Source organism: Lygodium microphyllum, chromosome 28 (assembly GCF_053477565.2).
Source record: "Lygodium microphyllum isolate KBCC chromosome 28, Lygodium_microphyllum_v1.1.10, whole genome shotgun sequence".
NCBI lineage: Eukaryota > Viridiplantae > Streptophyta > Polypodiopsida > Schizaeales > Lygodiaceae > Lygodium > Lygodium microphyllum.
This window is the reverse complement of record NC_141162.1, coordinates 118,432,524-118,504,612: the sequence shown is the minus strand read 5'-3', so window position 1 is coordinate 118,504,612 and position 72,089 is coordinate 118,432,524. Positions and strand designations below refer to the sequence as shown.

At 43.6% G+C, this 72,089-nt stretch overlaps 1 protein-coding gene across 1 annotated transcript; it reads left to right on the top strand.

The window, feature by feature from the left end:
- The first annotated feature begins 13,823 nt into the window (after nucleotides 1-13,823).
- Nucleotides 13,824-69,533, top strand: LOC148011907 (uncharacterized). Its single transcript, XM_087670882.1, has 6 exons — nucleotides 13,824-13,977; nucleotides 15,814-16,085; nucleotides 22,994-23,128; nucleotides 23,451-23,507; nucleotides 23,618-23,752; nucleotides 69,323-69,533. Exons 2-6 carry the CDS (start codon nucleotides 15,828-15,830, stop codon nucleotides 69,386-69,388), a joined length of 651 nt encoding a protein of 216 aa, XP_087527008.1. The 5' UTR covers nucleotides 13,824-13,977; nucleotides 15,814-15,827; the 3' UTR covers nucleotides 69,389-69,533.
- Nucleotides 69,534-72,089: the final 2,556 nt, after the last annotated feature.

Here is a 72,089-nt window from a genome sequence, read left to right as displayed (position 1 = left end):
AGTATACCAATTTTTGACACATACATTTTTCTCTCAAAATTGAGTTTTGTTAGAAATAAGCCGATTTTTAAGCATTAATGTTGGCATGGTGTGTTGACAGGTAACCACCATGGCAGGACAAGACAAAGGGGGCAAACTCCCATTTTCTGAAGAAGAGATGACCAAGTTCGGTACAGCGTCGAGACACGAGGATTCAGTCAATTCACCTTCAAGCACACACTGAACCTGGATGAGGCCATCTTGGAGGAACCTGCAGTCAAAGAATTGGTGGACAGATGCCACCTCCACAAGTATGTGGAAAAGGTGGGGCAGGCCGTGGATTACGGCATGTGTCCTGAATTTCTAAGGAACTTTGACAAGGGCAGGAACTGTGGCACTGTCACAGTGAGGACAGGGGAGCAGGAAAGAAGAGTTGAAGTGCCCCTCAATGCGGCAATCGTAGAGAAGACCTTGGAGCTCGTACCCAAGAAAGAGAGGCGGCCGAGAAGGGATGTTTACGCCATGCTGGGGGTAAAGAAAGAAGAGGTGCACACAATGGATGGAATCAGCTTGGCTGACATCCCAGATCCAGCAGTGAAGGTGAAAGCGAAGATGATCCACACACTCTTCTCGGGCCAAAGGTACAATGCATTGATGAACAGGATCGGGGTCCCGTTGTTAGAAAGCATCGCAGCAGGAGTCCCTGAGGAGGTAGACTGGAATGGGTTCGTGCAGAAAACCATTCAAAGCTCAGCTGCCCTTCTCACACCAGTGGAAGCACCAGCAGGAGGAGAATCCCCTGCCTCAACAGCTCGCTCTACAAGGAAGAAACCTGCCTCAAAGGCGGCCACAATTAGATATGGTGGTGTTTCGACAGCCATCATAGATGAAGCAATGAAGGATGCTGGAGTCATGGAAGAGCAAGCTGCACATCAAAGCCCACCGCATCAAAGCCCACCTCACCATGAAGGAAAAGAATCAAGTGAAAGAACGATAAGTGACAAGGGAGAACAGGAGGTGCCACCTACACAAGCAAGCAAACCAAAAGGACAAAAGAAAGGGAACAGGAGACAAAAGGAAAGGAAAGAGGAATTAAGCAAAGAAGAACGAGCTGAAATCAAGAGGGCTCAAAGAGAGTCTAGGAGGGCTGAGGAAGAAAGAAGGAGGAAAGAGGAGGAAGAGCTTGCAAAGATAAGAGAAGAATCAAAGAAGGCAGAAGAGGACAGGAAAAGAAGGGCGGAAGAAGAAGCTGAAGAGCAGAGACTGAAGGAGCTAGCCAAGTTGGCAGAGGCTACATGAAGATCTATGGAAGAGACCCACGGGGGTGAAGAGCTCGAACCTATGAGCCCCCGTCATAAAGCCGAAGCTAGTTCAAGTGTGGAAGAAGCTCCAATGGCTGTAGGCAAAGGCAAGTCCCTACTATATCCACTTCCTTCCTCTTTTGTGCCTGCAACGATTGAAACCACGACTACAACTACCACACAACCCACACCTCCCCTCGACACAGCACAGCTAATGAACATGATGCAAATGCTAGTGAGCAAAGTGGCCGAGATCATGCCAGAAACCGGATTGAAAAGGCCCACTGCCCCACAGATGCAAAGTCACGGCAAGACCCTAAAAGACAAAGGCTGGAGGCATCAACCACCACACCCCATACTCCCGTGCCTGCTAACACTGACTATGATGCATATGTGGCTGAGCTACTGGCACAACCAGACAAGGTGAAGGAAGAGAAGAAAGTGGCCTTGATGGAGCTAGAAAAAGAAAAAGAAACGTCAGCTACTCTTAGGCTAGAAGTCTCAAGGCAGGGAGCCGATCGACGAAGAGAAATGAAGGCCCTGCAGGACCAGCTAGTAGCAAAAGCAAAGGAAGCCCAGGATAACAAAAGCCACCTTAGACAAAGGCTGGAAGATGAAGAGCAGAACCTGGTGGCAGAGCAAAGGAGTCTAAAGCTACTAGTGCAGCAATACAATGATCTACAGCAAAAGGTCGCTCAAGTGGAAACGCTAAGACAGGAGGTTTAGGAAGGCGAAGCCAGTACACCACAAGAACGTACTGTGGAGCTCCGTTTGTGGCGGGAGCTAGAAGAACAAAACAGATTAATAAGTGAAATCGAGTTTCTGAAGAGTGAAGGGCCAGGAGTCTCAGTAGCAGAAGCAAAACGGCTACAAGATGAAGCTCAAAGATTACAAGATGCATTGGAGACCTCCCAGGAAGATGTAGAGGCCCGCATGGCCATGGCTTTCAATCAAAAAAGGCTATTCCTTGCTGAGATCCAAAGCCAAGAGCAGCTGGTGCAAGAAAAATCAGAAGTACTGGCCGAGTATGGAGGATGAAGCTCATGGGAGAGGGATTGAGGTTGCTTGAGCTTGCCTCAAGGATCGTGGAGCTACCGGTGTGCAAGAAAGAGGAGGGTACTCGATCGAGAAAGGTAAGCTCACTACACCCATAAGGTAGGCATTGCGCGTCGGCTATGTGAGAGGTAGCCATGGCCGCTCGGTTCAAAACACTTGAGCAATAAGTGGTCTGTAGGTCTCGGGGTAGAGCTTGTAGCTCCCCTTTAAAAGTTTAGGGTGACCACGCTAGAAATGTGCAAAAGCAAGCTTGGAGAGCTAGAAAAGAAGTTGGACAATTGAAGGAGGGAAAATAACATATTTCAAGATACCCCACATGGATCGAATAGAAAGATTGACTACATGCAAGATGCAAGCAACATGTGCACTAAAGAGGATAACATTTTAAGTCAATGCCTTCTAAACTAGATTATATTTTTTATTTACGAGGCATTGTTGAGAAGGTTCTAACAAGCTACACGTAGAAGTGGAGTAGGTTACATGAGCTAAGGGTATGTATCCAATGAAAGAATGAGATCTTGTTGAGGGTTGAGGGCTCCAATACCTTGGCTAAGAGAATTAAGGATGACATTACCATATTTGAGTAATGCTTAGACAAGCTACACTAGCAAGGGCCGCCTAATGTTGAAGAGCTAAATGAAATGGAGGCCGATTTGAATGCGTTGAAGCACATGCCCCATTGATTTGGAATCATTAAGGATTCATAGCTTCTTGTCCAAGAGGCGGAAGCTCAATAGGTACTTTTGCCTTACCTTTTGGCACAATCATTTCCTTTTGGTAGCTATTGTACTCTTAAAAATTTTGGATCATTTTAGAACATTATGAATCTTTTAGCACTTTTTTTCGAAAAGATTGTGCACATTTTGAAACCCGGTGGTAGATTTTGGTATATTAGGCTTGGTGTTGACCCTCATATGCACTAAATGCCTTATGGGTCACCAGTAAGCGAGGGGGACTCCTCATTACGACGAAGGGCACACACCTCGCTTGGCGGTGACTCTCATGTGCACCAAACTCCCTACGTGTCACAACTAAGTGAGGGAGGCCCCTTACTGGGGCTCGATGGTGAACCTCATGTGTGTCAATCATTGTGAGGGTCACCTCCAAGCGAGGGGGATCCCTGCAGAGGGCCCCCTTATCACTTAATGGTGGCCCTCATGTGAGCTTTTTCGGAGGATACCCCATCACTTGGTACCTTTAAGGTATTTTTGGTTGGTGTTGTTTGGTACTTTTTATTTTTGAATATAAAATATTTTTTGGTACTCCCCCCGTCGCTTGATGGACCCCCCCATCCCTTGGTGGTGACCCTCATGAGAACTTTTTCAGAGGATCGCTCATCACGTGGAGGAGGACCCCCCATCACTTGGTATCTTTACATTATTTTTTGTGTTGTTTGGTACTTTTTATTTTTATTTTTAATATAAAATATTATTTGGTGCTCCCCATCACTTGGTGGATCCCCTATCCCTTGTCGAAAGGCCCCCCATCTCATGGTGGTGACCCTCGTGTGAACTTTATTAGAGGGCCCCCATTGCTTGGTAGTTTTCAATATTTGTGGTATTATTTGGTACTTTCTATTTTTGAGTATCAAATATTATTTAGTACTCCATTGTACTATTTTGGGACCTTTTTGCACACTTTTATTACACATGTTATAGTGCATTTTGCATCCAACTATTTGTGCATTTTGATACCTTTTGAAATATTTTGATATATTTTTTGTGTATTTTGATACATTATTGTGATTTACCTTATGGTGCTTTTTTGATACACAATTAGGATTTCAACTTTTCTCATGCACCTCGGTGCCTGCAATGCAATGTGCAACCTTCAATGAGATCATTTATACACACAACTTACCAGCTAGTTTTGTACGATTGCAGCTCTTTTACACAAGTTGCAATCACACCTGGAAGTCAATTTTGATCCTCTATGGGAACCTGATGTGTGATCTACCCATGCACTTAGATAGTGTCTCTATTGGGAAGTAAACTACAAGTGGCCAACTGATTTGGACAAGTCTTGGGATTGTAGGGTAAATTGCAGTGTTGATCGGCTCTATGGTCACACTTGCAGGTTTGTGATCCAACTAGGGTTACTCGGTAATTAGTTCACAGCCTTTGGTATGTTTGGGAGGTTTTGATGGTCCCTAAAAATGTATTCTGGTTCAAGAAGCCTTCCAATTCGGACGTCTGAGTTGTAGGTCTTTGTCCATCTGAGTCCCAAACTCAGCCGTCCGAGTGGTAACTTTAGCCAATCTAAATGGTTGGTTTTGACTTAGACAGGGGTGCCCGTTCAAGTTCGAGTTGGTGTGTCCAAGTGGACAATTTGGCCAGTCGTGGGCTATCCGAGTGGAATTTAAAGTGTTTGAGTGGACCAACTCGGCCATCTGAGTGGGGATTGTCCAAGTCCGAGAAGGGATATTCAAGTGGACAAAAGTGACTCAAGTATTTGTTGGGAGTAAAGGCGCCTCCGCCTAGCCGCCCGTGTATTACTACATTGACAGTCATTGCCATTGCACACTGCAGGTGGCGGGGGCCCATCACCATCACTTTATTCTCTATTCTTTTAGTGACAGTTTGAATAAAGGAAGGCCCGGTCACACATCGTGAATATTGGAGTTTCCAATTCTTGTCTCTCTCTTTCTTGCTCTTGCTCTCCCACTATAGCTCTCGAGTCCAAGCTTCGATCCATCTCTCCCTTTCAACTGGTATCAGAGCTCGGCTTCCCGACTCTTGAGCTTGGTTCATGGCATTCTTAGCTTCCCATCGACTTCCTACTCGCATTGGGTCTCCTTCCCGGCAGCCATATCCGACTCCTTCAAGCTCCCGTCACTCCTCCCCGGCTTCCCGAGCACCTTCCCAGCATTGTTGGGCACCTTCAGGGCATTACATCAGAGGTATTTGATTATTTTCTTCAGGGTTTACTTCAGTTCTCAAGTCACACAGGCTGTGAACAGTTTGGGGCAGCCACCATTGAAGCTCCATTGCTTCATATCTTCATTGCCCCTGCTCAAGAACCCTTAAGGCTTGGTGTGTGCCCGCTTGGGCACCTACTTGAGGCTTGATGTGTGCCCCCTTGGGCACCAAGCCTCAAGAACCCTTGAGGCTTGGTGTGTGCCCCCTTGGGCACCTACTTGAGTCCCTACTCCACCCCAGTTGTGCCACGTGGGCTGCAAGCCCCCTAGGATAGCAGCACATGTTTGTGCCTGTTTCCAGGCCCCGTCTGCTTCACACCGGTCCTCCTCAAGCTCCAGGCCATTGGGCACTTCCACAGGCTTCATTTGAGGCATTTGCACATGCTTTGATGCTTGCTATTGAAGGTCGAGCATTGACATTGCTTCTGGGCTGATTTAGCACTGTTTTGGGACTGTCATAACAGTCCACAGACAGTTTATAACAATGCTACAATAACATTTGATTCTTATGCTTGCCCGGCATTGTCATTTGATGCCCGGTTGGTCCCGTATGATGCCTACATGTTAAGGGAATGTATGCCTATTGTTTGGCAACCATTTGGCACTGATTTGGGATTGAAATTTCTTAGTTTTTGACAGTCATTTCATGCTATAATAAAAGCGGGCTGAAGCTATTCTACATGTTTTGGGTTATGCATATTGGTTCCAGCCTATGTCTTGGATATATGCCATGAAGTATTGATCTTTGGGGTACGACTTTGAGCTTGGATTTCATTCTGGATGCTTTTGGAAGAGCTTTGACATTACGCACTCGTTGACATGGTTCATGCTTGACAGTGGTATATGCTTTGACAGTGATGCTCCTTGGGTTTATGCATACCCGTTGCCTATGGCTTGATGCTCATGTCACGGTTGATTACCCTATGCATACGTTGAGCTTGAGTGCTCATTGAAGCTCTACCTTGGATGCATTTTGGATTATTTGAATAGTCTTGGATGTTACTTGGCTTTTCAGAGTTTGGATTGGGATGTATTTGATGTCTTACATGCTTATGGATGCTACATATGGATGCTCTACCGCCTACATGTTTGGGATGTACTATTGATGTATTGTCTTGGACTTATGTCATTGGCACTGTGTCTTGGCTTTGCTTGAGCTCTTGAGCTCGTACATACGGCTTTTGTGCCACTGGGAGCATTCTTGAATGCTTATCGGACATTGAGCACATGTTACTTTTATGCATTGAGCAGTTACATGCTATTGAGCAGTTACAGACACTTGAGACTTTGGGATTTCTTACCCTTTGGGATGATACATTATATGTCTCGGTTCACTGTATGCTTATGAGTTGAGTCTCAATTTTGGATCTGTATCTTTGTGAACTGACACCTACTTATGTCAAGTTTTGGTAGTGGCAGGAACACTTTGCCCCGTTGACTGGGGGGTGTGCCTACTCACTGGAAGATGTTTGCATGACATACTTGGGTGTTGGATTCATGCTTATCAACCGTCATATGCTTATGCTATGCCCGCATGATGCCGGCTTTGGTCTTGGCAGTATCCGATTGCCTTGGGATCTGATTTTGGCACTGTTAGCTCTCTTTTACTGAAATCTGAAATTTATTACAACAAGCATATATGTATGGACTGACATGGATTTTTCATGCTGAAACATTTTGAAATGATGTACTTTCATTAGTACTTGGTGGGCACCAGCTTTGGTTCCACTTTTCTCACCATTTTTCCTCGATTCTAGTGATTCTTTGGTCATTTTCTGCAGTAAATAGCAAGCAATTTTGAACTATCTACAGTCTTCTAGCCTGCATTATGGTGAGTTCGTCCACTGATCATGCTATTTTCAACATCACTAGGCTTGATGGTACGAATTACTCTTATTGGAAGAGCCAGATTTGGCAGGTGTTGGTGCAGAAATCGCAGATCAAACCTTTGAGGTTGAGCGGGCATCCGCTTGCAACTGTGCCAAATGAGGAATGGCTTGAGCTTGATGAGTTATGCAAGTCCACTATTGTATTGTCTCTCACAGAACAGGTTCATTACAATGTCTTTGAGGAAGAACAGAGTACATGGCAGTTGTGGGATAAGATCAAGAATCTCTATGACAAGAAAAGTCCAGCGAGTCAGATGTATTGGCTAAAGCAGCTTATGGATCTGCGCATGAAGGAGAATGTGACTATGTCTGCTCATTTGAGGCAGTTCCATGCTATACTCAAGAACTTGACTTCGCAGGACATCACTTTTGCAGAGGATGTCACTCCTCTTTTCAAGCTTGGTACTCTTAATGAGTCATGGAATGTATTCCGCACTGCATTATGTGCCTCTACTGCTACCTTGAAATTATCTGATGTTGAGAGTGCTCTTCTGTAGGAAGAGGTTAACTCTAAGAATTTGGATGCCTCTCGTGTGTCACACGCTATGAAAGTTAGAGGCAGGAATGATAGATATGAAAAGCATGGCAGTGGTAGTGGCTGTGGATGAGATTCTCAGAAATCTCGGTCCAAGTCTCGTGGGAAGTCATGTAGCAAATCCCGTGGCAGGAATGCAGATGTTACTTGTCACCATTGTGGGAAAAACGGCCATATTAGGCCACAATGCCATGAACTGCATAATGAAAGGCGCAAAGATAAGGGAAAAGACAAAGTGCAGGATAAGTCTTATGATCGCAGCATAGTGCCTGCAAAGTCCAGTGTTAAAATTGAAGAGATCAATGTTATGCAGCCTGAGGATATTGATGATGATGATTATATCCTAGCAGCTTCTTCTAGTACTTTGCAGATGACAGAGATACACTCTATGTATGCACAATGTTGGCTCTTGAACTCAGGTGCATCCTTTCATGTGACACCTTGTCGAGAGTGGTTTCATTCATACCATACTATTTCAGGTTCTGTGCGCTTGGGTGATGACAGTCCTCTTGATATTGTGGGCATTGGTGATGTTAGGCTACAGTTTCCTTTTGGTAACAATTTTGTTATGCAGGATGTACGTCATGTACCTGCTTTGACATGAGTCTCATGTCAGCTGGACAGCTTGATGACGCAGGATATCATGTATGTTTTGGAGACTCTGCATGGAAGATCACTCGTGGCAGACTTGTGATTGCGAGAGGTGCCAAGGCTGGTAGCCTCTATCCCTTGATTGCATCACCTTCTTTCCTTGATCATGTTTTGTCTGTGGGTTCTATCCCACATGTATCTCTTTGGCATGCCTGTTTGGGCCATATGTCTTTGAGGGAATGAAAATGCTTTCCAATTTGCAGTACTTACCGCCCCTTGATTATGCATGTTTTGATTCATGTGAGCATTGTCTTTATGGCAAGCAGACTAGGTCTACACATAACAAGTTTGGTAGGCCACGCATGAGTGAGCCCTCGGCATTGTACATTCGGATGTCTGTGGGCCCATGCCTTGTCAGCTTATGGGTGGTGCAAAGTATTTTGTTACGTTCATAGATGATTGAGAGTCAATTTCTAACTAAATCACTGCACCAAGTCAATAAATGACAACCAAGACATGACCAACCAAAAACGGGCATAAATCAGCACGAAACAGTCATCAAGACCCTGAGCAAACATCCAAACATGTCACCAAAGCATCCGTCAGTGAGTAGGCATATCCCCTCGACAATAGGGCAAAGTATACATAACACTGGCAAGAGCTGACACCAGTAGGTGTATACTCACAAGAGTGCAAAGCCCAAGGTCAAAAGCAATTCCAAGATATCAGTGCATGAACCATGCAACATGTAAGTGTAGAGATTCCAAAGTCTCAAGTATATGCAAAATGCTTAAATAGAGTAAAACCTCCTGCTCAATGTCAATCAAGCATACAAGATGCTCCCACTTGCTCAAAAGGCAGATAAACGAGCTCAACAGCTCAAGCAGACCAAGTCAAAGTACCAAAGACAGGTAACCAAGACAATGCCTCAATAACATCCAAGGTCGTAATGGAAAAAGCCAAGTCGTAACGAAAAATTCAAGTCAATGTCCAACTGCTCAAGGGAATACTCAAATGAATGTCGAGACGAGCTCAACAAACAACTGCCATCTATTGCCAAAGCATAAAGTATTCACCAAGACATTATAACCTGTACCGGGTAGCCTAGGCATAAACCATGTCATAGATGAAATGCCAGCTGCAAAGAAGTGTCAGTCAAACCCAAATCAAGCTCTAATCTCAGCTCAAAAGCATTCTGGAGACATGTGGCATAGTCCAAATACATCATGACATCATACCGAGTAGCCGGGAGCACCCCATGAGACCAATAGGCATAACCCAACTGTAGCATAAATAGCTTCAGCCCTGAAGTTTCCAGCAGCATATAACCTCTATAAACTAAGCATATCAGTGTTCAATCCAAGCTCAAATCCATAGGCAAACCATAGGCATACATTGCCGTATATATAGGTACCAACCGGGCATAATCGGGCATCAAATACCAAGACCTGTAAGCATAAAATTGAAGTAATAGGTGGCTGCCCTATTTTGGACAGATCTGGGATTGTTCAAAACAGTCAATGGCTGAGCTAAATCAGCTCCAAATGTGTCTCACATAAGAGGCATAACATCCACAAGTGATCCAGTATCAATAGACATTAGTAGAAGCATCACATAAGCCATAGGCATACAAATACATGCTGTCTCATACCTGAAATCTATTGCAAAATATTCTGTCATCAGAATTTGGCAAATCAGACATCACCATCTAGTCTCGAGTGTGCCAAAACCCCAAGTTAGACTCTTATCTTGCCTGAATCAGATTCTCAATGCCCGAGATATGACAAAAAGAGTGATTTTTGGGCCAGATTTTGAAACAGGCGCAAAATAAAATGTGAGCTGGCTGGGGGGGTCTGCTGTCCCATGTGTCAACAATGGGGCCCAAAGGGGGCACAAATGGGAGCCAAAGAAGGCCTACACCAAGCTTCAGCAAGCCTTGATAGGCTGGAAGCAAGATCTAGGTGAAGGAAGCTCCAAGAAGTGTGAGTTATGGCTGCCCACAACCTATGAAAACCCTGTTTACCTAGACCTGTGGACTGAGATAAATCTCTGAAATAATGAAGCAATATCTCAATGTCAATGCCCTAATGGTGCCTCAATAGGCCGGGAAGAAGCTCGGGAAGTCGAGGAGTGACGGGAGCTCAAGAGAATGATCTATGGCTGCTGGGAAGGAGACCCAATGCGAGTGGGGAGTCAATGGGAAGCTGAGAATGCCATGAGCCAAGCTCAAGAGTCAGGAAGCCGTGCTCTGATACCAGTTGAAAGGTGAGAAGGATCAAAGCTTGCACTCGAGAGCTATGGCGGGAGAGCAAGAGCAAGAAAGAGAGAGACAAGAAATGGGAACTCCAATAGTCACAATGTGTGACTAGGCCTTCCTTTATTCAAACTGTCACTAAAAGAATAAAGAATAAAGTGATGGTGACGGGCGCCCGCCACCTGCAGTGTGCAGTGGTAGTGATTGTCAGTGTAATAATACACGGGTGGCTAGGCGGAGGCGCCTTTACCCCCAACACAAGCTTCCACCAATGTGAGCAAATTTCGATCTTCAAGTGTAAAAGAGAAGGTGTGAATGAGGGTTTGTGAGAGGGAGCTAGTGTGAATGGTCTTTATAAGGGTAATCTTTAACCTTAGGTTTTAGGGGCTAGAGATTAAGGAGTTTTTTTACAAAAAACGTGATGAGGCATGAGCAACACGCGCAAAATTTGACGCCTCTTAGAATGCATTCTTTTTTTTACGTCTATGCAGAAACAAACTCATGTGCATTTCGTTTTGACACAAAGCCTTGACCTCTACTCCCTAAGCTTAAAAAAACCACCTCTTCTTTCTTTTCTCTGTCTTTGTTAGAGAGAAGCACACCCCCTGCTTCTTTGGACAAGCAGTCCCCTTGCTTAACAGAGCACAAGTAGGGCCCCTACTTGATGAGCTAAGCTGCCCCCCAGCTTAAGCAGACCCCTAGCTTAAAGAAGCCTTCTGCAAAACCTCAAGCGATACCATGTTGAGAAACATGGATCTAGAGCCGTGCTAGCTATGGCGGATGCAGGTTATAAACATAAAACATGATTGAGATAAAGAATCGTAACTCAAGTGAACTAGGTTCCAAGATAGATTAACTTGGACTCATAAACACAATCTTGAGTGACATAGGATAATCCTATATATTTGAAATGAGTGTCAAGTACATGCTTATATAGCTTTTGGATAGTACCATTGTACCTCATTGTGCTTATGGGATTCTGTCATCTCTTCCTAGAGCATACATCATATGTCTATCCTCCATACAAAGCCACTTGTGGGCAAGCCTCTTTTGGGCACACATATGAAGCATCATTTGCTATTCTCAACACCAGAAGTCTTCAACACATCTACACTGTTCTTGAATTTTTTGCTTGATAATCTAGCAAAGAGATTCTTAGAAAGTTCATTCTTAACTTGTATAAGGAAGGTCAGGTATTTTTGCAACTTTGCTTGTTATTGGCCAAGGTTCTAAATGTTTTGGTTTCAAGGGAAAAAAATCTTGTTGGTCATGAATTGCATCTCCTTTTTTAGGTGCAAGATAGGAGTGCCAAGACAATCCATCAGGTTTTCCTTGTTGGTTGCCAAGTACCATAGAGCTTTGTACTTGGAGCTTCTTATTAAGACAATTTATATAGGCTTGACAGTAGTTTCTTGTTTCCTTTAGGAGGTCGTTGTTGGTGCGATTTCTAGAATTAACGAAGCCCACATTACTTTTCTTGGCATCTCTTAAATAGGAATTTGTCACATTTTGTTGCTTGAGAAATGATATCACCTAAATGTATGAACCTTTTGCATTGTCAATATGAGATCCTTGCATGTCATCATTCAATCCCCAATGAAATTAGATAATAAAATAATCCTCATACCAAGTTAAATCGTAGGCAAGTTGCCACAATTCAGATGCATAAATTGATACTGGTCTAGATCATTGTCCTCGTAAACTTCTTGTTTTGGTCTTAGCATCAACTCTAGCTCTATTAGTATCTCTAAAGGTGTTTGAGAATTCTCAAACAAAAGCTTCAAAATCATAAAGTAGAGAAGATTCCATATCAAGTAAGGGTGCAAAACAAGAGAGGGCTATACTTGAGAAAAGTGTGCTAATAAGTTTCACATGAGAAGCATCATTAAGAAAGCGCTCAAGCTTCATGTAGATGAATAACCACACTTGCTGCAAAAAGCCTCTAAACTTTGATCTAGTCCCATCAAACCTTTCAAGTGGGCCAACCTTCAACTCCTTCTAGCTAGGCAGGTAACAACAAGATGTCAAAGGGATTGTTTAATATATGATTGCCTCTCGTAATTCTTGGGGTTGGTTTTGAAGGTCTTGGATGGCTAACCCCAAAGCTTCGGATTTCTATGCTTATAAATATGCATTGCTCTTACAAAGTTCTCAAACATTTTGCAAGGTGGTGATGACACTTTCCATCATTGTATCCATCACAACTAGGTATGACCAAAGTATGGGATCTTACCAAATTATTATAAAAACGATAAGAACTTGGCAAGGACAAGGGTCGTCGCCTCACAACTTACAAGGAATTAAGTTCTGTGTGATTGATTGACGGGAAAATACTTTAATTTTAGGGTCCCTGGTCAAAGAGATTGTTTGTTTTTGGAATTTAAAAGTGATTGTGTGAGTGTGATAATCAATATCAGGATTAAATTAATGTCTAAAAGGTATTTCAAGGATAATGTCTTATGATTGAAGAAGAAGAAGAAGAAGAAGAAGAAGAAGAAGTTGATTCTTTATCGAAATCTAAGGAATTACAACAATATACTTCTCAATACAAGATTGATACAATGGTATTTACAATAAGACTAGATCCTCAATACAATATAAGATCTTCATATAAGACTAGATCAAATACAAGATAAGATAAGAACTAGAGATATATGGCTTGAATTGAAGCTAAAGAGAACTTACCTTGTAGGAGCCCCACAATGGGCATTGGTAAGACTGAAGGGTTTGTAGCCCAAGACCCCTATTTATACTAGAGTTGCGGAGGTTAGGAAAGAAGATTAAGAGAGGTTAATAGGAAGCTTTTAAACGATGATATCATTGATGACATAGGTATTGTTGACATGAGCAACGACATGCAATTGATGTAAGCGCTAATGCATATAGTACTCTAGAACCTAAACATTCAAAAGCTAATAACACATAATGAAGTAATTAAATCTTTCAAACTTAAAGATAGAAAAGCTAATAGCTCAAAAACATCAATTTTAGCTTTAATATGAAGTAAATAATGGCTAATCACATAAAAGCAAAGGAGATAATTGAGTCTGCATAGAGAACCTCTAAGAGATAATAACTCGGAACACATCAATGTAAACTTCTATGTGTCAATGGGGTCATAGCCTAGCTAGTTTGAGTGTGGGTTGAGTTTGATGGATGCATGAGTTGCACTTCTCCCTTGGCACAAAGATCTCAAAGGTCGGCTCAAGTGCAAATAGCAAACTGAAATATGTAAAATATAATAATGACATTTAAAAAGAAATAAAAATAATAAAAAATCTTTGTGGGTGGTGGTGGGAAGTCTTTTGCTAAAGGTAAACGACGCTCTCTTCATGACTGAATGAATGAATGGATGGATGAACGAGACTATCCACACACAAATGCACCTGCAATTGCTCTGCTGATGCAGACTTGATGCTTCAATTCGGCCACAACAGCCATCCATACTCTCTGTTGTAAGTGCTCTGTTTCGCTTCCCATGATTACTCAGAAGGGGCTTTCCTTAGTTGCCTTCTGCAGGCAATCGGTATGAAACCAATAATTTGCAAGCCCCATCATTAGTATTGTTCTGCCATAGCCAGACAATTCTGGACACAAGCAAATGCATCAGAGTTTACTTCAAGACCATGGAAGCTAGAATACATTGGAAATGTGTTGAGGCTTTGCCTTGTAAGCACAAGAAAGTTTAGACAAATTCCTACTATAATTCCCACATTGTGAAGTATGACAATATCATGAGTTTCTGTGAGGGAGGGACATTATCCTAACTAGGCATGATTGGGGGCCGGTGGCTGAGGCTGGCAGCCCCTACCCTCCATTGCACCTAGCTAGGTATGTGGTGCCTCCCAAGCATACGCTATGATGTTGAACACTATAGGGAAAAACAAGGGACAAGAGCACGCAATCCCCCTGCCCCCAATCATACCTAGCCAGGTATTTGGTCCTTCCCCAGCAGAAGCTCATGATGTTGAACACTATATGGGAAAACCTAGGGAAAAGAGCCCCTTCTCCCACATGGATAAACTTCTTCTGAAGGTCTAATTGTCTTTCTTTCTTCAGTTCAATTTCTTACTCGATGCAGCGCTCATGGCCACCTAAATTCATCCAAGTAAACATCCTTGGTTGTTGAATGATGAGTTAATGATCAATCAACCTGTCTATAGAAGGTGTCTGCATAACCGTTCTTGGTTATTGAATGATGATTTTAGGATCAACCAGCCTGTGTACTGAACTTCTTGATAAGATGGTTGTATTGCCTTCTTAGATAGATGTATCTGCTGGATCTGGCAGTGCAGCATGAGTGAAAGTGCATTGAATCAAATGATACCTTTGTGAGTCCTTTGGTCCATATAAGATTATGTGTGTTGTAAACTGGCTGGTGCCCAGGGCCATGTCCGGCATGCAAAAGGATTTCATGCGGGATCATATTTGCACAATAAGTCCAATAACTTTGCCAATAAGATGGTCTAGATTGGGGTTTCATCTATTTTGTTGCCATTCATGTAGTAGCTAATCAAGACCACCCCTGGGACATATGCATGCTCATTAATTTCTTTATGATCATCAAATCATATGTAGCAAAAGGAGGGAAGGGATGGCTGCAATCCATCTATCCATCAGATCCCATGTTGGCAGTGTCTCACATTGAACCTAACCCATGTCTGTCTTGCTGGTTATCTGTGTGGCTTAGACGTGTCCAGGAATTCACAGGGTTTTTGGCCCTTTGCTAGTGTGCGCACGCCCACACACAGCCACCCAACCAAGGATCATTGTCTCACAGAATAAAACGCGAGCTTCTTGAAGGCTCATAAGCGGACCCCATTTCTTTGTCACTGAAAAGGTGAAAATTTGTGGCTAAGATTTACACAATAGTTCAAAGTTTTGCTGCAAGGATAATGATTGTTGAAATTCCTATCAATGTTAGCACTTCACCAAGTAGAACTTTCATTGCGATGTTTTGCCAGGCCATGCTCCAAAATGTGCACTGCTCATACAAAACTTTCACGGGCACTTTACACCCTCCATCACTAATTCTATTCTAAGAAGAGATGGTTGAAAATGTTCATTTTCAAGAGCTCTATTCTAACAAGTAATACCTAAATTTTCTCTTGAAAAGAATGCTCTATATATTTTGCAGTTGCCACCATAGGAAATCAGCTACTACGTTTGTTGTCTTACTCTGGCTGAAGATGAGCAGAGGATTGTTGCACCCTAAGTTGAATCATGAGGGAGATGAACTTACATATGGTTATGTATAAAACTTAATACTTTCTCTTTTACTTTATTTCTAGGTTGGAAATTGCTTATGGCATCCACGTCATTATCAACTGGGTTGCATGGCACAGTATCTCAATCAATGCTAAATACACAGAGTGAGTTGAAATGCGGCAAGAGAAGGAGGCTGCATGTTATATGGTCCACATCTCATTACAGAAGACATATTCTGCATCAGGGATGCAGCTGGCAGGCACACAAGAAGGAAAGGATGGGGCATGCAAGAGCCCTTTCTGAGGAAGACCAATTTCCTAAGGATGATGAAAGAGACGGCAAAAACTTTACTGATGTAAGTTGTGCTCATATGTTTGTCTGTAGGCACTGAAAGCACATGCATATGTGCCCATTGTTGCATGCTCCTTGACTCTCTTTTTGTTTGTTTAGTGTATTGTGCATGCACATGGGTGTGCAATACAAGCAGGGGTGCCAACAGGCATCTTGCACATGTGCACTCAGCTGTAAACTGGTCTACTCCAATAGCCCTAAAGATTGGTTTGGGCAAATTTTTTTAGTTTTCAGCATGAAGGCTTGGTAATGCATTTAGAACTTTCTCAAGCTCACGACTTGACACATATTTGCAATGCAGTCTGATCTGGAGGATACAGACCATGCATGGGGCTAGGCCATAGTGCATGATATGATTGTATTATGCTAAATTGGTTTGAGAGAGAGCAGTGCAGTATAAGCTGTCCTGTATTTGTAACAAGTAACACATCCATACAATCGGAGCATGATTTTATTTTCAAGAGTGAGGTTTGTTTTTAAGTTTTTTGCTAAAATATGGAAGCCTTCTCTCAAGCAAGTAAAATTGAAGACTGCAATTAAGAGAATGAGATGGCTTATAAGCTCCAACTTCATGCTGCAAGTAAGATACCTCGACTTTTTCCTGTAAGCTAGGGAAAAAGTTGGGTGAAGCTAATATTCTCGTCTCAGGGGATGAATAGTGGACTCTTTGATAAGCAATCTCGTCATGAGGTAGAAAGAATTTTAGATGTTTGTATATACGAATGAAGAATACTGTTTACTAAGGGTTTTTGGTAAAGTGGAAGGATTGTTCACAAGATAGTTCAATATGGTAGTGTGTAAGCACTATTTAGAAAAGGTTTCCCACTTTGCAATTAGACCTGCCTAGATTTTTTTCAAGGACAAAAGTGGTTCTCAAGGGGGAGGAAGTGTCATGTAAACAAAAATGTTAATTAGTTAACATGGCATTTATGAGGAAACACCTTAAGGAGCCTCAGTTGTGACTGTACGCGCAATATAGTGCACATTTACTAGGACCGTGATCATAATTTTATAGAATAAGGTCGTTATGTTGCTGGGGGGTGAACCATGCAGCTTATACTCTTTTCTCTCTCTTCTCTCTCATGTTCAACGACAGAAATCCTAGTTGATAAATTAGACTAGCAAGCTCTTTTATCTCATCAATCCCATGTTGATCTTGGCTTGCCTTGCATCAAATGGGCAGTCCACCATTGAAGTGAATTTCCTTGCAAGAAAGTTGTGCTTGCCTTGTCTATTTTCAAAGATTTTGTGAATATAAAGGTTGAAGCCTTCAGCCTTGTGGAGATATGCTAGGGTTTCCAAAAGAAAACATAGAGTGTATGACTGCAATTGGACCTAGTGAACTCCAATACTAATGCAAAAACACAAAATGAAGACTTTGCACAATTGCACAAGTGAGGAAAAGATAACTAGCATTATATAATATACCTTATTTCCATGCTAAGGATCATTCCTTGACTCTTCTGATTGCTATCCATTCCCAAGATAAGAGGTGCTTGTGTGAAAGAGAACTTTCTCGACTTTAAAGATATATGCAAAAAATGTTCTATATATAGGCATCTTTTATCCTCATAGTGGATAGCAATTGTACGAGTCAAAGAAAGATTCTTACCAAGGAATTAAAGTACACTACATAATGTTAAGGATCTTTCTATAGCTCATACAATCATGCGGAGTCAATATTTGGGTATGTGAACTCCCTTATTTTGCATAACCAGGTGGGTGAGCCATGTATCTTCTATTGCCCCATTCAAGAAGGCATCATGCATACCTCTCTTCTATTGCCCTATTTAAGAAGGCATCATGTATGCCCATTTGGTATACATTCTATTTGTTTTTGTAAGCAAGAAAAATGAAAAGTCTTTTTGAATTAATTTTGGCAATTGGAGCATCTATTTCATCATAATCTACTCCATGATTTTGAGGGAATCTTTTTGCAACCGACATGGCTTTATGCCTTAATTCAGCCTTTTTCTCTTTGTTCTACTTGATTCTACAACCCCATGATTAACAAGACTATTTATTTCCTTTTGAAAGTTCACACAAATCTCAAATGCTAGTTTTTTGCAAAGCGTTTCTTTATATCTATTAGGATTCTCCAATTTTTGGGACAATTTGCTGATCATTCAACCATTGCTACAAGATTGTTCTACCAATGCTCATTGACGTTCATATTATTAGCAATCACGTTTGTCATGCACTCTCATCTCCTACCTTTGAGCCTTAGTCTGAGTAAGACGGGGACATTAGGAGTTCTGACATGTTTGTCATGTGCTTTGACGGAGGAATGAGCTCTATTCAGAGCAGGCATTTCTCTTCTCAATCAATTTAGTGTGCATTTCTTGGTTTTTCCAGGCACCTGTCAGCCTGTGCAGCCTCTACAGGATGTGATCCACCTTGTCTACCCCTGTTGGCATTTTGTCCCTGCTACATCAGCATTTTCTGCATTTTATGGTGCTGGTCGGCCAGACTCAGCTGGTCAACTGCCAGATTTAGTGGCTCAGTTCGCTGGTCGGCCAGTTTAGGGGCATTTCAACTATTCATAGCTGGTCACCTCTTTGTGGCAGATCATTCTTTTTCTCTCTTCTGCAGGGGAACACTCAGATTGCAGCATTCTTCTCTCTGTCATTTGTAGGGGCTGCTGGGTGCACACTCCATCTCCGTCTCCTTCACAATGTCGAGTGTTGTCATCATTTTCTAGCCTGGTCTAGTGCCCTCACTGAAGTTGTGGTTTGTGTGCAAGAATTGATGAGTCCATCATTGTATTCAGCATTCTTTCCAAATGCAGTGTAGATTTCTCTTTCATTCTTATTTTCTTCTTTCTTCTCCTTTTCTCTCAGTGTTCGTGTTCGTCTTCCATTGTGCACTCTCTCATGATATCATTGCCTAAGTGAGAACACGGAGGTTTTCTTTAGAGAAGACCACTCTACTATTGAAAACACAAATTTTCAGCATGTTGTTTGCTACAGAGAACGCAAATTTTTGTGTTTTATAGGTGCTTTCGACGTAGGTTGGGACATCTACAACTATTCTCTTGTAGGTGTAGCTGATTATTCTCTCCATTTGGGCTCTTTTACAATCAAACACAACAAATTTAGTGTGTTTGCAAGTCTAGAGACATGGAATATCAGCGGTTCCAAGGCTTTGATGACTCAGATGAGGAGTCTATTCCTACTCCTTCTGAGAGGTTGTGTGACTATCGCGAAGCTTGGAGGTCCAAGCCTCGTTTTGAATAGGAACCCTCGCTAGATCAATCGCATAAATCGGAGCAGCCATCTCCTCCTCCCTCTCTTCATGTCGCCCTTAGGGCTTGTCCTTTTGGCTTAGGACACCTATGATGGCACCTTCTGTATAGGTGCCTATTCTTCCTTCTCTACCTAAAGAAGACCATTTGGATAGATCAAACTACTTCCTTTGGTCTTGCAAAGTGGTGTGTGTTCTTGATACCTTTGATCTTTGGGCTTTTGTCATTCTTTGTATCATCCAAAGACACTTGTCCATAAGATCACCTTGGAGAAGAAACTTTTGATGCTTAGTATTGATGATGCTCCTTCCATGAAGAATTACATCAACAAGTTGGAGGATATTAGGGTGAGCTTGCATTCCTTAGTAGCATGATGTCTTTAGAGGATAGGGCAATGATTCTTGACTTAATTGCCATCTTCGAGGTACGATGTCTTATACACCAATCTTCTTACATTGAGGACCTGAGAGACTCTTCTATGGGAGGAACTAGCCCTATTGGTCTTGGAGCATAATGAGCGTCTCAAAGAGGTAGGAACGAGTGGATCCAACTCCACAAAGGCTTTCACAACAAGTATGGGAGGGGGGAATAAGAAGAAGGAAAAATCAAAGGACAAGCACAAGAAGGAGAAAAAAGAGTGTTCTTCAGGCTCTGGCACAGGTTGAGAGCAGCCTAGATGTCCACAATGTGGGAAGGGGACACATCTTGAGAAGAAATGTTGGCAGAAGTACCATCACCTTCGTTCGGGAGCGAATGATGGAGCTAAATCATTTGAGCCTTCCTCTACCTTTATATTAGCTATTACCCCTAAGTTTGCGTTTTTTTATATCCATGTGTTGGAGGAGCCTGTGAAGATATTTTAGGGTTTGCACTAAGGAAACATAGAATGTACAACCATGATTGAAACACAAAGACTTAGACAATAACATCCAAAACTCAAACCCTAAATGTGAAATGCAAGACATAAAATGCAAGATGTAAAACACAAAATACACAAACACAAACAAAGAAGAGAGAGAACTTTAAAGTGAATGAATGGATGCTGTAAATGAAGGAAAGAATGTTCAAGATGCTCAAGGGCAAAGTTGTCCAATAGTTGGTGGCTCTTGTGGGAGGGGATTAAGGGAGGTGTCAATGTGTATTGTCCATTGGAGATGGGTCCCAAGTGTAGTAACCACTAGTTGTAGTAGAGGTTGACGAAGAAAAGTGCTGAAAACACAAAAACAATCTGATGTAGATGATGGAAACGGATCATTAGGAGCAATGGGAGGTTGGGCGACGGTTGTTGACCATGTAGCATTGGTCGCTAGGGATTGGACAAATAGTGGAAGAGGGCTGATGGTGGTTGAGACCTGCAAGATAAGGATGGGGCTGAATGGTGGGCAACCTATCTATTTATAGATGTGGAAGGATTCTCCCAAATTATGGTTTTGCATGTGGGACACAAAAACTCTCTAGAACCACTTCTGGTTTAAAGAAACTTTTAGTAAACTACTATTTTGGGGCTCTTTTAAAGAGCTAATCAGAGGGTAATGAATATTTAGCTCAACACCCCTTCTGAGGCCTAAAACTAGAACTAAGAAGGGGCTGGAAGAGAAGCTCAAGCCATTTTACCCCAAGGTGTCCCATCCTAAAGCAGCTAGGGCATTAGATAAAGGGTACATGTTGGCTGCCGAGTGGCCTACCAAGACTGCAAAGGTGATGGTTATTTTACGAAGGGAGTCCAAGTAGTCACCCTAGAGAGGACAGGGCATTGGACAAAGGGTGCTCGTTGGTTGCTCAATTAGAATAGATATAGTTTGTGACCTTTCAAGTAACTATGCCCTGCGGGGAGAATGAAAAGGGATGGTTAGATTGAACATATCACAAAACAAACAAGCTAACCCGACCATTCGAGGTTATTGATATCAATTGAAAGGGTGAAGTATGGTGAGGTGGTGGTAAGGTGGCGGAAAACCATTGATCATGATCTGCCCATGTGTGCTCTGCACAATGAGATGCATAGTAGTATGCTACATGATAAGAATGCACATGTAGCAAGTGCTCCAGTGCCGTCATCATTTTCCAGCCTGATCCACTGTTGTAACTGATGCTATGGGTGGTGTGCAGGGACTGATCAGTCCATCGTTGCATTCAGCATTCTTTCCAGATTCAGTGCAGATTTCTCTTTTAATCCTGCTGTCGTCTCTCTTCTCCTTTTCTCTCCATGTTTATGTTCCTCTTTTGTTGCACACTCTCACACATACAATCATAATTGGACTCAAACCCGCTTTGAATCTACCATAGATCCATTTGTAGACTTCAGCCTACTGAAGGTAAGAATTAGAGCATCAATTTGTGTCCAACTTAATGGAGCGAACTCTCACACAGGCATGTAGCTCTGGGCCCTTGAACCACTTCACTGTTCTCTCACAAAATGAGTGGTTTCTTGCAACAGAACTATCCCAAAATTACGTTCTTCGCTACGGAAGTGTCTAGAAAGTGCTCTAGTGCTGAGATCTCTAAGAATGAAGGAGATCTCAGTAATGGATCTCCAGGGCTTCTGAGCTGATCTCCCATGCATAGGTGACTGATTGAGCTGCTACCCCAACTCACAACATGTTGCACCTTTGATCTCCATGCATGGAACAGCCAAACTGTGCTTCAGAACCGATAATACAGCAGCAAAACTGGGTGTGGGTGCCGCGAGAGAGAGAGAGAGAGAGAGAGAGAGAGAGAGAGAGAGAGAGAGAGCTGCAAATGGCAAGATAAGCCTTTCTAATCACATCACCAGCTAGATAACCCCATGATCTGTATTAAATGCCTTTGGTTGCCCTTTAGATGGCTAGACTTTCATTTAGATGAGATCCACCACCCAATGTTGGCCAAACTTTTATGAATTTAAGTCCTACTGCCCAAACTTTCACTTAATGAGAGTTTCACCCTTTTTAACCTTAGAAACTCACAGTTTCAATGTTGTGAGCTCATTCTTTGGTCTTGCCCTTGTGCCCACTTGTGCCACAAGGCCTAGAATTTGCCTGTGCATCTCCAATGCCCGTGTCCAAAATTGCCAATGCAATGGTACCATGTTGAGAGCTAGGGGTACTAGAATTAAAGTATCTACATTTAAGATTCTTGTGTAAAGTTAATTAAAAAGATTAAGAGTTGATTTTTTCACATTCAGATAGCATTGCATAGGTTCTTTACGAAGGCAATCAAATTTAGTCATGCACCATAGGCTATGCCAAATGACTTAATGTAGGTCCCAAAATACGTGAGTAAGGCCAAAGACTTGGCACAAGTTTGAGAAATATCTCGACATCTATACTCATCAACATTGGGAGTTTCACACCTTGGACTTCGTAGAAAATCAGATCACACTCCCAAGTCTTCTAAAGTGAGGCTTACATGTTGGAGATGCATGGCACATCCACACTTTTGACAAGAAGCCCCCAGCCATTCCTAGTCCATGAATTTGTGGTAGAACTATCAGGGTTTCACTTTCTAGGATCAAAGATATGTCTTAGCTATATTCTTTGTGTGTGTAGGTTGTATCTATCAAGCTACTCTGTGCTTTTTATTCAAGGTCTTTTGTTCCCTTTTGTTTTCTTTTTGTGAATAAGGCAGGTATATGTAGCTTTCCCTATTGTGTAAAATTCATATTCACACTTCACTCACATGCAATGCAGGCTGATGGAAAAGCATTTAGAGAGAAGCTTGAAAACATAATAGGGGATGGGGATGCCAATTTTTCAGGGAAGGATCTTGCTATGCTGATAAGAAACAAGTATGGTAGATCATATGATGTTCAGCTTATAAAAAAGGTAATTAAAGCTCATCAATTACTTGAGAGATGACATTGATTTATGCCTAGAAAAGGACTGCTGATTTCAGGCTAAATTCACATTACAAGATACACATGCTAATGTGTCAGGTACTGCTTTAAGACAACTAGTAAACTTGTTTTAATAGGTTCTAGTTTCCTTCATGGCATAGGGTTAGTGTTATTCAGTATGAGCTTTAAATGGTCGAGTCAGAACATCATATTTCTGCAGAAGTGAGAAGTCTATCTAAGTATCGAGCTACAAAGAATGTCATCTTTAAAGCTATACAGGATATAGATCTGATGTGGTGTTTTCTGTGCAGGAATTTATGGGGAGACAATTATTAGCAATGAATGTTATGTGGAAATATCGTGAACAGGCATGCTGCTAATCTGCCTTTTTTTGCTTGTGGAATCAAAAGAAAGATTAACTTGTTTGTATGTTTGTTTCACTCATTGTAGGAAATCAATCTGATTGTTGGATGTACAGCGCTCATTTCCACTCACTGAGGAAGAGTACTTGCTACATCTGGATGATGTTGCAAACAACTTGAAGTGTTGGGGTGCTGTTTCTTATGTCCGGAACAGTCTTGCCAAGACAAAAGAAAGGCCTCGAATTGGAAAGGTGTGCTTCATTTTTTGATTGCTTGTGTAAAGTTTGTTATTTTGTCAGAGGTCAATTTCTTTATCTGTACATCAAGGCTGGTTTTTTGGAATTAAATGATCTTGTTGCTTCATGTAGTCTATTGTTATCCCTGATATGCTTTATTTTAACAATGTCTGTTTTCTGATTATATGAAGTATAATTGTTAATGTCAAAAATGTATGTTTTGTCTGGGAACCGGCTTTGCAATCAAGGCATTTCGTGTTACCACTTCAAGGGGTGATGGACCTTTAGAGTTTTAAATTCACTTTGCTTTTCAGCTTGGTACAGGTGCACAGTAGTGTAGTTGTCAAGATGACAACATGTATCAAAAATAATAGTGCACAATGCTTTCAATGCAGACCTCTGCTCCAGCACAGAGGAACATCCTTTACTTTTCACTTGTGAAGACCCATTGTAGGTTCAATAGCTCGTAACCTTGGCTTCCAAACCTCTTTAGCTTGCTTGTAACGTTGAAATCTTGATCTTACCCCCTCCACAGATAAAGCCACAAGAATCCATTTTAGTCGATCACAATTTGCAGTAGCAGATATGCACATTCCTTTTGTTCTAGCTTGGTGGATGCTGCTCAGCATGTTTTTGCACACACGGTTCGATTTAAGAGCTCTACTGCTCGAAGGCTGGGGCAGTTTGTGAACTTAGCATGCATTGCATGTCACAAATATGCACAGGGAAACAAAAGGGGAAAGAACAAATCAGAGATGTGATACCAGATGTTTTCATACAACAGGGCCTGCAGGACACATGAACTATAACAGTCTCAATAGCTTGGTGAAAAACAAATGAGAGGATCTGCTGAGATAAATTTTTTTTGTCAATTTGTTCTCAGTTCTATGAATTGTATCTGTTCCAAAGATATGCAGTATATCAGTGACTTTAGTGAGGCAACTCCTAAGCATCTCTTGTAATTTGGGACTGAAGTGTGGAGGGATGACACCAGTAGACAATGGGTTTTTTCCACCATAGAAAGTAAAATTCTGTTGCTGAATCCCCTCAGAACAAATGGTCCTAAGGCAAAGTACAAGGTTAGCCATGTATAGACTTCCGAGATATCACAAATGAAAAAACAAAGAGGAAATGTAATACATGACCTAAGTAAACGACCAATCAAGTGGTCTATAATGGTAGACCATGTGTGAATCAAAGTGAAAGAAAGTGTGAGAATCTTGTATCTTCAGAAAAACATATTCCCTTCTGTTAAGAAATACGGATCTTGAGCAAGGTTAGCTATGGAGGTCGGAAATCATAGACAAGAAGCATGATAATTAATACTAGACAAGACTCTTACTCAAGTGAATTAGGTTTCAAGATTAATTAACTTGGACTCATAAACACAATCTTGAGTGGACAAAGGCATAGACTGAAAGTACAAAGTACAATTGCATTGCATTCAAATGATTGTCAAGTACACTCTTTTGTAGTTGTAGGATGGTACCACTTTTCCCTCACTGTGCCTTGTTAGCAGTCATGCTTGTCATGCCTTGTCATCTCCTACCTGTGAGCTTCTCAGTCTGAGTCAGACGAGGACTTTAGCAGCTTTGACTTATATATCACTTGTTTTGACGGAGGAGAGAGTTCATTCTAAAGCACTCAGTTTATTGCATTTCAGTGTATTTTCTCCTCCCATTGGGATTTTATGTGCATTTCTTAGGGCAGTTTTTGCATTCTTTAGCCATGCCTCACCTGCCGGACATTGCCCACCCTTTCTGGGATTTTTCTGAGCATTTTTGGCATTCTTACCAGCATTAAATGCTGGTTGGACATATTTTTTGCCTTAAATTTCAGGTCGGCCAGTTTTTGGGTTTTTTGGCTATCTATAGCCATTTCCCACTTGGCAGTCAGTTAGATTATCATCTTCCCTCCTTCCTTGGCAAGTGCACACTCCAACTTCGTCATCTTCCTCGTCTTCGGTGCTGCTGTCATCATCAGCTTGATCTGGTGCCTTCATTGACGTTATGGGCTGCGTGCAGGGACTAATCAATCCTTTTGTATTCAGCATTTGTTTTGTTCAGTGCAGGTTTCTTTTCTTCTTCTCTTACAGATTGTCTCTCTCTTCCTCTGTGTTCGAGTTCCTTCTTCCGTTGCGCACTCACGTGGTATCAAAGCATGGTATCATTGCCTAAGAGCGACATAGAAGCTGACTTCTCGCGGAGACCACCCAGGCTGCCCAAAACGCAGCCAAAATCACTTGCGTTTTTTGCATCTATACCCTTCCTGTGCAGAGCCGGCCCTCTCTAAGGCAAGGCGGCTTCATCCATAGCTTGGTGACCTCATTTTGAGGCTTGATAGCAACATCAAGGTGGCAGTCGTCACCATTTGGGGCTCTGTCGGCATCTACATCAAGGCGACTATCCCTTTCACTTGGCGTTTGCTCCTCTGCTCAAGTTGTCATCTTCTGTGGACCAGTCGTCAACATCATAGTCATTTCTCTTTGCAAACGCAAGGTGCTACATCAGGTGACAGTATTCGGCAGAGCATCTACACCAATTGTAGCTAACGTCCTCCTGTTTCATCACTGTTGTCACATTAAACACGGATTTTTGTGGGTGTTTTGCAAATATATACGAAGATGTCTTATCACCAATTCTTTGCTGACTCAGAGGATGAGGTCTCTATTCCTTGCTCTGAGAGACGGAGAGACTTTCGTGCTAGTTCACGCTATGACCGGAGGTCACCTAGCCCATTTGTACGAGATCCCTTTATTCCCTGTTCTCTCCATGTTTCACAGAAGGCTCATTCTGCTGGCCTTTATATGCCTTCCATGGCATCCTCTGTACAGGTGCTCGTACTCCCTTCTTTCTCCAAAGAAGATCGGCTTGATGGTTCCAACTACTCACTTTGGTTATGTAAGGTGGAGTGTATCTTTGATACCTTTAATCTTTGTGAGTTTGTTACCCAACCTATTCCCCGTCCAATGGAGGATTCCACCGTTGGATCATCGATGGATTGTGTGGCCTTATGGGATTGGCTCAATTCACAAGCTCGAGCTTTCCTCTTTATGAGCTTACAGGCTTCTGTTCTAGTGCATGTGCGCAGGTTGCGGAAAGCAACGGAAGTGTGGACAAAGTTTGCTTCTTTGTACCATCAGAAGACATTTGCCCATCGGATTACTCTTGAGAAGATATTACGGATGCTCGCTGTTGATGATTCTTCTTCCATGAAGGATCATATCAATAGGTTGGAGGACATGAGGGATGAGCTTGCGTCCCTTGGCAGGATGATCTCTTTTGAGGATATGGCCATAATTCTTTTGACTAAGCTGCCATCTTCCGAGTTTGATGTCTTCTACACCAACCTTTTTACATCATGGACCCATGAGAAGCTTCTATGGGAGGAGCTTGCCCTGCTTGTTTTGGAGCATGACAAGCGCGCCAAAGAGGTAGCCAATGGATCCACCTCCACCAAAGCTTTTGTTGCAAGTTTGGGAGTGGGGACACAGAAGAAAGGGAAGTCACAGGCTAAAAGACAGGAGAGTTCTTCAGGTTTTGACTCCGACTCGGAGAAGCCTAAATGCCCATTCTGTGGGAAGGGGACACATCCAGAGGAGAAATGTTGGAAGAATTTGTTAGCTTGCCTTATTTCATTGTCAGTCTGTCATCTCTTGGTTGTGAGCTCCTGTTAGAATTTGGCAGGAGACAGAGGAGCTCTGTCAGTTTATGTGTTGCTGATTTTGTTGTGTATTCCCTTCTCGGATTGCTATCCGCTTGTTTTGGCCCCTTTATGGGATGTCGGCTACTTTTAGGCCAGGTCGGCCAGTTTTGAGGCTGGGGGGCTATATATAGCAGTCCTCCCTCCCCCCCACCCCCCATCAGTCCCATACACTGTCTTGCAGATTTCAGCACATTCTCCCTCTGTTCCCACTCCGGCATTGGTGCTGCCACTGTTTCTAGCCAGATCTGGTGCCCTCACTGACGCTCTGGGCTGCGTGCAGGGACTGATCAGTCCACAGCTTTGTATTCAGCATTCATTTCAGTCAGTGCAGATTTTTCTTCCTTCATTTTCTGCTCTTTCTCTCTCTCTTTTTTTCGTAAAAGGTCTTTCTCTCTCTCTCTCTCTCTCTCTATGTTCGTGTTTCTTCTTCCGTTGCGCACTCTCACATGGTATCATCGCCTAATTGAGAGCACAGAGGAGAGCTTCCCTAGAGAGACACCATCCCCTTCTTCTGCTGCTGCCATACCTTCGCCATCAGTGAGGCGACCATCCCTGAAGGTCTCCCACATTGCGTTTGTTGCAGGCGACCCCTTTTGTGACTGCCACGTCGCCATCCTCTCCTTCCTGTTTGCGTTTGCAGCAAGGCAGCCTCATCTACAGCTGGGCAACACTCCTACTGGCGTTTTGCTATTCTGGCCATGTTCTCGACCATCGGCGGCCCTTTTCTTGCTGGCGACTGCATATCAACTTGTGTTTTGGTATCTAGCAACTGCTCCTTAAGCGTTTGCATCATCAATAGTTGCGTTTTCAGTATCTGGTGCTAGGCGACCTCAGTTTCTTGTGTTTGGCGGTGTGATCGGTGACTGGTGACCCCTCTAGCGGTTATCCCTCGGCATCAACAAACTTTGTTTGGTGTGTTTGGTGTTTGCAGATTTGGAAGATGTCTTACCAGTTTTCAGGCTTCGATGACTCAGAGGATGAGCTTCTTTCTCATCATTCCTCTAAGGGGAGACAGGGGTTATCTGGAGTTTCATGATCAACAACAGGAGGAGTCTCCTCGTTCTCGTCCTTCTTCAGTCCATGCATCTCGGAGGGTTCCATCTACCGTGAAGGTTCCATCGGTGAAGACTGCTTCAGATGTCCATATGCCTTCCTTGATTTTCTCGATTTAGGTGCCCATACTCCCTTTCCGGAGGAAGACAAGTTGGATGGTTCCAACTTCTCCCTCTAGTCATGCAAAGTGGAGTGCATCCTCGACACATTCGACCTATGGGAGCTTGTTTCTTCACCCATCGATCGTCCCCCGGTGGATTCTTGTGATGGGGCCTCTATGGACCGTGCAGCCCTGCGGGATCGGCTCAACTCTCGAGCCCATTCCTTTCTCTTTATGAGTCTTCATGACTCTGTTCTTGTTCATGTTCATAGGTTGAAGACCGCGGAAGAAGTGTGGAAGAAGCTTGCATCTTTGTACCAGTGCTCTTGCACAGGATATTTGGAGACAGGCTATGCAGGCAAAGCTCGATTCTATCGAGCGAAATTAGACTTGCGAGCTTGTACTGCGTCCCACGAAACGGAAGGTAATAGATGCGAAATGGGTCTTTAAGACCAAGTATCTTGCAGATGGTTCCTTGGACAAGCATAAAGCTAGGCTTGTTGCCAAGGGTTTTACACAGCAGACAGGTTTGGATTACTTTGAGACCTTTGCCCCTACAGCTTGGATGTCCACCATTTGAGTTATTTTGGCTCTTGCAGCTCACCACCATTGGCCTGTTTACCAGATGGATGTCAAGTCAGCCTTTCTGAATGGCATCCTTGAGGAGGAGATCTATGTTTCACAGCCTCCAGGTTTTCTTGTGCAGGGGAAGGAGGATCATGTCTACAGGTTGTGGAAGGCCCTTTAGGCTTTATGGCTTGAAGCAGACTCCTCGTGCTTGGTACCAGAGGATTGACCGCTTCTTTCTACAGAGTGGTTTTCCACGCTCCGATCATGACGCCAACCTCTACTTTTGGGTTGTGGGTGACCTTTGTGTTTTGCTGATCTTGTATGTGGATGATCTTATTATTACAAGGAGCGACACTCAGCAAGTGGAGCACACTCAGTCTATTCTACGGCAGGAGTTTGACATGACGGATCTAGGGATCCTTCACTTCTTTCTTGGATTGGAGATCTATCATATGGCACAGGGCATCTCTCTCTCGCAACACAGGTACTTCTCCGAGCTTCTTTCGGAGTTTAGTATGGCCGAGTGTCGGCCTATTTCATGCCCCATGGACCCAGAGTCCAAGATTTTGGTAGATGGAGTTCCCCTTACTGATACCTCCCATTACAGGTGCCTTGTTGGCTCACTTATCTAGCTTATTCACACTCAGCCGGATCTCTCTTTTGTGGTGGCTCTGTTGTCTTCTTTCATGAAGACTCCTACGCAGGATCACTGGAGGGCGGCTTTGTGTGTCATTCGGTATTTGCAGGGGACTTGATCCTATGGGATCATGTATGGAGATGGGACCACTCTTTCTGGATGAAGTGATTGTGATTGGGCAGATGATGTGGATTCGAGACGATCCACTACAGGTTATGCTTTCACCCTTGGATCCGGTGCTATCTCTTGGAGCAGCAAGAAGCAGCCTATTGTGGCACTTTCTTCTACAGAGGCTGAGTATCGGGCCTTATATTCGACCGCTATGGAGGCAATTTGGCTCCATCGTCTGATGGCAGAGATTGGCTTCCCACAGATAGAACCTACGGAGCTGCGTGTGGACAACCAGAGTGCTCTTGCCCTGGCGAAGAACCCAATGTTTCATGCTCGCACGAAGCACATTGAGGTTCAATGCCACTATGTTCGAGAGCAGATTGTGGATTCGGAGCTGGCGGTGGCCTACTATCCTACGGCGGATAATGCGGCTGATCTCTTCACGAAGCCTTTGCCTCAGGCTTCTTTGCTTCATCACATGCAGATGTTAGGCCTTCAGACCCTTCCAGGATCTGAGAGGGGGTGTTAGCCTGCCTTATTTCATTGTCAGTTGTCATCTCTTGGTTGTGAGCTCCTGTCAGAGCTTGGCAGGAGACAGAGGAGCTCTGTGAGTTTATCTGTTGCTGATTTTGTTGTGCATTCCCTTCTCGGGTGGCTATCCGCCTGTTTTGGCCCCTTTATGGGCTGGCGACCACTTTTAGGCTACTTTTAGGCCAGGTTGGCCAGTTTTGAGGCTGGGGGGCTATATATAGCAGCCCCCCCCCATCAGTCCCATACACTTTCTTGCAGATTTCAGCACACTCTCCCTCCATTCCCACTCTGGCATTGGTGTTGCCACTATTTCTAGCCTGATCTGGTGCCCTCATTGACGCTCCGGGCTGCGTGCAGGGACTGATCAGTCCACAGCTTTGTATTCAGCATTCATTTCAGTCAATGCAGATTTTTCTTCCTTCATTTTCTGCGCTCTCTTTTTTTTCGTAATGGATGTTATATTTATAAAGTACTAAACGACAAAAGAGTTACAAAAGTCATGGCAAAGACGCAGAGGAAATTGCCATATGCCAGGGAAGTAAGTCCTCCCGAGGGAGTAAGTTAGAGTGCCGAATGAGATCTATCTACCAATGCAAGAGACCTTTAAGCCTAGCAATATGTCCCTGAACATTAGAGGCTGAATCAAAAAGAAAAGCATTCCGAATGGTCCAATTGTGCCAACAGCCCCAGTATCTAAGAAAGTGAAACAAGATCTTCATATGCAACTGTGCTGGCGTGGGGTATTTGGGCCGCACAAAAACCCAATCAAAAGGGCTTAGCGAGAAACCAACTCGCGTTGAAGCAAGCGCTGAAAATCTGCCATTGGGCGCCATGGCACAACATGGACCAAATGGCGATCAAAGAACAATGGCAGTTTAGTCAACAGATCGGCACGATGCTTCTCGAATTTCAACAGCACCTCATAAAAGCCTCGGGGCCCAACAAAAATCTCTTCAACATACTCCCCTTGTAGTAGACTTTGCAACCACTGACGAATATAGGAAAGCACTGGGATCCTACCAGTGAAGAAGAGTATAACAACATGTTCATAAAACACTGAGAATGAGCGCAAAACATTTTTAGGATCCACAGTGGCATCCAGAACATCTTCAGTTTCAAAGTCAGAAAACGCTTCATGATTATGTTGAACATAATCACCAAGCAGAGTGTTGGCAAACTCCAACAAATGCTCCCAGTCAACATCCTGAGAATCCACTGGATCAGAAGCAACCTGAGCATAAGAACGTTCCTGATAATCCATTGTATCTTCCGAAGTATGCTTGGTGCGTTTGCCCACAGGCTGGAAGTCAGGACCAGGTGGCATCTCCTCTGTGCAAGGAACCATATCCTCTGGTTCCTCTGTTTCAGAATCCGGACCAAGGACTGCCACCGTTTGGTCAATAAAGGCCATGTCCAGACCAGCCATGTTGTATCACCACTTTAACAAGAGATCTGAAGCTATTTGCAGGGCGCTCTCTCTCTCTCTGCACATAACCTGTGTGATCAGGCACTCCCTTTCTCAGACGATGTCATTTGCTGGCTAGGGTTTACTGCAACGCAGCACCACTCCAGATTTAAGACAAGCACGATCACGAGAGCAGCAAGACGGTCGAATCTAGTGGGCATCTGCAAGGCGAAACATTATAGGGCAGGAGATCGGCGCTTCAATTCGCAACTCTGTCCAACAGCCAGTTCGCAAGACGGTTCCAGCGGTAGCTATTCACAGGTGGAAGAGGGCAGGGCTCGAGTAGGGTAACTTCTGCTCTCTCTCTCTCTCTCTCTCTCTCTCTCTCTCTGTGTTCCTATTTCTTCTCGCATTGCGCACTCTCGTAAAAGTACCCTCACCTTCATCCAGGAGCGAAGGATGGAACTAAAACATCTGAGCCTTCTACCTCTACTCAAGCAGTTGCCCATGAGTCAGTGTTCCTTTATATTGTTGACTTGTAGGAGCCTTCTTCAATGGTTGCCTCATCTTTTCAGAGGCCTTGGCTGGTTATAGTGGAGGTTCTAGTCATATGACTCCCCGAGGTGATTAGTTGCAGGATCTATGCCCTTCTGAGGGTTCAATCATTGTTGGTGACATTATTTTGGTGTCTATTTGTGGTGTTGGCTCTGTGCCTTTATTTCCTAACCGCGCGTCGAGCTCCCTTACACAAGCTCTTTATGTTTTGGACTTGGGCTTTCCACTCCTCTCAGTCTATGAGCTTACTAGGCTTAGTACCCGGGTTGTCTTCACTGAGCAGGCCGTTTGTATTGAGGATTCTTCTACATGGGCTGTTATCGCGACAGGTTGGCAAGAGGGCGGGCTTTACAAGCTCCATTCTCCTTCTCTTATGCAAGGTTCTTTGAGGCAGTTGTCTATTGCTACACCCGTTCCCGCTTGTGCACCCTCTTTTCCATAGGTTCTTTCGCATCCCCCACCCTCTCCTCCGGTGGTTTCCTTGTACCTCCCATCCCTTTCAAAGGGGGACGATCACGGTGATGCGGCTGTGGATTTCCTAGCCCCTAGTGTTTCAGAGGGGTTTTCCAGGATCGTGAGGAGCTTCTTCATCGGCAATCTTCATCGACAAACTTCATCGACATTGGCATTCCCCTTGCCACCCCAAGATCAGTTTCTCCCTTGGCCTTCTGCCACATCCAGGATCTGAGAGGGGGTGTTAGCAATCATGTTTATCATGCCTTGTTATCTCCTGGCTGTGAGCCTTAGTCTGAGTCAAACGAGGACTTTAGGAGCTCTGACTTGCCTATCACTTGTTTTGACGGAGGAGGTAGCTCATTCTAGAGCACTCAGTTTATTGCATTTCAGTGCATTTTCTTCTCCAATGAGGATTTTATGTGCATTTCTTGGGGCAGTTTTTGCATTTTTCAGCTTGCCGAACATGGTCCATCCTTTTTGGGATTTTTTTGAGCATTTTTGGCATTTTTACCAGCATTAAATGCTGGTGAGACATATTTTTTGGCCTCATATTTCAGGTCGGCCAATTTTTGGGTTTTTTGGCTATTCATAGCCATTTCCAACTTGGCAGTCAGTTAGATTATCATCTTCCCTCCTTCCTTGGCAGGTGCACACTCCGACTCCGTCATCTTCCTCTGTCTTCAATGCTACCGTCATCATCAGCCTAATCTGGTGCCCTCACTGACGCTGTGGGCTGCATGCAGGGACTAATCAGTCCTCCTTCTGTATTCAGTATTTGTTCCTTGTTCAGTGCAGGATTCTTTTCTTCTTCTCTTGCAGATTGTCTCTCTCTTCCTCTGTGTTCGAGTTTCTTCTTCCATTGCGCACTCTCAAATGCTTATGGGATACAAGGTAGCTCTTCTAGACTGTTGCATGTTTCTTGCCTTACTGCTCCATACAAAGAGGCTATCATAGGAGTTTGATTGCATATTTTTCAACACCCCTTCTCAATCACAACTGTGAAAGCACTGATAAACTTAGCAACTGATATTTCTACCTTGCTAAGTGTAGAAATATCTTCTCCTTTAATAGTCGTAAGGTAGGCCTTCTATGATCTCTTCTTGGCATGACAGAATTTTTCAATGTGTTGAGTTCTTTTACAAAAATCACAAACAATGTCTTTCTTCCCCTTGTACTTGTTATTAACATAGAGCACCTATTCTTCTTTTGAAGTGCTTGCTTCCTCTTTAGCTTTGAGCTTCTTCTCTTCTTCAAGGAGTGATGCTTTGATGTCTACCAGCTTTGGATTTGGCATATTAATTAGTGTAGTAGAGACATTACCGAATTCTGAAGGAAGACTCTTGAGCAAGACTCCAATGCATATGTCTTCTTCCCATTTTAAGTTAATCCCTACAAGTTGAGCCAGCAGACTTTTCATATAATCAAGGTGAGTTGCAAGGGATGTATCAGCCTTCATATCCAACCTGAAAAACTCAATCAACAATCCATATTTTGAAGATTTAGATTGGGCACCAAACAGTGTGTTCAACCATTTCCAAGTAGCATGGGATGTATCACACGCGTCTACATGGTAGATATAAATGTCATCTTGCTTGGGTTTTGTCACCACTCTTTTGCCATATTGCTACAAGAGTAGCATCTTTTTGGGCCTCTTCTCCTAGCCACTGGTTATTGACCACATACCTTTCTTCATAAGGATAAATTTGATCCTCATTTGCCACATGTAGAAGCTCGCTCCTTTGAAGCGGCAAGAGGGTGAATCCTTGCCCATTCCGGAGGTTTGAGCAACAACAAATCTCTAAAAACAGATCAACACAAGAGTTGAAACCAACTATGTCAAGAGACACAAGTGGAAGTAGTGTGAAAAGACACTATGCTTCGATGATTGATCTTGAATCCTCCCCTCCTTGCTGATTTAATGTGGCAATCTTGTTGGAACCTCAATGTAGCACCAGATCAAGGTGGCAATAGCAAGGTTGAGCCAAGGGAAGTGAGAGAAAGAAGAGATATTTGACCTTTAGGTGAAAACGGCTATGGTGGAATTAGGGTTTAGTAGACAGACAACAGGTTTTTCTCTAACTGCAGCTCGAATAAGTGTCCATTTGAGCTGAGATTTTATTAGGAGATAGCCTAGGATATAAGCTTCAAAAGCCCTAAGATCTTGGGCTGCATCGCATTGCATGTCAAGAGCTGGAGATGTACGATCGAAAAAGACGTAGGTTTGGACAGCAAGCAGCAATTTCTGTAATGTGGGGTTTGTAGAGCAGAAATGTCGATGTTTGTTGTGTTGACCTGAGGCGCCCTGATGTAGGGAACAACTCCCCAAAAGAAGGCAATGAGATATACTTTGTATGAAGAGATCTAGCTACTCCAAGTGAGCAGGGTGCTGCTGGCTATGGAGGTCAAGAAGAGTAGAGTGAAGATGGAGTAAAGAGATGAAGACTTCTTTTTGAGCTGAGTTGGAGCTAAGGTTTGGAGAAGCAGTGTGCAAAGCTAAACATGGATCTTGAGCAAGGTTAGCTATGGAGGTCGGAAATCATAGACAAGAAGCATGATAACTAAGACTAAACAAGACTCTTACTCAAGTGAATTAGGTTCCAAGATTAATTAACTTGGACTCATAAACACAATCTTGAGTAGACAAAGACATAGACTGAAAGTACAAAGTACAATAGCATTGCATTCAAATGATTGTCAAGTACACTCTTGTATAGTTGTAGGATGGTACCACTTTTCCCTCACTGTGTCCATATGCTCTTCCATGTTAATCGTTTTAAAAGAACACTTAGGGCAAGGTGAGTTGATTGTCCCAATCAAGGAAGTCATGTGACTGGAAGATACTACTCGATCTATTCTACTCAAACCAATATTGATTCTTGACTATAAGACAAAACAATCCCATCACTATCATTTATCCAAGTATATAGTCAAAGGAAAAAATCGTCGAGCGGCGGAGGCAACACAGTAGTTGGTATGCTCATTGAAGAGTTATTTTTTAAACTCTCTCCCTGAAGATAATGCTAAGGACAATAGTTATTCAATTCAAAGAAGTGTTACATCCTTGGGCATTTAGGATGGGCATCTGCAACATTGGTCACAGCCTTGGGATCATTGAGAGACGTAGTGTGAACATGTCTAGTTAGAGTGACTAAAGGATCTTGTAGAGTGAACATATTAGGAGAGCATTTTCAAGTTAGGGAGTACGTAGGCCCTAGGGTTCTAGGCTTATTTTTACCCATTCATTGTGTGATTACTATACTTCGACTCTAGGCCTAATGGCCATTGTGTCCACACGTTGCGATGGTCTGGGTTCGTGGTATGAGACACCAACACTTATTGTGCAAGGGTGGCCCAATACATTTCTAGTCCTAGGCTTGGGGGTGAGCCTGTTTGGCTCTATGGTTAGGAGGCAAGTCTGATCTCCATTTCCTTATGTTTTCTTGACATGGGTACAGCTTGTGTTGTGTCTTGTGCACAAGTTGGATCCTAGATGGATATTTCATTACCTTATTGGTCAAGAATTCCAAACCCATACAAATCAACACACATTGCATTACTTTGCTTATTCAATCATAGTAGGATATGGTACCTAGATAGTTGCGGTGGTGTCAATTGATTTCCTGATTTAGCTGCAAGATTGAGTCTCTTTTAGAAAAAAAGGAATGGAGTAGCAAATGAATTGAGTAAGAGGCCTATGCAGTTATGGAAGCCAATTCAAAAAGCCTGATTTTTCACGCCTATGAAAAATCTCTATGAGGTTAATCTAGGACTTTGTTTGAAGTTGCATAAGTGCCAAAAGTGAATAACTCATGATTGCCAGATTTTACAAATCTTTGTAATGAAACATTTGCTTGCACACTCCCTTGATTGCCTTGTACTACCCTACCTCATTTGCTCACTTCTCCCTCCCTCCTCCACTTGCACAATTTCCCCTACCTTGATCAATTGCTTGCTTGGTCTTTTGCTACTTTACTTCAACTCATCCTCATCTATTCTTCCTTCTCAAGGATCCATAACTTGCATTTGTAACACCTAGTAAACAATCTCCCTATCTTCCAAAAATGAGATCCACAAAGCATGACACTTTGTGCTAAGTTATTGAGATTAAGGAGACATAGAGGAGTGCATTTCTTGTACACCAAAACATTAGGCCTCCCTTGTATCCACTAGCTTACAAAACCTCAATAGATATCATTGTAGAGATGCTCTAGGATCTGGGCAGAGATTGTCCACTCTCTCCACCTAAGATAGGGGAGGCTATACCTTGGTGACTTGGATACTCTGAGGAGAAGGTGTTGAGAAATATGCAATCACACTCCTATGATAGCCTCTTTGTATGGAGCAGTAAGGCAAGGAACATGCAACAGTCTAGAAAGCAACTTATAATACTTGCCGGTACTCGTCGAGTCAGAGTCCTTTGGTCCTTTAAGGTATACCCACATGCCCTCCTAGAACTCTCATGGAGTACGGTTTTTGTTATTGTAAAACATAGTACAACCTTGGGCTGTGTCAATACTTTTCTTTATAATCATTAACATCTCCCACATATCATGCAGGAAGTCAACTATGGACTGCATCTTCACTCCCTTGAGCTTAATGGCGATAAGTGCTTTTAGCTCTTAACCATATATCAACATAAATGGATTGTATCCTGTAGTTAAGTGCTTAGCATTGTTATAAGCAAACTCAATGCATGGAAGATAATCAAATTGGCAATAGGAGACATGTACATAGCATATTCTCTCTGGCTTGATTTGTTCCTTTGGTCCATCCATCGGTTCTAGGATGTTTCAAGGACGACATAGATAGTTGGGTCTCAAATTTTTGGAAGATCGCTTGCTAGAAATGAAAGTGAACTTAGGATCAGGTTCCTTACTAATGATGCTTGACAAAGGGACCAGCCAGCTTGTTGCTTTTAATCGTTTTCTTTATCGGAAAAAATCAAGTCACTTTAGTTGAGCAATCAATCACAACCTAGACGGTGTCATGACCTCTATTTTTGCAAGGCAATCCCACTACAAAATCCATGGTAGAGGATACAATAGACTTGACTTTTTGTATCATTCAACTTTATTGAGCTAACACCATGGGTCCTAACATGCATACAACTCAACCAAAGCCTTCACATGCAACCAATAGAAATATTGGCTAACTAAGGCAAAAGTCCGATATATGCTTGCTAGGCTGTCCCGCACTAGGTGCAATGTGACACTCGTATAAGATTTTCTTGCAGATATTCTCAACAATGGGACGCACATTGCCTTGCTTAAATAGCAAACCACTTTTAATGGAATACTTTTTCACCATCTCTCTTGAAGCTAGCTTACAAGTGTCCAGCCTACCAAAGCTTTCTAGGCTACGAGTTCCATCTCGGATTGATTGTCAAGTCCCACCAAAATGACAATGTGATTGTCAACGCTCCATCAAAGAAAGAGCCAAGATTTTCTTAAAGAAGCATTCACATCAAAGTTCAACTAAGGACATTGGTCCCTTATAGTATCTCAAAATCAAACTCTACATGAGCTTATTCCACTTCTCCTTATAACCATGTATGTCAAGGTGATCATAGAGGAATTTCAACGAGCAGTGGTTAGTCCAAATAATAGATCGGACATATAAATACTAACGCTAAGGTTTAATTGCATGGATGACTACCAAAAATATCTTCTCTTGTTAAATACTAACGCTAAAGTTTAAGTGCATGGATGACTACCAAAAATATCTTCTCTTGTTCGAGGTAATGTATTTGGGTGTTTTCAAGCTTACAACTCTTGAATGTGATGGGTTGGCTATCTTGATATAGGATGGCACCTATGGCATAATCACTAGTATCCCTATAAACTTTATAGGCTTATTGGGATTGAAGATTTGCATTGTTAGTGTACCAATTGTTCAATGTCTAAAAACTTTCATCAAGCTTAGTTTAGACAATGGGTGGACTAACGTGCTTCTTCTTGCTTTGGATACCCTTAGGCAAAGGGTCAAGGTTTTAACAATTTTAGCATAGTCCTGAATGAACTTTTGAAGAAACCAAGATACAAAAGCATTGTGTAAAAAACTCACACTTAGACCTCTTTGTAGACAATTACGCTCATCTTAAAATATGTAAGATGACGTGCAAGTGATTTGCATGTTTCTCTAATGACTTAATATAAACAAAATCAATGGTCCACTTTCCTAATTAGGAATGAAATAAATCATTTTTCATTTATCCGAAAACATGAAGCATTGGGTCACCCAAAAGGTAGAAATAAAAACTGTGTCCATATTGCATACAAAATGTGGTTTTTATAACATCCTTCAGAGTTATCCATATCTGATGGTAGTGAAACTTTATTGATCTCGGTGAACTATGCCACACCATAGAGTTGGTAAATAAGCTCATCCATCCTAGGTAATGAATATTCACTCTTGATGGTCACCTTATTGAGGTCTTTATAATCCACATAAAAGCCCATTGTGCCATCTGTGAGAGTGCGCAACGGAAGAAGAACACGAACACAGAGGAGGAGAGAGAGAGAGCAGAAAATGAAGGAAGAAAATCTGCACTGACTGAAATGAATGCTGAATACACAACTGTGGACTGATCAGCCCCTGCACGCAGCTCGAAGCGTCAGTGAGGGCACCAGATCAGGCTGATGATGATGGCAGCACCGAAGACGGAGGAAGATGACGGAGTCGGAGTGTGCACCTGCCAAAGAAGGAGGGAAGATGATAATACAAGTGACTGCCAAGTGGGAAATGGCTATAAATAGCCAAAAAACCCAAAAACTGGCCGACGTGAAATTTGAGGCCATAAATATGTCAAACCAGCATTTAATGCTGATCCGACCAGCATTTAATGCTGGTAAAAATGCCAGGAATGTTCAGAAAAATCCCAGAAAGGGTGGACAATGTCCGGCAGGTGAGGCAGGCTGAAGAATGCAAAAACTGCCCCGGGAAATGCACATAAAATCCCGACTAGAGGAGAAAATGCACTGAAATGCAATAAACTGAGTGCTCTAGAATGAGCTACCTCCTCCGTCAAAACAAGTGATAGACAAGTCAGAGCTCCTAAAGTCCTCGTCTGACTCAGACTGAGGCTCACAAGCAGGAGATGACAAGGCATGACAAACATGACTGCTAACACCCCCTCTCAGATCTTGGATGTGGCAGAAGGCCAAGGGAGAAACGGATGAAACGGATCCTGGGGTGGCAAGAGGAATGCCAAGGTCGATGAAGTCCGTCGATGTAGACTGCTGCTGAAGGAGCTTCTCACGATCCTGGGAATCCCCCTCTAAAACACTAGGGGCCAGGGAATCCACAGCCTCATCACCGAGATCGTCTCCCTCTGAAAGGGATGGGGGGTACGAGGGAACCACCGGATGAGAGGGTGGAGGATGGGAAGGAACCTGTGGAATAGAAGGTGCACAAGCGGGAACGGGTGTAGCAATAGACTGCCTTGGAGGACCCTGCATCAAAGAAGGGGAATGGAGCCTGTAAAGCCCGCTCTCCTGCCAACCTGTAGATAAGACAGCGCCTGTAAAAGAATCCTCAATAACAACGGCATGCTCGGTGAAGATCACTCGTGTGCCAAGCCTCGTAAGGCCATAAATTGAGAGGAGGGGAAGGCCCAAATCTGGAACATGTAGGGCCTGTGAAAAGGAGCTCGAAGGTCGGTCGGTAAACAAAGGCAATGTGCCAACACCACTAATAGGCACCGATAAAATGTCACCAACAGTGACTGAACCCTTTGATGGACGGAGATCCTGTAACAAATCACCTCGGGGAGTCATATGACTCGAAGCACCACTGTCCACTAACCAAGGCTGCGCAGAAGACACTGCAGCCACAGAAGAAGGATCCTCCTCCAAAGCATAAATATGAAGGAACACTGACTCATGGGTAACAGCTGGTGTAGAGGTAGAAGAAGGCTCCGATGTAGATCCACCCTTCGCTCCCGGACGAAGGTGAGGGTACTTCTTCCAGCATTTCTCCTCGGGATGTGTCCCTTTCCCACAGTGTGGGCACTTCGGTCTCTCTGAATCTGAGTCAGAGCCTGAAGAACTGTCCTTCTTCTTAGCCTTTGACTTCTTCTTTTTCTGTCCTCCCGAACCTGCAACAAAGGCTCTAGTGGAGTCGGATCCACTAACACTGACCTCTCTGAGTCGCTCGTCATGCTCCAAGACAAGCAGGGATAGCTCCTCCCATAGAAGCTTCTCACGGGTCCTCAATGTAAGAAGGCTGGTGTAGAAGACATCAAACCGAGGCGATGGCAGCTGAGTCAAAAGAATCATAGCCATGTCTTCAGAAGATATCGTCCGACCGAGGGATGCAAGCTCATCCCTCATATCCTGTAATCTGTTGATGTGGTCCTTCATGGAAGGACTATCATCAATAGCGAGCATCCGCAACTTCTTTTCGAGAGATATCCGGTGGGCAAACGTCTTCTATTGATAGAGAGACGTGAGCTTTCTCCACACGTCTGCTGCAGTCTTCAACCTGTGAACATGAACAAGGACAGAATCCTGCAAACTCAGAAAGAGGAAAGATCTGGCTCTAGAATTGAGCTGATCCCATAATGCTGCACGATCCATAGATGTCCCATCTGCAGGATCCACCTGAGGCCGGGGAATAGGAACAGAAACAAGCTCCCAAAGATCGAAGGAGTCCAAGATACACTCCACCTTGCAGGACCATAGAGAAAAGTTGGAGCCATCCAACCGGTCCTCTTTGGGCAGCTGAGGAAGTACGGGTACCTGTACAGGGGGTACCAAAGGCTGCATCTTCGGCCCACTGGAAGGGGATCGCCGAGATACATGAATAGAAGGGGGACGGGAAAGAGGAATAGACTCCGGACGACGGTCCTCGTGATAGAAATCACGCCTCCGTTCAGATGAGTGTCGAGACAAAAGCTCGTCATCTGAGTTATCAAAGCCTGTAAACTGATGAGAAGACATCTTCCAATCTGCAAAACACCAAACACCAAAGAAAACTGTGCCGAAGCCGAAGTAGGACCAGCAGTATGGTCACCAACCACCAAAACACAGGCTGTGATAGCCTACAAACACCTGGAGCTGCAAAACGCAAGGGTATCTGATGAAGATCACCAGAACAGAAACCGCCAGCACCAAAACGCAGCCTGGGAGTGGGTTGCCAGCAGGAGATGAGCCGCCAAGAGTGGAAACGACCACCAGATCAGAAAAACGCAGCCTGATGATGTGTCGCCCAGCTGAAAGAGGGGCCGCCTGATGGAAAACGCAAGTAGGAGTCGTCGTTTGATGACGTGGCAGCCTCAGGAGTAGTCGTCTGCAGCAAACGCAAGAAGAATGGCCACCTGGAGGGGCCGCCTGGGCAGTTGGAGATGAGGCGACAGCAGTAGAAGAGGGGTGAGGTATCTCTCCACAAGGTTAGGTCCTCCGTGCTCTCAGTCAGGCGATGATACCATGTGAGAGTGCACAACGGAAGAAGAACACGAACACAGAGGAGGAGAGAGAGAGAGCAGAAAATGAAGGAAGAAAATCTGCACTGACTGAAATGAATGCTGAATACACAACTGTGGACTGATCAGCCCGAAGCGTCAGTGAGGGCACCAGATCAGGCTGATGATGATGGCAGCACCGAAGACGGAGGAAGGTGACGGAGTCGGAGTGTGCACCTGCCAAAGAAGGAGGGAAGATGATAATACAAGTGACTGCCAAGTGGGAAATGGCTATAAATAGCCAAAAAACCCAAAAACTGGCCGACCTGAAATTTGAGGCCATAAATATGTCCGACCAGCATTTAATGCTGGTAAAAATGCCAGGAATGCTCAGAAAAATCCCGGAAAGGGTGGACAATGTCCGGCAGGTGAGGTAGGCTGAAGAATGCAGAAACTGCCCCGGGAAATGCACATAAAATCCCGACTAGAGGAGAAAATGCACTGAAATGCAATAAACTGAGTGCTCTAGAATGAGCTACCTCCTCCGTCAAAACAAGTGATAGACAAGTCAGAGCTCCTAAAGTCCTCGTCTGACTCAGACTGAGGCTCACAGGCAGGAGATGACAAGGCATGACAAACATGATTGCTAACACCATCGTCCTTTTTGGCAAGGAGGATGGGTGTTTCCCATGGAGATTACTCAGCTCAATAAAGCATTAAGTAAGATAGCCGTGCAATTGCCTAGCTATCTCATCTCCCTCTATTGGGCTAAACCTTTAAGGTTACTAAGAAATAGAAAGGGTATTAGTTTGTATCTCTATCCTATAGTTTAATGATCCATGAGATGGTGAGATCCCATTGGGTAAAACAAATGGAAAGGCATTAATAAATTCATATAATAACTAATCCAAGTGAGTAGTAACAATGGAATTAGAATGACAAGTATTATTGATTGAAAGAGAATTGCACTGCAAAACAGATAATTGAGCTCTCTTAAGAAAACATAATTAAGTTGCAAAATCTGAATCAACAATATCCTTGCTGAATTTCAATGCTAAAATCATGTTTACATTAGAGTCCATGGTTTCAAAGGGTGAATGATCTCTCGTCCACATTAAAACTACCATCAAATTCAAAAGAAACTACATGACTTTTGTAATCTAGGCTAAGGGAGGACTCTATTGTAGAACCACGATATGCCAAGGATGGCATTGATGTGGTTAAAAGTTTGAGAGAGAGAAGTCCAATGCTTCATGGTATTGATAAATCGCAAGGTCCATCCATAACATCAATCGATCCTTTCGGTCCCAACACAGTCTTTTAGTGTAATGGATCCAATAAGCACAATCAACGAGGATTGTGTGGAATTGGAATCTCTCACCGTATGAGAAAAAATAAAAATTATGAGTAGAGCTATTATCAAATGAAACCATAATGAGTTGGCCATCAATGAGATTAGTGACCTTTGGAAGGTCATGTTGGTGAGGGATGATGTCATGACGACATGTATTTTTGAAACCTCACTTAACATGTAGATTGATTTTTAATCACATGGTTAAGTAAATGTTGCACGTGTGAGGTGTAACTAGGATTAAAGTAAATTTATGAGCTCGAGACCCAAGCAAGTCACAGGATATCAAAGGCAAAAGTTGCTATAAGTTATGCGGCACAAATACTTGGTGGTATGTGGTGTCAGTTGTTGGTCTAGGTCATCCATTTGGCCATAAATGTCAATTTGGTGACACTAGAGAAGTGGCGTTTAATGATATCTAATGTAAACCTGATGGTCAAAGATGGCGCAAAGACACTTGGGAATGGAAGTTGTCTAGCCAATTTAATTATTGGCCAGTCATTATTTTTCAGGTCACCGAAATAATTATCAGATTAATTTTCAGTATTTAAAGACTGAAATTAATATTTAATTATGGATAATGCTAGAGAAATCATTTGGGAAGGTTGCCGCTCGTCAAAAATGCCCAGCAAGATTGAAAAACGTCTTTAGAGATTGGAGAGAGGCATTTTGGTGTATTCAGCTTGCAAGAGAGAGAGAGGAGATGGTGCTGGACTGATCTAACGCCATTGGAGGACCTCCTTAGGCAGCTAGGGGCAGGAAAAGACCAATCAACAGTAGGTAACAACATCTATAGGCTGTTGAGATAGGGTTGCAGTAGTAAATGACTGATTTTCTTCAATTCTTTGCATCTACAAGCTGTTGAGATAGGGTAGCAATAGTAAATGACTGATTTTCTTCAGTTCTTCACAAAGAAAGTCTGAATTTTCTCTCTCCTCAGCATTTTCTCTTATCTCCCAGCTTTTTTACAGCTACTATTGTAACTAAGTTATAATTAGGGAATTACCATCCATCCATGGAAGGAAGGTTGGTTTCATGGTTCCATTGCCGGGATACCACTCAATCCCTTGATTTGGTGCGCCCGAGGTACCTCATTGCAAGCCAAAGCTTTGTGCTAGTGCTGATTTCTACTCTCAGCTGAGAAATTACAGCAATATGTTTGCATACAGTGAGATGGACTCAAGCAGTGATGATGTCTCTGAGTATGAACATCCACATGGGAATGAAGGAAATGCAATGCCTGACCTTGGACATGGCTCAGGCCATGGACAGCAAGCTGAAAATGTTGCTATTGGGCAAGATGCACGGCCTTCAGGGCATAAGGAGGTTAATGACCAGCAAAGTGAAAAAGAATTGGATGAGGACAACAGCAAATCTCTTTACTGAATTGGCAAAGGATTCTCAATTTATCTGATTTTTGAATGCTCCGAAGGACGATAGCAAAGGGAAGAAGCAAAAGACGTCTTTTACACCTTCAGGACAGCAAGATGCACTAAAGATAATGCTAAACCCTTCATTTGAAGCTCCCAAACATTATAGCCTAAAACTCCGCATGGAGTCGAGTAGACATTGTTGATGGAATAACCTACACAAAAACAAGGGCAGTCCCCCTAAAACTCCGCACACGGTGCCAATGCTTGCTAGGGCTTCCTCTGCTCATCCTCAAAGAGTTTCAACCATCAAAGGCAATGAAAACTCAAAATCTACTCCAAAAGGCTAAAAACATAACCTTTTCTCCTTCACGAATAACAAAAACAGAGAGAGAAGAATGCAGAAATTTGCAGTCAAGGAATGCTGAAATGAAGAAGGTGAATATACAGACAGGTTGTCGAAGTATCTCCTTGAGCTGATCTCTCTCTCCACCATCTGAAGGATAAGTGAAGTGGGTTCGTAGCAAGCTGACTATAAATAGTTGAAAATATGGCAATAAAATGGCAAGGGCGGCCAGCAAAACTAGCCAAACTATGGCAAAAACTACTCACTTCACAACAACTGGCTGGCATCAACAATTTGCATCCGTACTGCCACATGGCACTGTGGCCTACCTGAAAGCTATCCGACCAGCGTGTGGTAAAAGGTGCCGCTCCTAGAGACGGTTGAAAATGCCCAAAACTGATAGAGAATGCGTAATTGTGCCCAAGAGAACTCACTGTACCAACTATAGCCTAAGAATGTCAGTCCAAGGGATGACTAAATCTCGAACAACACTGAATGTCATCACACTTTTCGGTAACCCTATCATCAGTTCACGGATGAGGCATGTTGGAGTCCATTACCACTTCACCAGAGAGTATGTTGAGCTAGGCACCATCTATTGTGCCACCATCGGACAATTTTGTAGATATCTTGACCAAGCTGGTCAAGAGATTAGTTCTTTAGTAGTTGCAAGTTGCTGTAATGAAGTGCTAACACAAAAAACACAATACAATCATATGATAAATGCACAAACCAATAAAGAAACACAATTAGTGTTAGGGTAACTCAGAGACAATTAACACAATGAATGATAATGAATGAATACTCAATATAATACAATGCTTATGTAGCAAACGCATTATGCAGTGAAGAATATTAAACCTTGAACTTCCGTGTCTGAAGGACCATGGTAGAGATGATGAGCTAGAGAGTGTGTTGTACGGTGATGGATCTTGAAATGCAGCAGGCAACATCTAGATGTGTCTAGCAGCAGCAAACATAGCAATCAGATGTAGGAAACTAGAAATGTAGGTAGCAATGATGATGTGGCATCTGTATAGATCAGTCCAGCAGCAAAACACAAATCTGTAGCAGTCAAAACAGGTTGGGTAACAGCAATCTAGCAAAAACACAGCAATAGACTGTCACATGGCAGTTGGGTGATGGCAAGACAGGCTGTACAACAGTTGTAGAGGGGGTTTGTGCATCAAACACAAGCTGTTCCAGCCTTTGTCTGCATAGTCACCAACTGGATAGGGTGAAGAACAAGCTGCAAAACCTCTGTAAACAGTAGTGGAAGGCTGGACAACAGGTGCCAACTACCAACTTGTACTCAGCAATGATGGGCAGCTCTGGCTAGGATATCCCCGAATGAGGTTTGAACAGCAAAGATATGACACGTGCAAACTACAAAAACAAGATTAGTTGAGTGGACAGCAGCCTGTCTATTTATAGAATGGGTCCTCCCAACAGGGTTTGTGCTTATGGGACACAAACACTCTCTAGAAACACAGTTCTTCTTAATAAGAATGTTTAATTCATTAATTAAGCATATTTTGGGGCTGTTTTAAATAAGCTAATGTATTTTTATCTCAATACCCCTCTCAAGGCCAAAATTAGAGCCAAAAAGAGATTGTACTAGCCTAAGCTCATTTCCTCTTTTTTTTCCCCCTATTGACCCCAAGTTGTTGCACCCCAAAGTAGTTAGGGCATTGAACAAAGGGTGCACGTCAATTGCCCAATGACCTACCAAGACTATAAAGACGGTGATTATCTTACCAAGGGAGCCTAAGCAATCATTCCAAAGAAGCCAAGGTATTGGATGAAAGGTGCTTATCGGCCGTCCAATGGCCTACAAGGACTTGCAAAGGTGGATGGGACCACATTGGACTTTGCTTACGTTTAAAAAAATAAACAAAGACTATTGATTGTTTTTTAATTGATTTAGCTTTAAGTGAGAGTTTTCAATTAGGTTTCGTCCTATTGAGTAATGCATGCACCTTTGGGGAGAATAAAGGGATGATCAAACGCAAGGCCTTAACAAAAAAACACGCTATTCCACCACCACTAGATATTGATGACAAGGAAAATGTGTAGGGAGAAGCTATGGGAAGTATGTGGATAAGCAAAGTTAAGCAAGCAAAGTTCAAACAATAAAGCGAGTCAATTTGCCTTAGGTAGACTACCATATGAGTTACCGCGAACATGGTGGATCCAAAGTTAACCACTGTAAAATATTGAAAAGGGATAAATGCATATAGATACATGTTTATAAGAACAAAATGCGAATGCATAGGGTTATGCAAGAAGCAATGCAAATCACCATGCTCATGCAAAATGCTATGCAACAATGCCACTTGGACAGTGCCCTTGCAAGGGAATTGTTCACTTGCCCTTGCGCTTCTCATAGTCATTTAGAGGATATGGATAATGATACAATGTACAAATAATAAATGTCTATGAAGCAATAAGTAAACCAACATCTTGTCACCCTCAAGAGAAGGCCGTTTCCTCTCAATGTGGAAGGAAATGCCAAAGGGCCTTAAAAATTTATTGGATGAAGGCACAAAATCTAGGCTTATGGTGTCTACTTCAACTAGCTCCCTGGTGAAATGGAAGTGAACTCCAACATGTTGCGTTTGTGGTGTGATGATCGGATTACTAGCAATTGCTATAGCACTTTGGTTGTCATAGTAGACGATAGTCGAAGAGTGAGATGGACAATGAAACATTTCCAGTAAGCTCCTTAGATATATAGCCTCTGTGGTACCATTAAAGAGAATCCAATACTCTGCCTCGACTGTGGAAGTTGCCAACATCTCCTGTTTACGGCTTCACCACCAAGAAATGAGAGTTGTGCCTAAAGAAATTACGTAGCCTCCGTACAAAGGACGGATATCGAGATCTCTTGCCCAGTCAAAATTTGTGTAACCCTGTAAACACAAACCACAATCATAAGGATATATGCACCAAACATATCTTAAAACATGCAAATATGCAATCCAAGGTGACATTTTAGGTGCAATGAAATTTGCTGGCCTAGGCGTAGAGCATTTGTGCAATGAATTTAATGGAAAATGAATAAGAATGAAAAAATTAATCAATGCACAATGATACTCAATCACGAATGAAAAGCAGTGCATTAATGAGTCAGAGATCATAGCCTGTTTTCAGGCAGCAGCTGCACAGTCCAGCTGCACAGTCGGACTGTGCAGTCGGACTGCCACGTGGCAGTCCGACTGCCTGCAGCTGACGTTTTCAGCAGTCTGGCGATCATTCTCTGTCGCAGATTACAGATCGGTGCCGTGCAGATCTCTGTCTCTGTTCGCAGATTTCAGACAGCAGACAGTGCAGACTGCAGCAGACTTCGAGGTGGACAGCAGGTCGCATCGTCGAGGTGGAGACACGCAGTCCAGCGCACTGCGCCCGTGTATATCTTTGTATTCAGCATTCTTTATACAGCAGATCTTCAGTGTACACTGTCTCTTTCTCTCCCTTCTCTCTCTCTGCGTTCTCTCTCTCTCAGTCCTACGCTTCCGCACCGCTGCACTCTGACATGGTATCAGAGCAGTGTTTGAGGGCTGACTGAGCGCAGAATCAACCTGAAGAGGAGTTTCCATCGCGACACAAATTTGCGTTTTTTGCGTTTAAGGGCAGACAGGAGGGCTGCGCCTTGGAACAAGGCTGAAACGAGTGTGGGCGCACAGGAAAGGAGTACAGGTGGTGGATTTGCTGCTGTTTACTGCTGTTTGTCGCGGAGAAAGTTTGAGTTTTCAACCTAAAAGTGCAGGTTTTGCTTTTTCATCACCTCCGGCGGGTGAAGAAGCTTCGGGACGCAGAAGAGCCTTAGCAGGCTGAGTTTACCCAGTCAGAGGGGGCTGCTTTTGCGTTTGAGAAGGCATTGCAGGTGAAGATGTCTACAGAGATGGACTTGGAGTTCCAGGCGATTATGGACCGGAAGGTGCCTGTCCTACCGGCTCTTCCTACAGATCAGAAGCTCGACGGCGACAACTACCGCATTTGGCGCGTTATGATGTTGGCCATTCTGGAGTCCTATGATTTGGCGGAGTTGGTACAGGAAGATATTGACCGGCCTTTGGTAAGAGATGAGTCCAAACTCTCTTCCGATGCTCGTGCGGAGTTGGCTAGGGCCCAGTCTCATTGGGACAAACTGAATGCCAGGATTCGATCCTTTCTCTTTCTATCATGCACTACAGCCGTGATCGCTCACATCGAGCACTTGACGGTGGCTCGTGAGATATGGCTGGAGCTTGATCAAATGTACAATCGGATGACCCTGATGAAGAGGGTTTCTTTGGAGGTACAGATGCGGACCTTGTCCGTCAATAAGTCTTCTTCGCTAAGGGAACACATTAACAAGCTAAGGCAGCTACAGATGTAGGTTCAGAATGCGGGGAAGCCGATCTCCTCCGAAGACATGGCGATTACACTCTTGTCCCAGTTGCCGCCACGATTCGGTACATTTTACTCTGCCCTTATTGCTTCAGGGCGAGAGTCTACTCTTCGGTGGGAGGAGTTGGTTCCTATGGTCTTGGACCAAGAGGAACAGTTAAAGGGACAGAATGCTTCCAAGACGGAGGCGTTGACAGGTCACGCCTCTCAGAAGAAGGGGAAGGACCAAAAGAAGAAGAAGGGGGATAACAAGTCCAAGAAGGACAAGGAGAAGGACAAGGACAAAGACTCCACATGCCATATTTGTGGAAAGACTGGCCATTGGAAGAAGGATTGCCCTGACAAAGACTCGAAGGACACCAAGAAGAAGGAAACCAAGGATTCTGGAGCAGTGGCTGCACCCTCATCAGCTGCATTTCTACATCTAGTTGTCATTGAGGACGCTTCACCAAATGCTTCTGATGCTGCGATGGCGGCTTCCCAATCTCGAGAGTGGATTATTGATAGTGGTGCCTCACGGCACATGACTCCTTCATCAGATGGTGTTGCCCAGCTGCGACCTTCGCGTGGGCAGGTTCTCATTGGAGACAGCTCTTCAGTTTCTATTGCAGGTCGAGGTAAGATGCAGCTTATTCTGGATGGACGAGGTGGCACCCATACTTCAAAGGTTTTGCATGTACCAGGATTAGGGTACCATCTCCTTTCAGTCCATAAGATTTGCTCTCTTGGTCTTCTGGTGGAGTTTGACAGTTCTACAGTGCGAGTCCTTGATCGTGAATCGAGGAAGGTTCTATCATCTGGATATGAGGAGAACGGCATTTACAAACTGAAGTCTTCCACTGCCCTCTCTACTCTTCTTCTTACCTCACAGTCACAGTCTGAATTATGGCATGCTAGGTTTGGTCACCTGAACTATGACTATCTTCGGAAGGCGTCACGGGGACAGCTTGTTCGAGGGTTGCCGGATATAGTGGTGAGCCAGCAGCCATGTGTCTCCTGCATAAGGGGGAAGCAGTATAGGGATGCCATTCCCCACACCGCTTCGCAGCAGTCTACTTCACCGATGGAGTTAGTATCTACGGATCTATGTGGCCCTATGAGGAATGAGTCCCTGCGTGGGAGCTCGTACTTCATGCTGATCGTGGATGACTATAGCAGGATGACATGGGCCTACTTTTTGGCACTAAAATCAGAAGCTTTCTCGCACTTCAAGGATTGGCTTCTCTTTGAGGAGAACCGATCAGGCCGGAAGTTGAAGACCTTGCGATCCGACAAGGGAGGTGAATTTGTCTCTAATGAATTTGCTCGGTTTTGTGCAGATAGAGGAATTCACCAGGAGTTTGCCAATACGAATACTCCACAAGAAAATGGTATTCTCGAACGGAAGAACCGCAGTGTGATCGAGATGGCGCGCACCATGATGGAGCACCGACAGACCCCCCAGGTTCTGTGGGCCGAGGCTGTGGCTACTGCAGTCCACATCCTTAATCGATCTCCTACTTCGGCCGTGGAAGGGATGACTCCATTTGAGGCGTATTTTGGGTCGAAGCCAGATGTTTCTTACTTTCGGGTCTTTGGGTGTGATGCCTATGTTCACATTCCCAAAGCTCACCGTGACAAATTCGAAGCGGCTTCCCGCAAACAGGTATTTGTTGGCTACAGCTCCCAGTCCCAAGGCTACCGACTGTATGATCCCGTCAAGCGGGATGTATATACTAGCCGTGATGTGCGGTTTGTGGAGGTTCCGGCTTCTTCAACGGGTGAGGAGCATCCCGTTCTTGGAGATCCAGGGGAGAGTTTGGCTCCTTCTACAGTTCCACTGGAGCCTGTGCCGTTTGATTATGATTCTGTTTCTGACACAGAGTCTACTGCTCCACCGGATCCTTCTGAGGAGTTACCACCAGTGGACATTCCAGAGTCTTCTACTGATGGAGAACGATGAGGGGAGGTTCGGCCTCCTCGCTGGGCCCGTGACACACTCCGTGATTCAGGGATCGAGGGGGTTCCTGAGGAGTGGGGACCGCAGGATGGTCCGCGGCGGTCACGGAGGCACCAGGCGCATTCTTCGGAGCTTGTGTGCTCCAATTATTGTTTGATGTCCCGAGTTATGCAGGATCGAGAGCCCACCTCCGTGCAGGAGGCTTTAAAGTCCGCCCCATGGAAGAAAGCTATGGAAGCTGAGTTGGAGGCTATTGAGAGGAATGGCACTTGGTCACTTGTGCCACGCCCCCCGAAGAAAAAGGTGATTGGAGTCAAGTGGGTCTTCAAGACCAAATATCTCAGTGATGGTACTTTGGATAAGCACAAGGCTCGCCTTGTTGCTAAGGATTTTGCCCAGCGCCCAGGGATTGACTGTCATGACACCTTTGCCCCTACAGCTCGTATGGCAACCATTAGAGCTGTTCTTGCTTTGGCTGGCCATAGGAGATGGCCTGTTTATCAGCTGGATGTGAAGTCGGCCTTCCTGAATGGTGATTTGAAGGAGGAGATCTACGTTGAGCAGCCTCCTGGCTTTGGTTCTTCGGATGGGAAAGTCTACAGGTTGAAGAAGGCCCTGTATGGTCTCAAGCAGGCCCCGCGAGCTTGGAACGAGAAGATTGATTCGTTCCTCCAGACTCAGTTGGGATATCGGCGGTCCAAGGCCGATCCGCAGCTGTATGTTCACACTTCCGAGGATGGTTGTGTGCTGTTTGTATTATATGTTGATGATTTGATTGTCACAGGTGATGATGCACAGCAGGTCCAGGAGACAAAGTCAGCTTTACATCGGACGTTCGAGATGACGGATTTGGGGCTACTCCATTTCTTTTTAGGACATGAGATTTTTCAGTCTCAGAGGGGGATCTTTCTCTCCCAACAGAGATATGTCCAAGAGCTCTTGGTGTCTTTTGAGATGGAAGATTGTCGGGCCCTCTCTACTCCTATGGATCCGAACTGGAAGGCCTCTTCCCACTCAGCTTCTCCTTTGGCGGATGCTTCTCGCTATCGACAGTTGATAGGGTCTTTGATTTGGCTTCTCAACACCAGGGTTGATCTATGTTTTGCTGTTGGGCTCTTGGCAGGGTTCATGAGTGAACCTAAGACGGTGCATTGGCAGGCTGCTCAGAGGATACTTAGGTATCTGAGGGGGACGTCTGATTTGGGGATTCATTACCCCGCAGGGACAGATGGGTCAGATCTTGTACTTGCAGGTTGGAGCGACTCGGATTGGGCCGGTGACGTGGACCACAGGCGGTCTACAACAGGTTACTGTTTTACTTTGGGTGCAGGTGTTATTTCTTGGAGTAGCAAGAAGCAGCCCACGGTAGCCCTTTCGTCTACTGAGGCGGAGTATCGGGCCGCGTCTTCCACCACATGCGAGGTTGTGTGGCTTCGGAGACTGTTGGAGGAGCTTGGGTGCCCCCAGACTCGTCCTACATTGCTGCGATGTGACAATGAGAGTTGCATTGCCTTGGCAAGGAACCCTGTTTTTCATGCCCGGACGAAGCACATTGAGATCCAGTACCACTTCATCCGAGAAAAGCTTTTGGATGAGACCATCACTGTGGAGTATTGCAAGACGGAGGATAATCTTGCAGATTTGTTTACGAAGGCTCTTCCTCAGGCTCTACTTCGGCAACATTCCAAATCCCTCAGGCTTCTGCCCTGTCCAGGCTCTGAGAGGGGGTGTCAGAGATCATAGCCTGTTTTCAGGCAGCAGCTGCACAGTCCAGCTACACAGTCGGACTGTGCAGTCGGACTGCCTGCAGCCGATTTTTATCAGGCTGCGCCCTATTTTGGCGCCCCATTCCAGGCAGATTTTCGCCTATTTATTGCTGACGTTTTCAGCAGTCTGGCGATCATTCTCTGTCGCAGATTACAGACCGGTGCCGTGCAGATCTCTGTCTCTGTTCGCAGATTTCAAACAGCAGACAGTGCAGACTGCAGCAGACTTCGAGGTGGACAGCAGGTCGCATCGTCGAGGTGGAGACACGCAGTCCAGCGCACTGCGCCCGTGTATATCTTTGTATTCAGCATTCTTTATACAGCAGATCTTCAGTGTACACTGTCTCTTTCTCTCCCTTCTCTCTCTCTGCGTTCTCTCTCTCTCAGTCCTACGCTTCCGCACCGTTGCACTCTGACAACACAAACCACAATCATAAGGATATATGCACCAAACATATCTTAAAACATGCAAATATGCAATCCAATGTGACATTTTAGGTGCAATGAAATTTGCTGGCCTAGGCGTAGAGCATTTGTGCAATGAATTTAATGGAAAATGAATAAGAATGAAAAAATTAATCAATGCACAATGATACTCAATCACGAATGAAAAGCAGTGCATTAATGAGTGAGAGAGAGTACAATGCTCAAGGCGATCACACTGAATAATGCCACAATTATGTGCTAATGAGGCACAAATTGTCTTTTTATATTAAAAAATGAAACCCTGAAGGCTTAACTGTCATTGAAGACCCTAAAATAAACCCTAACCTTAGTGTCACTTAGTGCTTAGGACATTAGAAGCAACAACTGAAAGTAGCATGAAACATTCTGTTTGTTTAAATGCTTAGAGAGCCTGAATCATGGATCTGTCAATTTGTGGCAAATTGGATACCCAAGTAATAGTGAAGTAGACTAAGATTTGTCGTGGCAAAGGTTTGCTGTAAATCAGCCTTAAATGCTGCAATTTGACCAACATTGGTCCCAGTGACAAGCATATCATCAAGATAAAGCACAAGAATAGTAAAATTAGATCCGTAAATGTCGAATGTAAAGAGTAACCTCACTAGGGCTATTTTAAAATCCAAGATGCAATAGATGAGAATGTATGCAGATGTACCAAGCCCGTGGAGCTTGCTTTAAACCATACAAAGCCTTCTTGAGACACAAACTTTGTGCTCAAAGCAAGGGCAATAATACTCTTGATGGTAGTAATGCGAGAGGTAGGGACAAAAGTCTCCTCAAAGTTGATTCCTTGTTGTTGGGCATAGCCCTTGGTAACAAAGCAGGCTTTGTACCTGCCAATCGAACCATTTGACTTTCTTTTGATTTTATAAACCCATTTGGTGCCTATTGCACGCTTGCTGTGAGGCAAGTCACATAGTTCCCAAGTGTCATTTTGATGGATGGAATTAATCTCTGCCTTCATTGCTTCCACCCAATGATCATTTTAAATAGCATCTTTACAACATAGAGGTCATTCATTGTATATTGTAGCCACCAATGCACACGCAAGAAGATTATCTTGTTCTTTATGAGCGGAGGCTTGTGTGTGGGCAACCAAAGGAATCAACTACTTGATGTCCCAAAGAGTGTCTAGTAGCTAGCAAGGAACTCTTTTAGGCTGCTGAATTTCAGCCTGTGTGTGCTCCAAGTGATCATGAATGGGGGCTGCTCTTCAAGTAAGCTATCATGATGCTATTATGGCTGTAAATCAGGCTAAATAGATTGCTGTAATGCATCTGTAGGTGGTGGAAATGAAGGCTAAGAAGAAGAATCAGTTATGGAACCATTATGGAAAAGTGATAGTAGGTGGTCAAAGATGTCTGAAGCATCAATGGTAAGCTGTTTTTGACAGTCCAACAAGGGGTGAGAAGTATTTTCAGCAAAGATAACATCTGAGTTGACAATAACCTTGCTTATAGAGAGTTGATAAAGGCGGTACCCTTTACTTTCAGCACTATATCCAATAAATATGTAGGGAACAATCTTACACCATCCAGCTTATGGCTTTTCTAAGAAGGCACATGAGCATGGCGAATGAACATGGGAATCCTTAGGAAAGGAGAATCGATGCATCTTACCAAGTAAACAACCTTTACAAATGTGATTCGATGGTATGTGAATTTTTGGAAGATCTTTGACCATATGCTTTGATTGAAGCTTGATCAATGCTCAATAGTTAATGTGACCATGCCTCTAATGCCATAAATGTGTATCACAAAAAGATTCCTTTGTTAATAAGGCATTGTCAATAGGATGTTCAACAAGTTGTTGATCATAAGTATCAAGTCAATAGAGACCTTTAGCAAGGGTGCCTATCAAGACAATGAAAGAAGAAACTTGATCATCATATACTGCACATTGGGGGCCATAAAAAGTGATGTGAAGCCCTGAAGTTGCAATGGCTGAAATGGAAACAAGATTCTTCTTGATGTCAGGCACTTAGAGAACATCATGCAATGTCGAAGGAGTGCCCAAGGCAGAGACAACCTACACATGACCAATGCCTTTAACTGCATATAAAAAGCATTGTTAGTACACATGACTATACTCCCCTTAGGTGTCAGAGTGCAGCGATGCAGAAGCGTAGGACAAAGACTAAGAGAGAGTGAACACAGAGAGAAGAGAGAGAGAGAGAGAAAAGGAGACAGTGTAAACACAGAAAATCTGCGGTGTAGTATGTTGTATAAGAGTGCAGAAATACACAAGGGGGCAGAGGAAATATTTGCGTATGTCTCCGACTTGATGACCTCAATCTCCCTTAGTCCAAGCATAGTCTGTCTCAGCCAACAGATCTCAAGATCAAAATCTAAATAATGAATAATGAAGTGTGCCATAAAACCGGCTATAAATAGCCGAAAAACAGGAAATAATTGCAGCAGGTTGGCTGCATTAAATGCAGCCGACTGCAGTGAATGCTGTCCGATTGCAGCAACCTGTTCGACTGCAGGTGCTGATGTGGCACCTACTGAAGTGGCATTGATGTTCACACTGTCCAGGAGGAAATGACTGGCTAACGCCCCCTCTCAGATCGTGGACAGGTGAAAAGGCTGAGGGATCTGGAATGCCGCCGAAGAAGAGCCTGGGGAAGCGCCTTCGTAAACAAATCTACAAGATTATCCTCTGTCTTGCAGTACTTCACATCAATGGTCCCATCCAGAGGCTTCTCCCGAATGAAGTGATACTGGATCTCAATGTGCTTCGTCCGGGCATGGAATACTGGATTCCGTACCAAGGCAATGCACCTCTCATTGTCGCACCGCAGAAGAGTAGGGCGAGTCTGGGAGCAGCTGTTAAGAAGACTTCTAGGGTTTGCACTGAGGACAAATAGAGTGTACGACCACGATAGAAACACAAAGACACAGACACAGACACAGACACAGAGGGCAAAACTCAAACCCTAAACGCAAAACTCAAAACTCAAAAACTTAAACACAAATAGAAGAAGGGAGAGAGAAAACACAACTCTGAAGTAAATGAATGTTGTAAATGAATGTAAGAGTGTACAGTGTGCTCAAGGGTAGAGCAATGTCGGAGTGTGATGTCCACCGAAGACGGATCCCAAGTCTGTGACCACCAGTCGGAGTATAGAAGTGCTGAATAGAGAATGGCAGCAGGCTGGTCACCAAAACGCAGCAGTCTGGAGGTTGGAAACTGGTGAACACAGCAATGTACCACCGATCGGGGGCTGGAAACTATGCACAATCTGCTGTAAACAGCAGGCTGAAACAGTGTCTGAGAGTGTCAAGGCCTGCAATGCTGAAAATGTAGGCTGGTTGATCCTGGAGATGATGGGCAGCAGGTTGAACAGCAGTCTGGGATAGTCTGGAGCAGTCACTAGCAGTTGAGAGCTGTCGCCTACAGCAATGGACAAGCTGAAGATGATGTGGCTGCAGTCGATGATGGCTGGACAGCAGATGGAGGCGGGCTGCAGGCTGGAAACTGGATGCCAACAGCAGCAGAGGGTGTGTGGGCTGGTGTAACGTGCAAAACAAGGATGATTGCTGAATGGGGGCAGCCTGTCTATTTATAGATGTGGAAGGGTGTCCCAAAAATTAGGGTTTCCACTAAACTTTCTCGAATGGCTCCCCGTTTTAGGGTTTCCACTGAACTCTCTTGAACCGCTCCCCGTTTTAGGGTTTTACTCTAAAAGAGCATTTTTAGTGTGTTTTGGGGCTGTTTAAGAGGCTTATCAGCAACAAGTAATGCATATTTTAGCTCAATAGCAGCCAAGCTCCTCCAACAATCTCCGAAGCCACACAACCTCACATGTGGTGGAAGACGCAGCCCGATACTCCGCCTCAGTAAAAGAAAGGGCTACCGTGGGCTGCTTCTTGCTACTCCAAGAGATAACACCTACACCCAAGATAAAGCAGTAGCTTGCAGTAGACCGTCGGTGGTCCACATCGCCAGCCCAATCTAAGTCACTCCAACCTCCAAGAACGAGATCGGAAGCATCTGTACCTGCGGAATAAGAAATCCTTAAGTCAAAGATCCCCCTCAAATACCGAAGAATCCTCAGGGCAGCCGTTAATGCACCTGTTTGGGTTCCGTCATGAACCCTGCCAAAAGACCCACAGCAAAACAAAGATCAATACGAGTGTTGAGAAGCCAAATCAAGGATCCAATCAATTGACGGTAGCGTGAAGCATCCATCACGGGAGAATCTGAGTGTGAAGTGGCCTTCTGATTCGGATCCATAGGAGTAGTAATGGGCCGACAAGTCTCCATCTCAAAAGTCACCAAGAGCTCCTGAATGTACCCTTGCTGAGAGATGAAAATCCCCCTCTGAGATAAATCTCATGACCCAAGAAGAAATGAAGAAGCCCCAAATCCGTCATCTCGAATGCCTGATGTAAAGCTGTCTTGGTCTCTTGGACCTTTTGTGCATGATCCCATGTCAAAATCAAATCATCAACATATAACACGAACAACACACAACCAACCTCGGAAGTGTGCTCATAAAACTGCGGATCGGCCTTGGAGCACCGATATCCCAACTTCGACTAAAGAAACGAGTCAATCTTCTCATTCTATGCACGCGGAGCCTGCTTGAGGCCATACAAGGTCTTCTTCAACCTGTAAACTTTCCCATCCGAGGATCCAAAGCCAGGAGGCTGCTCAACATAGATCTCCTCCTGCAACTTACCATTCAGAAAGGCCGACTTCACATCCAACTGATAAGCAGGCCATCTCCTATAGCCAGCCAAGGCAAGAACAGCTCGAATAGTCGCCATACGAGCAGTGGGGGCAAAAATATCATGGAACTCAATGCTTGGGCGCTGAGCAAAACCTTTAGCAACAAGGCAAGCCTTGTGCTTATCCAAAGAACCATCGCTAAGGTACTTGGTCTTGAAGACCCACTTGACACCAATCACCTTCTTGTGAGAGGGACAAGGCACAAGAGACCAAGTGCCATTCCTCTCAATAGCCTCCAACTTGGCTTCCATGGCCTTCCGCCAATGATCAGACTGCGAAGCCTCCTTCACTGAAGTGGGCTCTCGATCCTGCATAACACGGGTCAGTAAACAATAGTTGGAGCAAACAAGCTCGGAAGAATGTGCATGGTTCCTCCATGACCTCCGTGGTCCATCCTGCGGTTCCCACTCCTCAGGGACCCCCTCAATCCTTGAATCTCGGAGGGTGTCATAGGCCCAACGAGGAGGAGGACGAACCTCTCCCTGTCGCTCTCCATCTGTTGAAGACTCGGGAACCTCCACCGGCGGAAGCTCCTCGAGGGTGGCCAGTGGAAGAGAAGGCTCCGAATCCGAAGAAGAATCTCCATCAAGAGGCTTTGCCTCCAAAGAAACTGTCTCGGGATCCCAACTCTCCCCTGGATCTCCAAGGACGGGGTGCTCCTCACCCCCCTCTGTGGTCTCGGCTCGTGTAGACATCCCGCTTAATGGGATCAAACAAACGATAACCTTGGGATTGGGAGCTATAGCCAACAAAAACCTGTCGTCGGGAAGCCGCCTCGAACTTATCACGCTGCGTCTTCGGAATGTGCACATAAGCATCACACCCAAAGATCCTGAAATAAGAGACATCAGGCTTAGTCCCAAAGTAAGCCCCAAAAGGTGTCATCCTGTCAACAGCCAAAGTGGGAAATCGATTAAGGATGTGAACTGCAGTAGCCACTACCTCGGCCCACAGAAATTGAGGTGTCTATCGGTGCTCCATCATGGTGCGTGCCATTTCGATCACACTTCGCTTCTTCCGCTCCAAAATGCCATTCGCTTGGGAAGTGTTGGTGTTAGCAAACTCCTAGTGAATGCCCCTATCTGCCCAAAAACGAGCAAACTTATTAGACATAAATTCACCTCCCTTGTCTGAACGCAAGGTCTTCAGTCACCGGCTAGAACGGTTCTCCTAAAAAATAAGCCAATCCTTGAAATGAGAGAAAGCCTCCGACTTCAAAGTCAAGAAATAGGCCCAAGTCATCCTGCTGTAGTCATCTATGAGCAACATGAAGTACAAGCTCCCCTTCAGGGACTCAGTCCTCATCGGGCCACAAAGATCCATAGATACAAGCTCCATGGGTAAAATAGACCGCCTAGAAGCTTTGTTGGGAATCGCATCCCGATGTAATTTCCCACGAATGCAGGAGACACATGGCTGATGGCTCACCACTATGTCCAACAAGCCTCAGACAAAGGACCCTCGTGACGCCTTCCAAAGGTACTCGTAGTTCAAGTGGCCAAACCGACCATGCCATAGCTCTGACTGTGCCTGAGAAGTAAGAAGAAGAGAAGTAAGAGCTGAAGAAGACTTCAATTTGTAGACTCCATTCTCCTCATACCCTGCAGAGAGAGCCTTCCTCAATCCACGATCAAGGACTTGAACAATATCACTGTCAAACTCCACCAAGAGGCCAAGAGCACAAATCTTATGAACCGAAAGTAAATGATACCCCAATCCTAGCACATGCAACACCTCAAAGGTGTGGGTACCACCACGTCCATCTGGAATAAGCTACATCTCACCTCGCACAACAATAGACACAGAAGAGCTGTCTCCAATGAGAATTTGCCCACGCAAAGGTCGCAAATGGGCAACACCAATGGAAGGAGTCATGTGCCGTGAGGCACCACTGTCAACAATCCACTCTCGAGCCTAGGGAGCTGTCATCGCAGCATCAAAAGTTGTCGTTGTAGAGTCCTCAATGATTGCTAAGTGTAGAAAAGCAGCTGATGAGGGTGCGGCCACTGCTCCAAAGTCACATTCGTGTCCTTCTTCTTGGTATCCTTCTTGTCTTTGTCAGGGCAATCCTTCTCCCAGTGACCGGTCTTTCCACAAATATGGCAAGTTGATTCCTTCTCCTTGTCTTTCTTGGATTTGTTGTCCTCCTTCTTCTTCTTTTGGTCCTTCCCCTTCTTCTGAGAGGCTTGACCAACCAATGCCTCCAATTTGGAAGCATTCTGTCCCTTCAATTATTCCTCCTGGTCCAAGACCATAGGAACCAACTCTTCTCACCGAAGAGTCGACTCCCACCCTGAAGCAATAAGAGCAGAATAAAAAGTACCGAATTGTGGTGGCAACTGGAATAGTAAAGTGGCAATCCTTTTTCCAGTGACCGGTCTTTCCACAAATATGGCAAGTTGATTCCTTCTCCTTGTCCTCCTTGGATTTGTTGTCTTCCTTCTTCTTCTTTTGGTCCTTCTCCTTCTTCTGAGAGACTTGGCCAACCAATGCTTCCAATTTGGAAGCATTCTATTCCTTCAATTGTTCCTCCTGGTCCAAGGCTGGGATAGTAAAGTGGCAATCCTTCTTCCAGTGACCGGTCTTTCCACAAATATGGCAAGCTGATTCTTTCTCCTTATCCTTCTTGGATTTGTTATCCTCCTTCTTCTTCTTTTGGTCCTTCCCCTTCTTCTGAGAGGCTTGACCAACCAATGCCTCCAATTTGGAAGCATTCTGTCCCTTCAATTGTTCCTCCTGGTCCAAGACCATAGGAACCAACTCTTTCCACCGAAGAGTAGATTCCCACCCTGAAGCAATAAGAGCGGAATAAAAAGTACCGAATTGTGGCAGCAACTGGGATAGTAAAGTGATCGCCATGTCTTTGGAGGAAATAGGCTTCCCCGCATTTTGAACTTGCATCTAAAGCTGCCAAAGCTTGTTGATGTGTTCCCATAGCGAAGAAGACTTATTCACTGACAAAGTCCGCATCTGCACCTCCAAAGAAACCCTCTTCATTAGGGTCATCCGGTTGTACATCTGGTCGAGCTCCATCCATATCTCACGAGCCACCGTCAAGTACTCGATGTGAGCTATCATGTCTGTGGTGCAAGACAGAAAGAGAAAAGATCAAATCCTGGCATTCAGTTTATCCCAATGAGACTGGGCCTTGGTCAACTCCGCACGAGCATTGGAAGAGAGTTTGGACTCATCCCTCACCAAGGGTCACCAGTTCCGCCAAATCATAAGACTCTAAAATGGCCAACATCATCACCCGCCAGATGCGGTAATTGTCACCATCAAGCTTTTGATCCGTTGGAAGAGCCAGTAGGATAGGCACCTTCCTGTCCATGATCGCCTGGAACTCCAAATCAGTCTCTGTAGACATGTTAACCTGCAATACCTACATAAACGCAAAAGCAACCCCCTCTGACTGTGAAAACGCAGCCTTCTAGGACTGATTCCTCCGTTGCCCAAACCTTCTTCACGCGCTGGAGGCGATGAAAAGGTAAAATCTGCAATGGAAGGCCTTAAACGCACCCTTCCTCCCCTTCAAACAGCAATAACCTACAGCAAATTCACCGATTAGACTCCTTTCCCGCACGCCCACGCTAGCTTCAGTCTTGATCCGATGCGCAGCCCTCCCGCTCGCCCTCGAAACCTGGAAACACAGCCTTGTGTCACGATGAAATCTCCTCTTCAGATAGGTTCAGCCCTCAGTCAGTCCATCTCCACCGCTTTGATACCATGTCAGAGTGCAGCGATGCAAAAGCGTAGGACAAAGACTGAGAGAGAGTGAACACAGAGAGAAGAGAGAGAGAGAGAGAGAGAGAAAATGAGACAGTGTAAATGCAGAAAATCTGCGGTGTAGTATGCTATATAAGAGTGCAGAAATACACAAGGGGGTAGAGGAAATATATGCGTATGTCTCCGACTTGATGACCTCGATCTCCGTCAGCCCGAGCACAGTCTGTCTCAGCCAACAAATCTCAAGATCAAAATCTGAATAATAAATAATGAAGTGTGCCACAAAACCGGCTATAAATAGCCGAAAAATAGGAAATAATTGCAGCAGGTCGGTGCATTAAATGCAGCCGACTGCAGTAAATACTGTCTGATTGCAACAACCTGTCCGACTGCAGGTGCTGATGTGGCACCTGCTGACGTGGCACTGATGTCCGCACTGTCCAGGAAATGACTAGCTAACATTAGGTACATAAGAGAGAGATGAAAATAATGCTCAGCAAGAGGTGATGTGCTTAGATGCACTAGTGTCAAAATACCAAGTAGAAGCCGTATCAATGATAGAAAAACAAGCATCATGAATAGAAGGATTATACTGACACTAAATGAAAAAGGTATAATCCTTAAACTGAGAATAGTTTGCAGTCTCATGTATGAGAGTAAGACCAAACTCTTTCTTCTCCTGCAATTCGCTTATGACATTCACTAAGGTCATGCCTTGTCTTTCGGCAATAATTACACCTCTTAGGTTTATTGGGTGTACCCTTGGAAGGATTGAAAGAGGATGGACCAACATGGAAGGCTAGCTTCGATGGAAAAAGGGTGGATGTAGAAGGATGTCCAACATGAAATTTTGCTGTGTTTTGACCAGCAGCCTTGTTTTTTACCTTTAGTTTGGATTTTCCACTATGATGTGGAAAAGGTGTGTTCGGTCGTCGTGGTAGCATTGTGGTTGAGTCGGTTTTGTTCTTCTTGAAACAAAAGAGACACAAGCTGATCGAAACTACAGGTAACTTGGTTACCCATAGTTACCAACCACAAGGTGGTAGCAAAACCTTGATATGACTCTAGTAGGCCATTAAGAGTGATGGAAACAAGCTGATTATATGAAACCTCTTCATCAATATTTAATAATTGTTCAATAAGATATTTAATGCCAGTGAGATAGGCATCCATCTTAGCTTCTCCTTCTCTATGGATGTCTTCCAATTGCTTACGTAGGTAAGCAACACGTGCTTCGTTGTACACTTGATATAATGATGCAAGCTTTTGCCATGCATCCTTGGCTATCTTGCATGATTGTGAATGTGTGGAATAATGCCTCTCCTCATGGACAAAGCAATTAGGGCATACACTTGGGTGTCACAGCCATCCCATCAAAATTGGTCTTGAGTGGAAGTCATTGTCAAAGAAGAAGATGATTTGGGGTTGAGGTGAGAGGTGGTGCCAGTGGGTGCCATTGACAATATGCCATAGATTCTTCGTGACAAGAATATGTTGCATCATGTAAGCCTACATTGGGTAATTGGTGCCATCGAGCTTGTCCTTGGCGCCAAGCATGCCCAACAAATCATTATTACTGCTAGCCATGAGTGGAAATCAGTAGTAAAATAATATTTTTCAAGTGAAGAGAGAGAAAATAGATGCCTGAATAATAATAAGTTGCTAATAGAAGAGATGCTACCCACCTTAATGAAGTGGAATAATAGGAAGAATAATAATATTTTCTTGTTGTTTTCTTACTGAGGAAAGAAAAATATGCAGAAAATAATTATTTTCAGAAATAAAACATTACTTGATCAGGGTGGTAATCAGCAATATGCTGAAATCAGAGATTAGTGGCTGAAAGTGCTCCAATAATGCGAACAGCAGCAGAATTTGATGAAAATTTGCTCAATAATAGGCCAAAATAATAAAATTTATCTTGAATCTTGATGGAGATAGGCACGAACAGTCCTATAAAGGACATCTTCAATGCGTGGTAGCCAAAGGAGATGATTTGAAGCGAAAGCCCCAAATTTTCCTAGCCTAATGATGAAGCAACACGAAGACAATGTTAGGAGGGGTAGTTCGTATGTTGAAGAAGAGAAATTGAGCAAAAGCCCCAAAAGTTTCCTAAAAGTGGAAGAGAAATAAAAGAAATTGGATAAAATTATTACCCAATTATTGTCAAATGCTGTGTCTTAAGGTGACATGAGCCTTGATTTTGATGTATTTCAAAAAAGCCCCAAATTTTTTGGAGAAATTGGGATGAAATTGAGCTCAAACGTCAAAAAACTCGAATGTCAAAAAGCCCTAAATTTTATCAAGAGTTTGAAGAGAAATTTTATCATTTTTGTGAAAGTTTTACACAAAAGATGTCAGATGTCACGCCCATTGATGAATTGAACCTCAACGTTGATGATGATGAATGCCGAATTCTTGAAATGCCTCAAATTTGGGCAAAATGTAGTTAAATCAATGAAAAAACACCAAATTTGATGAAGACTATGCCTTATATTCCTCAATTCAGTGATGAATTTGGAGTAAAGGCCCCAAAATTTCCTTGAAATTGGAGACAAATTGGGTGATTTTTGTGGAAATTCCTAAATTTTCCCCAAACTATGCTAGATAATGACCAAGTGTGTAGAAACAAGGACCTGCTGGAAATAAAAGAATGAATAAACAATGTATTTGTTTAAAGTTTTGAAGCCTTTGAATTCGATGTAATATGTCAGCTCAATTGGAGGCAAGATGTCAATGTATCAATGATTTGGAGCGACTCATGAGATGTGCCGGCAAAGGTGATGCGTTGACGTGACGACTGACATGGGCAAGAGATTTAGCATGTTTGTTGGCTGGCGCACTACTGCTATTTGGCACTCACACTGACATGTAGAGCTGCGTGTTGGGACTGACTATTGCAGCCTTGTATCCTTCAGCCGTTGCATCAGATTGTTCCTTCCCTCACTTGCGTTCTTCAGTCTGCTTCCTCTCCGTGTTCACTTTCCTTTCTATTGTGCACTCTCACATTGTATGAGAGCCACACGTGGGAGCTGGAGTCTATGAAGAGGAGCATGCTGTCATCAGCCAGCTTGGTGCCATTTTGGAACTGCTGCAGCTCTGAGTTTCAGACCAAGGCAGCCTGTTCTCACCTTCTACATCCTGTGTTTTCAGCCTCAGGCCTTCTCTCCTTGCTGGGCAGTGTTGTCATAACCTGGCGGCTGCTGTTATCTACAGGACAGACCCATTTACTGCTTGGTTTCTGCAGGCAAGCCATCCTCTACATCAGGGTGGCAGTTTGCAGGTTAGACATGTGGATAGCTTTTCTATGTTTCTCTCTAGATTAGGCCTTTTTGACCTGGGCGACATCAGGTTTAGTCTGGGCGGCCTCTCTTTCAAGCCAAAAGCAGGGCAGATCTGCATTACTACAGGTACTCCAGTTCCGGGCACTCCTGATCCTTTACGAGCCCTTGGATTGGCTGTGTTTACAGGTGGATGACCTATTTTTTATCTGCAACTACTTGCATCTCTTTGGAGCTCCTGATGGAGTGAAGAATAGGAGTGTATTTTGGCCGTCTTTCACTCAAGTACTTTGTGAATTCCATCTCTGACATCCACTAAAGGTCTGGTGATTGAACAAGGATGAGAGGAAGGATGTGATGTCCTCCTCATGAGAGCACGATGCTGCCTAGGGCCTCCAATGAAGGAGAAGATCGAGAAAACACTATGGTTTTCCAGGAAAGAGGTGTCTCAACTATCTTGAATTGGTTATATATCACTCTATATCTTGTAGAAACCATGTGTTTTCCTCCTCGTTGAGAGCATGATGGTGCTTAGGGCCTCTAATGAATGAGAAGACTAAGAAGACATTATGGTTTCACAAGAAAGAGATGGTCTTAACGATTGTGAATCGGTTACTTATCACATGCATATCTTGTACAAATCGAGCCTTCATGATAAGCCCAAGATACTCTAATAGCAATTGGTGACTCTCATACATCTGAAAGGGAAAGAATAGAATCTAATGTTTTTATACATTCATCAGGTGGAGTCATCTTCTTTGATAGTCTCATCTTTTGAGCAGTCTTGGCTTATTGTCATTGGTGTATGGAGTCCTATGACCCCATGAGGTGCTTTGTTGCAGGATCTCCATCCATTTGAGGGTATTGTCACTACTGATGATATCTCTTCAGTGTGTGTTAGTGGTGTTGGCACCTTGCCTCTATTATTTGACTGTTTATGGCCTTGTTAGAGGCTCTACATGTTCCATCTTCTCTCTGTTTATGGCCGTACTAGAATCGAGACCTGTGTTGTCTTCACAAAGCCGACTGTCATTGGTGAGGATTCTCCTACTAGAGCCCCTCTAGTGACAAGTTGGTAGGAGACGCAGGGCTGTATTTGTTCCATTCCCCTTCCATTGTGCAGGGCCCTCTGAGGCAGATTTCTATAGTTGGGCTTGAGAAGGGATGTTGAGATACCAAAGTCATTAAGTTCATTCGTATTCTGGTTTCCATTTACAGTCCCAAAAAGGTTGGATTTGTATCATTTGTTAGTGTCTAGGCCCTACCTGAGAGAGTAAAGGCGTCACCATAGAGAGCTTAGTGACCCATGTGCCTATAAATAGGACATGGGCTTTCATTGCTTAACACTTCATGGTCATTCTTTAGTTAGTCTCCCTCTTCACCGATTGTTGATCACGTTCACCTCTCCAACATGTGGTGGATGTTTCCCATGGGAGTGGCTTGTGTGCTGCCTTCTGGAGCTGGCTTGTTGCTGCCTTGATCCAAGGGGCTGCTGCCCAAGCTGTTGCCTTGACAGATGAGCTGTCCAACTTGCATTTTCAGCCTGGTGACCTTGTTCTTCATCATTTCCACTACTGCATGCGTTTGCTGGTTTGACTCCTCCCTAGACTGGTACAACAGATTATCTTCATCATCATTATGTGTTTCTAGCTCCTATTACCACCCAAGCATCCAGGCAACAGTTCCTAGCCATGAGCCACTTTACAGAGGCTACGTTTGCAGCAAATTCAAGCCATCTACAGTAGTCACATGTTTGTAGCCACTAATGCAGGGAGATCTTCATTGACATTCGTGTTTTCTTCTTTAGTTGGCTGCATAGCAGTCATCTTGACAATAGCTATCATCCCGAAGAGATTTCAGCATATCCTTCATCTCTAACAGCTCTTGAGGATTGTATTTTACTCCCTCTACCATTGTCCTTCATCTTCTAATGTCTACTCCGACATTCCACTGCCTGAAGTAATGTGTTTCACTCCCTACATAGAGCAACTCTTTTCCTTGTCATTGACACCTCTGCCCAAAGGATTGTGTTTTGTCCACTTCACAATGCAACCCCTTCCAAGTGTTGCCGCCTGATCAACCAGACTGTGCGGGCATCTTCGAGCTCCACTACATTGTATCAGCATGATTCAGTGTCCATCATTCTTCATTCATCTTCTTCTTCAGTGTTTCCAAGTTCTTTGTCTTAGTGTTTGCCATACATTGTGTTTCTCTTTTGCAAACCCTACCATTTCTCAAGAGGATCAACATTGGTAACAAAAGCACCACTTACCATGTGGTGAGAATGGTTTTGTTGAGACCCTTTTCTTCCACTAACCCACACTCTACATTTCCTTCTATTCAAAGACCATGTAGATGGTATGTGGCAGACCATGAGTGGTGAAACATGACGTCTGGGAGAGATTCCTTAGGATGGTCTTCCCACTGGCCCCCTTTCCAAGCAAGCCTGTTTGCTGCTTTATGGCTTGAAGATGGATGTTGTACATTGTGAATGGTTGCTCAATGTCCCCTAGATATCAGATGACTTGCAAACTGCAGGAGAAAATGTGTGAACATACATGCACATGGAATGCCAACACTAAAATGTGAGCAGAACAGCACTAAAACTAGTCAATTTCATGAAGCTCTGAATACTAACAGCAGATGGCTGTTGAGATGATTGATGATGGTTGAGGCAAGGCTGGATGACCTACCTTCTTTTTTGCTTTTAATCCATCTCAGTGCAAGTATGAACTTAAAAACATTATAATTCATATGTAAACTTTAGCAGGGTGATTGTTTGGAAAGCAGATATCAAACCACTATGTGCTCTTAGCATATTGAGATGCAAGAAGAAATGATGGAGTAGATTCAGAAGATCAGAACACACTACTGTGTGTCTAACGATGGAATCTAGTCAAAGAACCTTCAACAAAAAGAGAGGCATGGGATCCCTCGTTTTGCTAACAAATTGAATGGAATTTTATTTTAAACACTTGGAGAAGTATGTCAGGGATGGTTGTCGGGGATGGAATCTAGTCAAAGAACCTTCAGCAAAAAGAGAGGCATGGGATCCCTCATTTTGCCAACAAATTGAATGGAATTTTCCTTTAAACATTTAGAGAAGTATGTCAGGGATGGTTAGCACTCTGGGCAGCCTAGCTCTGGTATGCTAGAGAATTCCTGACTTGCAGTACTATAACCTTTGAATGGAATTTTCTTTTAAACACTTAAGAGATGTCAGGGATGGTTGGCACTTTGGGCAGCCCAGCTCTGGTATGCTAAAGAATTCCTGACCTGCAGTACTATAACCTACTTGGGAGTGTCTGAAACATAATACTATAGTAGTCCAGCTAAATATGTAAAAAGGAAAGCTAAGTCAGAACCAGAAGAAAAGTACAAAATGTTTAGATCTCCTAAAGGAACAGAGTTCAAATTTCTTTTTAAAAGGCTCTCAAGAGTACCCTTTTTGGATGTGCTTGGGAATGGTTCTTCTGGCTTCTTGATCAACATTAACAGTATCTGTCAGTCAACTTTGTGTAAATCCTCGTTATGAACTCAACAAGAACAGAAACTTGAAAGGCACTGATTTTGGACATTCTTGGTACACAAAATTTTACTTAGTTAATTAACATTAACAAACTCTGACAGCTGATTGCACTTGACCATTTTTAAACTGTTGAAAAACAACGATTTTCTTGGTGTTGCAGGCTGTAAGTATCTTCATTGACCTTGATGAAACTGGAGGTCGCGCTAAGGAGTGGATCTATAGATAACATACTGCTTGGGTTTCAAAATTCAATATTGTCCAGTGATCCGGGAAATTTGTCCTGGATCCTGTAAAATATACGTCTAGAACACAATGAGCATTTGTAAATTATGTTTTCCCTTACCAATGTTTATTGTACATTTTTATCTTCATGAATTTCTCACCATGACATTGCTATCTAAACCCTGGGATCTGTGGATTTGCTGATCTTTACCTCATCTTAGTGCCCAAATAAAAACCCATGTATCTTGTATTCTTATGCATTCATTTTTATACCGGTGGGCTCAAGGCATTCCAGGGGAGGAAAAACCGTCATAGAATGACTTAGTTTCATTCGATTGATCTTTTAGTGATACTGTGTCGAGATCACTTTTATGACAATCCCTTACTCATGAGAAGATAGTGCAAAGATGGAACAGGTACCCTTTAAAGATTAAGAATGACTTTAAAACATTAGGAAGGCTAGTGAATCCTGTTAGACCCCTCCAAGAGTACCATGTGATTTGAGTCCTATCGAGAATAGGTGCTGCATTTCCTTGCATGCAACTTGGAAATTATTATTTTCAATTCAAATCATTAGACGCTGCTTAACTCGCAAATTAGTATATTAAGTGGGTTTTATCGACTCGAAGAGTCTATTAGAAACTTGATCTACAACATCCTTTGGCATCATCTCATGTTAGTTGAGCTTTTTGTAACTCATCAATTACCCTTTATATTTTTATTGCTAATGGTACTTCATCTAATTGACGTAGCATGAAATAATGCATTTTTGTTTCCAACGCACCTCCCTAACACCCACAAATCTACTTATGAGAGTGTCAAAGTTGCTATCTTCCTAATTGCCTTGATCCTTAATCATAATTAGGGTAGGGTACTTAGCAGTCTAGAGTTTGTGGGTTCTTTCTTGCTTTACCTTGCAATCTAGTAATTTATGTTATATCATGTAAAGAGAGTGCATAGTGTAAACCATGCAGTCTGGAGTTTGTGGGTTCTTTCTTGCTTTACCTTGCAATCTAGTAATTTATGTTATATCATGTAAAGAGAGTGCATAGAGTAAACCATCTTCATATTTGCTGCATGAAAATGTAGCATTTGCTACTCTTTGAACACACATACAAATGACACTTCAAAAAATAATTCATATAGATAGCAATTCTGAAGGCATGTCTTGGGACACAAAGTATCCAAGCACAAAACTAGCGCTAAAGTGCTCAAGTCCTCACAATATTCAAAAAAGGTGCACCTTTCTAATCTATTATCCAACTTGGCCAAGGCTTGTGAAACATATCCAACCAAAAGTACTGAACCATGCAATTAAAGATTGCTATGCATTAATGTTGGAAACTTTTATGAGTCCACAATTGGTTTGCTTTTGTATGTCATTTTCTCCCACCACCAATGCAACACGGAACGACAAAGAAAGCTTCTTGGTTGTCTCAATGATAGTGCATGTACATCTTTGAAACATATTGATCAGTACTGACTAAAAAGGTTCACACAATGTAGAATCGTGCATCTTGTCTACCACAGAGCACCGTGAACCACCCTACATAGTTATGCATGATAGGATAGTGCACCATAGTTAACACGAACTAAAAGTAGGGGTGACTCCAATGATGCTAATGAGCTCACCTTTTCTAGCTCTCATTAGGCAAAAAGGAAAAAAAAAAAGGCACTTAACATTGGCAAATTTTTAAAATTTATGAGAATTGCCTACAAGTGTGGCCTTTCTTTGAGTTCACAAATAGCAATGGTTAAAAGTTTAAACTAGTTTACACGTTCTTAAGTAACTCCACCATTTCAACTTGGTAGACACCAATAGTAGATCACATCACATTATTTCAAGAAATGGAGGAATTATTAATTATTCCTTTGAATTAGTAATGGCAAGGCTCAAAGGCATGTCACTAATGGATTGCAATTCTATTCGAAACATTGAGAGTGGGGAATGATGTTATGTATATAATTGTTGCCTTGTATATGCATGTACATGAACATATGCATGTAGATAGGAAGGTGGATAGATAAGAGAGTTTCGTGGGTACATATGCATGTTCGACTTCAAGCATGAAGTTCCACCTACATAAACCCACATCAACATGAACATATGCATGTATACCCACATTGAGAGTGGGGAATGATGTTATGTATATAATTGTTGCCTTGTATATGCATGTACATGAACATATGCATGTAGATAGGAAGGTGGATAGATAAGAGAGTTTCGTGGGTACATATGCATGTTCAACTTCAAGCATGAAGTTCCACCTACATAAACCCACATCAACATAGGAGCATGGGAGGGTCAACTTTTTTTAAGGGATTTTCAAGAAGCTACAAGGACACTTCTATTGGAGCTAGGAGGTCAATAAGATTTTTACCTTTCACAAGAAAGATTTTTTATACTTTGTCCATCTTTTGGTTGCCATGTGCGCACATTCAATTATTTTAAAGTAGCCATGATTGAAGATGGCATTCTCAAATCTTGAAAAGTTGACCTAAGGCATAACTATTAAGGTAACTAAGAATCGTGTACTTCCTACCTTGATTGGCCAATTTTTGAGTACTCCCACAAGTCTAATCATTGAACCATCAACTATAATCAAAGCGCATGCTCACCCTTTTTGCAATATAAATAATCAATGACTACCAAAAAATCTAGCACATCAAATCAAATTCCACATCAATTGGAGCACGAATGGGTA

What these genes read in the sequence shown, in the direction of transcription:
- LOC148011907 (XM_087670882.1), top strand. Translation starts at nt 15,828, where the DNA reads ATGGCATCCACGTCATTATCAACTGGGTTGCATGGCACAGTATCTCAA. An exon ending in ACGGCAAAAACTTTACTGAT is followed by an intron (nt 16,086 to 22,993) that starts GTAAGTTGTGCT and finishes CATGCAATGCAG; the next exon opens with GCTGATGGAAAAGCATTTAG. An exon ending in TGTGGAAATATCGTGAACAG is followed by an intron (nt 23,508 to 23,617) that starts GCATGCTGCTAA and finishes TTGGATGTACAG; the next exon opens with CGCTCATTTCCACTCACTGA.